The following is a 72,089-nucleotide window of genomic DNA, read 5'->3' as shown; positions in this document are numbered from 1 at the left end:
CACCCCCTATTATTCTGCGGCGACGGCAGCCTCACACCGCAGCCGAACCAGTGAACCCTCGTACTCGTCTCCGTGTGGGCATCCACTGCCGCATCTTCCCCGGCTCCATGTCGTCCCCTTCCTAGGCCTCGCTGTCGTCCACCGCCTTGGTGCTCTCGGCGCGGCGTGGTCAACGACCGACTTCCATTGGAAGAGTACTATATGTGGAGAGGCTGACACCTGGGTCCATGGTCGCTGTTGGGTCCACGGCCACAACCCAGTTTTTTGTGATTTTCCAAGTAAGTCGCTTTGTCAGGCCTGTGGGGCTGCAAATCTTTCAAGACGAGGAGAGCTTCATTCGGCTGGCCAAGAAAATGGCCTATCAGTAATGAGAAATGGGCTGTACATTTTTAAAACACATCAAACCGGCAATTAGTTTCAGATTTCTTTTTTCTCATTTCGAGATTTTAAATTGCATTGATTTTTATGCATGGACAATTTGTTGGATTTTATATCAATATACATTTATTTTTAAAATCAGTTTGAATGTGACTCGAAATTTTGGGATTAAAAACAGTTCGGACCGCACCGAAATATGCAAAATTTCGTATATTTTTTTAACTATGGCCACAATATGGGATGTAATGCTAACAAAAAGAATATGGGCTCCAAAAAACCTTAAGAATTAGAAAATGGGCTATAAATTATTAGAAATAATGGCAGATGGGCTATATGCTGTTTTCCACATATTTGAGGTTTCCTAAAAAAAGGTTGACGCACAAGCAGTGACTGTTGGATGTCCATCCAACGACCATTGTGCTTCATCAATCTCTGCTCTTCCTGCTCCAGCCGCTCAAACAAGCGCCGGTGGGACTACCTGCTCCCTCTTCCCCGTGGCCGGTTGTGCTGCCGCGTAGGCCTCACCGCCCCACCATAGTCCCATCGTTGGCCTAGCCATCCCTCTACTCACCCACACCTGCTGTTATTCTCCGGCGACGGCAGACGAACCAGTAAACCCTCATATAGTCATACTCCCCTCCATGTGGGAAACAACTGCCGAGTCTTCCCTGGTGACGTGTCGTTCCCTTCCTAGGCCTCGCCGTTGTCCACCGCCCCAATGCTTTCGGCGCGGCCTGGTCAATGTGGTCAACGACCGACATGCATCTGAAGTGGACTGTACGTGGAGAGGCTGATAGTTGGGTCCACGGCCGCACGCAAGGAAATGCCTCCTTATTACGCGCAAAATAATGATTCCTCCACCTGACATCTGGGACCCATCGAAAGGGCCTCTATATTTCACGAAAAAACGTTACCGCCGCTGACAGCTCGGACCCACCAGCTATATCTTCTCACGCAAGGAAGTGCCTCCTTATTACGCACAAAAAAATGAATACTCCCCCTGCTAGCTGGGACCTAGTATAGTGGGAGGCTGACTTGTGGGCCTACTAAGTTGACGGGGACGGAGGGCTTTGTCAACTTAGTCAATATGCAGGATTCTAGCTCCAGTGACCGTACGATGTCCATCCAACGGCTGTAGTGCTTCTTCAACCTCAGGTCTTCTTGCTCCAGCCACCCAAACCAGCACCGACCATGCCTCGTGCTCCTACCTCCCATGGCCGGCTGCGATGCCGCGGAGGCCTCACCGCCCGCTACTACTCCCGCCGCTGGCCAGGCCATCCCTCTACTCACCCACCCCCTTGTTATTTTGCGGCGACGGCAGCCTCACACTGTTGGAAATATGCCCTAGAGGCAATAATAAATTGGTTATTATTATATTTCCTTGTTCATGATAATCGTTTATTATCCATGCTAGAATTGTATTGATAGGAAACTCAGATACATGTGTGGATACATAGACAACACCATGTCCCTAGTAAGCCTCTAGTTGACTAGCTCGTTGATCAATAGATGGTTACGGTTTCCTGACCATGGACATTGGATGTCGTTGATAACGGGATCACATCATTAGGAGAATGATGTGATGGACAAGACCCAATCCTAAGCCTAGCACAAGATCATGTAGTTCGTATGCTAAAGCTTTTTCTAATGTCAAGTATCATTTCCTTAGACCATGAGATTGTGCAACTCCCGGATACCGTAGGAGTGCTTTGGGTGTGCCAACCGTCACAACGTAACTGGGTGGCTATAAAGGTACACTACAGGTATCTCCGAAAGTGTCTGTTGGGTTGGCACGAATCGAGACTCGGATTTGTCACTCCGTGTAAACGGAGAGGTATCTCTGGGCCCACTCGGTAGGACATCATCATAATGTGCACAATGTGATCAAGGAGTTGATCACGGGATGATGTGTTACGGAACGAGTGAAGAGACTTGCCGGTAACGAGATTGAACAAGGTATCGGGATACCGACGATCGAATCTCGGGCAAGTATCATACCGCTAGACAAAGGGAATTGTATTCGGGATTGATTAAGTCCTTGACATCGTGGTTCATCCGATGAGATCATCGTGGAGCATGTGGGAGCCAACATGGGTATCCAGATCCCGCTGTTGGTTATTGACCGGAGAGTTGTCTCGGCCATGTCTGCATGACTTCCGAACCCGTAGGGTCTACACACTTAAGGTTCGATGACGCTAGGGTTATAGGGAAAGTATGTACGCGGTTACCGAATGTTGTTCGGAGTCTCGGATGAGATCTCGGACGTCACGAGGAGTTCCGGAATGGTCCAGAGGTAAAGATTGATATATATGAAGTATGGTTTTGGCCACCGGAAGTGTTCCGGGCATCACCGGTAGTGTACCGGGACCACCGGAGGGGTCCGGGGGTCCACCAGCCTCGGAGGCCTACATGGGCCAATAGTGGGAAGGGACCAGCCCCTAGGTGGGTTGGGGAGCCTCCCACCAAGGCCCAAGGCGCCTCCAAGAGGGGAAGGGGGCAAACCCTAGGCTCAGATGGGCCTAAGGCCCACCTAGTGGTGCGCCCCCCTCTCTCCCCCCTTGGCCGCCACCTGGATGGGATCTAGGGCTGGTCGCCACCCCTAGGGAGGGAACCCTAGGTGGGGGCGCAGCCCCTCCCGTCCCCCCATATATACTTGAGGTTTGGGGCTGCCCAACACATGTGATTTGCTCTCCCTGTTGGTGCAGCCCTACCCCTCTCCCTCCTCGTCTCTCGTAGTGCTTGGCGAAGCCCTGCTGGAGTCCCGCGCTCCTCCACCACCACCACGCCGTCGTGCTGCTGCTGGATGGAGTCTTCCCCAACCTCTCCTTCTCCCCTTGCTGGATCAAGGTGTAGGAGACGTCACCGGGCTGTACGTGTGTTGAACACGGAGGTGCCGTCCGTTCGGCACTAGGATCATCGGTGATTTGGATCACGACGAGTACGACTCCATCAACCCCGTTCACTTGAACACTTCCGCTTAGCGATCTACAAGGGTATGTAGATGCACTCTCCTTCCCCTCATTGCTAGATTACTCCATAGATTGATCTTGGTGATGCGTAGAAAATTTTGAATTTCTGCTACGTTCCCCAACAGTGGTATCAGAGCCAGGTTTACGCGTAGTTACTATGCACGAGTAGAACACAAAGTAGTTGTGGGCATCGATATTGTCAATTATCTTGCCGCTACTAGTCTTATCTTGATTCGGCGGCATCGTGGGATGAAGCGGCCCGGACCAACCTTACACGTACGCTTACGTGAGACCGGTTCCACCGACTGACATGCACTAGATGCATAAGGTGGCTGGCGGGTGTCTGTCTCTCCCACTTTAGTCGGATCAGATTCGATGAACAGGGTCCTTATGAAGGGTAAATAGAAATTGGCAATTCATGTTGTGGTTTTGGCGTAGGTAAGAAACGTTCTTGCTAGAAACCTATAGCAGCCACGTAAAAACTTGCAACAACAATTAGAGGACGTCTAACTTGTTTCTGCAGCAAGTGTTTTGTGATGTGATATGGCCAAAGGATGTGATGAATGATATATATGTGATGTATGAGATCATGTTCTTGTAATAGGAATCACGACTTGCATGTCGATGAGTATGACAACCGGCAGGAGCCATAGGAGTTGTCTTTATTTTTTGTATGACCTGCGTGTCATTGAGAAACGCCATGTAACTTACTTTACTTTATTGCTAAACGTGTTATCCATAGTAGTAGAAGTAATAGTTGGCGAGCAACTTCATGGAGACACGATGATGGAGATCATGATGATGGAGATCATGGTGTCATGCCGGTGACAAGATGATCATGGAGCCCCAAGATGGAGATCAAAGGAGCTATATGATATTGGCCATATCATGTCACTATTATTTGATTGCATGTGATGTTTATCATGTTTTTGCATCTTGTTTACTTAGAACGACGGTAGTAAATAAGATGATCCCTCATAATAATTTCAAGAAAGTGTTCCCCCTAATTGTGCACCGTTGCCATACTTTGTTGTTTCGAAGCACCACGTGATGATCGGGTGTGATAGATTCCAACGTTCACATACAATGGGTGTAAGACAGATTTACACATGCAAACACTTAGGTTGACTTGACGAGCCTAGCATGTACAGACATGGCCCCGGAACACAGAAGACCGAAAGGTCGAACATGAGTCGTATAGAAGATACGATCAACATGAAGATGTTCACCGATGTTGACTAGTCCGTCTCACGTGATGATCGGACACAGCCTAGTTGACTCGGATCATGTAATCACTTAGATGACTAGAGGGATGTCTATCTGAGTGGGAGTTCATAAAATGAACTTAATTATCCTGAACATAGTCAAAAGGTCTTCGCAAATTATGTCGTGGCTCGCGCTTCAGTTCTACTGTTGAAATATGTTCCAGGAGAAAATTTAGTTGAAAGTTGATAGCAGCAATTATGCGGACTAGGTCCGTAAACTGAGGATTGTCCTCATTGATTCATAAAAGGCTTATGTCCTTAATGCACCGCTCAGTGTGCTGAGCCTCGAATGTCGTCTATGGATGTTGCGAACATCTGACATACACATTTTGATAACTACGTGATAGTTCAGTTAGATGGTTTAGAGTTGAGTTACCGAAGACGTTTTGAAACATTGCGAAACATATGAGATGTTTCGAGGGCTGTAATTGGGATTTCAGGCTTGTGCCCACGTCAAGAGGTATAAGACCTCCGACGATTTTCTTAGCCTGCAAATTAAGGGAGAAAAGCTCAATTGTTGAGCTTGTGCTCAGATTGTCTGAGTACAACAATCATTTGAATCGAGTGGGAGTTGATCTTCCGGATGATATAGTGATGTTTCTCCGAAGTCATTACCACCAAGCTGCTAGAGCTTCGTGATGAACTCTAATATATCAGGGACATATATGATGATCCTTGAGATATTCGCGATGTTTGACACCACAAAAGTAGAAATAAAGAAGGAGCATCAATTGTTGATGGTTGGTGAAACCACTAGTTTCAAGAAGGGCAAGGGCAAAAAGGGATACTTCATGAAACGGCAAATCAGCAGCTGCTCTAGTGAAGAAACCCAAGGTTGAACCCAAACCCGAGACTAAGTGCTTCTGTAATAAGGGGAACAGCCACTGGAGCAGAATTACCCTAGATACTTGGTAGATGAGAAGGCTGGCAAGGTCGATAGAAGTATATTGGATATACATTGTGTTAATGTGTACTTTACTAGTACTCCTAGTAGCACCATGGTATTAGATACCGGTTCGGTTGCTAAGTGTTAGTAAACTCGAAATAAAAGGCTGCGGAGTAAATGGAGACTAGCTAAAGGTGAGCTGGCGATATGTGTTGGAAGTTTTTCCCAAGCTTGATGTGATCAAGCATCGCACGCTCCCTCTACCATCGAGATTGGTGTTTGCGTTGAGCATAGACCTGATTGGATTATGTCTATCGCAATACGGTTATTCATTTAAGGAGAATAATGGTTACTCTGTTTATTTGAATAATACCTTCAATGGTCTTGCACCTAAAATGAATGGTTTATTGAATCTCGATCGTAGTGATACACGTGTTCATGCCAAAAGATATAAGATAGTAATGATAGTACCACCTACTTGTGGCACTGCCACGTAAGTCATATCGGTATAAAACGCATGAAGAAGCTCCATGTTGATGGATCTTTGGGCTCACTCGTTTTTGAAAAGTTTGAGACATGCGAACCATGTCTATTGGTGTATATGCATGAAGAAACTCCATGCAAATGGACCATTTGGACTCACTTGATTTTGAATCACTTGAGACATGCAAATCATACCACATGGGCAAGATGACTGAAAGCCTCATTTTCAGTAAAATGGAACTAGAAAGCAACATGTTGGAAGTAATACATTTTGATGTGTGCAGTCCAATGAGTGCTGAGGCGTGTAGTGGATATCGTTATGTTCTTACTTCACAGATGATTTGAGTAGATGTTGAGTATATTTACCTGATGAATCACGAGTCTGAATTATTGAAAGGTTCAAGTAATTTCAGGGTGAAGGTGAGAGATCGTTGTGACAAAAGGATAAAATATCTATGATATGATCATAGAGATGAATATCTAAATTACTAGTTTGGCACAAAATTAAGACATTGTGGAAATTTTTTCACAACTAATACAGCCTGAAACACCATAGTATGATGGTGTGTCCGAACATCATAACTGCACCCTATTGGATATTATGCTTACCATGATGTCTCTTATCGAATTACCACGATAGTTTATGGGTTAGGCATTAGAGACAACCACATTCACTTTAAATAGGGCACCACGTAATTCCGATGAGATGACACCGTATGAACTATGGTTTATAGAAACCCGAGCTATCATTTCTTAAAAGTTTGGGGCTGCGACGCTTATGTGAAAAAGTTTCAGGCTGATAAGCTCGAACCCAAAGCGGATAAATGCATCTTCATAGGACACCCAAAACAGTTGGGTATACCTCCTGTCTCAGATCCGAAAGCAATAAGGGATTGTTTCTAGAATCGGGTCCTTTCCCGAGGAAAAGTTTCTCTCGAAAGAATTGAGTGGGAGGATGGTGGAGACTTCATGAGGTTATTGAACCGTCTCTTCAACTAGTGTGTGGCAGGGCACATGGAGTTGTTCCTGCGGCACCTACACCAATTGAAGTGGAAGCTTATGATAGTGATCATGAAACTTCAGATCAAGTCACTACCAAACCTCGTGGGATGACAAGGATGCGTACTACTTCAGAATGGTACGTAATCCTGTCTTGGAAGTCATGTTGCTAGACAACAATGAACCTACGAGCTATGGAGAAGCGATGGTGGGCCTGGATTCCAAAATGGCTCGAGGCCATATAATCTGAGAGAGGATCCATATATGAAAACAAAGTGTAGACTTTGGAAGAACTACTTGATGGTCATAAGGCTGTTAGGTACATATGGATTTTAAAAGGAAGACGGACAATGATGGTAAGTATCACCATTAAGAAAGCTCGACTTGTCGTTAAGATGTTTTCCGACAAGTTCAAGGAGTTGACTACGATGAGACTTTCTCACTCGTAGCGATGCTAAGAGTCTGTTGGAATTATATTAGTGATTACTGCATTATTTATGAAATCTTGCAGATAGGATGTCAAAACATTGTTTCCTTGACGATTTTCTTGAGGAAAGGTTGTATGTGATACAACCAGAAGGTTTTGTCAATCCTGAAAGATGCTAACAAGTATGCAAAGCTCCAGCAATCCTTCTAAGGACAGGAGTAAGCATCTCGGAGTTGGAATGTATGCTTTGATGAGATGATCAAAGATTTTGGGTGTATACAAAGTTTATGAGAAACTTGTATTTCCAAAGAAGTGAGTGGGAGCACTATAGAATTTCTGATGAATATATGTTGTTGACATATTGTTGATCAGAAATGATGTAGAATTTCTGGAAAGCATATAGGGTTATTTGGAAAGTGTTTTTCAATGGAAATCCTGGATTAAGCTACTTGAACATTGAGCATCAAGATCTATAAGGATAGATCAAAACGCTTAATGGTACTTTCAAATGAGCACATACCTTGACATGATCTTGAAAGTGTTCAAGATGGCTCAGTCAAAGAAGGAGTTCATGCCTGAGTTGTAAGGTATGAAGTTAAGACTTAAAGCTCGACCATGGCAGAAGAAAGAGGAAGGACGAAGGTCGTCCCCTATGCTTTTGTCATAGGCTCTATACGGTATGCCATGCTGAGTATCGCACCTGATGTGTGCCTTGCCACATATCTGGCAAGAGGGTACAAAGGTAATCTAGGAGTAGATCACCAGATAGTGGTCTAAATTATCCTTAGAGGAATAAGGATATGTTTCTCGGTTATGGAGGTGATAAAGAGTTTGACGTAACGAGTTACGTCGATGCAAGCTTAACACCTATCCGGATAGCTCTGAGTAGAGATACCGAATACGTATAATGGAGCAACAATTTAGAATAGCTCCAAGTATAACAGTTATTTGAAATGGCTCCAAATGTAGCGTAGTAGTTGCACCTACAAGATGACATAGAAATTTGTGAAGTACATATGGATCTGAATGTTGCAGACCCGTTGACTGAAACCTCTCTCACAAGCATAACATGATCAAACCCAGAACTCTTTGGGTGTTAGTCACATGGGGATGTGACCTTGAGTGTTAATCACATATCGATGTGAACTGGATTATTGACTCTAGTGCAAGTGGGAGACCGTTGGAAATATGCCCTAGAGGCAATAATAAATTGGTTATTATTATATTTCCTTGCTAGAATTGTATTGATAGGAAACTCAGATACATGTGTGGATACATAGACAACACCATGTCCCTAGTAAGCCTCTAGTTGACTAGCTCATTGATCAATAGATGGTTACGTTTTCCTAACCATGGACATTGGATGTCGTTGATAACGGGATCACATCATTAGGAGAATGATGTGATGGAAAAGACCCAATCCTAAGCCTAGCACAAGATCATGTAGTTCGTATGCTAAAGCTTTTTCTAATGTCAAGTATCATTTCCTTAGACCATGAGATTGTGCAACTCCCGGAAACCGTAGGAGTCCTTTGTTTGTGCCAAACATCACAACGTAACTGGGTGGCTATAAAGGTACACTACAGGTATCTCCGAAAGTGTCTGTTGGGTTGGCACGAATCGAGACTCGGATTTGTCACTCCGTGTAAACGGAGAGTTATCTCTGGGCCCACTCGGTAGGACATCATCATAATGTGCACAATGTGATCAAGGAGTTGATCACGGGATGATGTGTTACGGAACGAGTGAAGAGACTTGCCGGTAACGAGATTGAACAAGGTATCGGGATACCGACGATCGAATCTCGGGCAAGTATCGTACCGCTAGACAAAGGGAATTGTATTCGGGATTGATTAAGTCCTTGACATCGTGGTTCATCCGATGAGATCATCGTGGAGCATATGGGAGCCAACATGGGTATCCAGATCCCGCTGTTGGTTATTGACCGGAGAGTTGTCTCGGCCATGTCTGCATGACTTCCGAACCCGTAGGGTCTACACACTTAAGGTTCGATGACACTAGGGTTATAGGGAAAGTATGTACGCGGTTACCGAATGTTGTTCGGAGTCTCGGATGAGATCTCGGACGTCACGAGGAGTTCCGGAATGGTCCAGAGGTAAAGATTGATATATATATGAAGTATGGTTTTGGCCACCGGAAGTGTTCCGGGCATCACCGGTATTGTACCGGGACCACCGGAGGGGTCCGGGGGTCCACCAGCCTCGGAGGCCTACATGGGCCAATAGTGGGAAGGGACCAGCCCCTAGGTGGGTTGGGGAGCCTCCCACCAAGGCCCAAGGCGCCTCCAAGAGGGGAAGGGGGCAAACCCTAGGCTCAGATGGGCCTAAGGCCCACCTAGTGGTGCGCCCCCCTCTCTCCCCCCTTGGCCGCCCCCTAGATGGGATCTAGGGCTGGTCGCCACCCCTAGGGAGGGAACCCTAGGTGGGGGCGCAGCCCCTCCCGTCCCCCTATATATACTTGAGGTTTGGGGCTGCCCAACACATGTGATTTGCTCTCCCTGTTGGTGCAGCCCTACCCCTCTCCCTCCTCGTCTCTCGTAGTGCTTGGCGAAGCCCTGCTGGAGTCTCGCGCTCCTCCACCACCACCATGCCATCATGCTACTGCTGGATGGAGTCTTCCCCAACCTCTCCTTCTCCCCTTGCTGGATCAAGGTGTAGGAGACGTCACCGGGCTGTACGTGTGTTGAACACGGAGGTGCCGTCCGTTCGGCACTAGGATCATCGGTGATTTGGATCACGACGAGTACGACTCCATCAACCCCGTTCACTTGAACACTTCCGCTTAGAGATCTACAAGGGTATGTAGATGCACTCTCCTTCCCCTCGTTGCTAGATTACTCCATAGATTGATCTTGGTGATGCGTAGAAAATTTTGAATTTCTGCTACGTTCCCTAACAGTGGTATCAGAGCCAGGTTTATGCGTAGTTACTATGCACGAGTAGAACACAAAGTAGTTGTGGGCATCAATATTGTCAATTATCTTGCCGCTACTAGTCTTATCTTGATTCGGTGGCATCGTGGGATGAAGCGGCCCGGGCCAACCTTACACGTACGCTTACGTGAGACCGGTTCCACCGACTGACATGCACTAGTTGCATAAGGTGGCTGGCGAGTGTCTGTCTCTCCCACTTTAGTCGGATCAGATTCGATGAACAGGGTCCTTATGAAGGGTAAATAGAAATTGGCAATTCATGTTGTGGTTTTGGCGTAGGTAAGAAACGTTCTTGCTAGAAACCTATAGCAGCCACGTAAAAACTTGCAACAACAATTAGAGGACGTCTAACTTGTTTCTGCAGCAAGTGTTTTGTGATGTGATATGGCCAAAGGATGTGATGAATGATATATATGTGATGTATGAGATCATGTTCTTGTAATAGGAATCACGACTTGCATGTCGATGAGTATGACAACCGGCAAGAGCCATAGGAGTTGTCTTTATTTTTTGTATGACCTGCGTGTCATTGAGAAACGCCATGTAAATTACTTTACTTTATTGCTAAACGTGTTATCCATAGTAGTAGAAGTAATAGTTGGCGAGCAACTTCATGGAGACACGATGATGGAGATCATGATGATGGAGATCATGGTGTCATGCCGGTGACAAGATGATCATGGAGCCCCAAGATGGAGATCAAAGGAGCTATATGATATTGGCCATATCATGTCACTATTATTTGATTGCATGTGATGTTTATCATGTTTTTGCATCTTGTTTACTTAGAATGACGGTAGTAAATAAGATGATCCCTCATAATAATTTCAAGAAAGTGTTCCCCCTAATTGTGCACCATTGCCATAGTTCGTTGTTTCGAAGCACCACGTGATGATCGGGTGTGATAGATTCCAACGTTCACATACAACGGGTGTAAGAAAGATTTACACATGCAAACACTTAGGTTGACTTGACAAGCCTAGCATGTACAGACATGGCCCTGGAACATAGAAGACCGAAAGGTCGAACATGAGTCGTATAGAAGATACGATCAACATGAAGATGTTCACCGATGTTGACTAGTCCGTCTCACGTGATGATCGGACACAGCCTAGTTGACTCGGATCATGTAATCACTTAGATGACTAGAGGGATGTCTATCTGAGTGGGAGTTCATAAAATGAACTTAATTATCCTGAACATAGTCAAAAGGTCTTCGCAAATTTTGTCGTGGCTCGCGCTTCAGTTCTACTGTTTAGATATGTTCCTGGAGAAAATTTAGTTGAAAGTTGATAGTAGCAATTATGCGGACTAGGTCCGTAAACTGAGGATTGTCCTCATTGCTTCATAGAAGGCTTATGTCCTTAATGCACCGCTCAGTGTGCTGAGCCTCGAATGTCGTCTATGGATGTTGCGAACATCTGACATACACATTTTGATAACTACGTGATAGTTCAGTTAGATGGTTTAGAGTTGAGTTACCGAAGACGTTTTGAAACATTGCGAAACATATGAGATGTTTCGAGGGCTGAAATTGGGATTTCAGGCTTGTGCCCACGTCAAGAGGTATAAGACCTCCGACGATTTTCTTAGCCTGCAAATTAAGGGAGAAAAGCTCAATTGTTGAGCTTGTGCTCAGATTGTCTGAGTACAACAATCATTTGAATCGAGTGGGAGTTGATCTTCCGGATGATATAGTGATGTTTCTCCGAAGTCATTACCACCAAGCTGCTAGAGCTTCGTGATGAACTCTAATATATCAGGGACATATATGATGATCCTTGAGATATTCGTGATGTTTGACACCACAAAAGTAGAAATAAAGAAGGAGCATCAATTGTTGATGGTTGGTGAAACCACTAGTTTCAAGAAGGGCAAGGGCAAAAAGGGATACTTCATGAAACGGCAAATCAGCAGCTGCTCTAGTGAAGAAACCCAAGGTTGAACCCAAACCCGAGACTAAGTGCTTCTGTAATAAGGGGAACAGCCACTGGAGCAGAATTACCCTAGATACTTGGTAGATGAGAAGGCTGGCAAGGTCAATAGAAGTATATTGGATATACATTGTGTTAATGTGTACTTTACTAGTACTCCTAGTAGCACCATGGTATTAGATACCGGTTCGGTTGCTAAGTGTTAGTAAACTCGAAATAAAAGGCTGCGGAGTAAACGGAGACTAGCTAAAGGTGAGCTGGCGATATGTGTTGGAAGTTTTTCCCAAGCTTGATGTGATCAAGCATCGCACGCTCCCTCTACCATCGAGATTGGTGTTTGCATTAAGCATAGACCTGATTGGATTATGTCTATCGCAATACGGTTATTCATTTAAGGAGAATAATGGTTACTCTGTTTATTTGAATAATACCTTCAATGGTCTTGCACCTAAAATCAATGGTTTATTGAATCTCGATCGTAGTGATACACGTGTTCATGCCAAAAGATATAAGATAGTAATGATAGTACCACCTACTTGTGGCACTGCCACGTAAGTCATATCGGTATAAAACGCATGAAGAAGCTCCATGTTGATGGATCTTTGGGCTCACTCGTTTTTGAAAAGTTTGAGACATGCGAACCATGTCTATTGGTGTATATGCATGAAGAAACTCCATGCAAATGGACCATTTGGACTCACTTGATTTTGAATCACTTGAGACATGCAAATCATACCACATGGGCAAGATGACTGAAAGCCTCATTTTCAGTAAAATGGAACTAGAAAGCAACATGTTGGAAGTAATACATTTTGATGTGTGCAGTCCAATGAGTGCTGAGGCGTGTAGTGGATATCGTTATGTTCTTACTTCACAGATGATTTGAGTAGATGTTGAGTATATTTACCTGATGAATCACGAGTCTGAATTATTGAAAGGTTCAAGTAATTTCAGGGTGAAGGTGAGAGATCGTTGTGACAAAAGGATAAAATATCTATGATATGATCATAGAGATGAATATCTAAATTACTAGTTTGGCACAGAATTAAGACATTGTGGAAATTTTTTCACAACTAATACAGCCTGAAACACCATAGTATGATGGTGTGTCCGAACATCATAACTGCACCCTATTGGATATTATGCTTACCATGATGTCTCTTATCGAATTACCACGATAGTTTATGGGTTAGGCATTAGAGACAACCACATTCACTTTAAATAGGGCACCACGTAATTCCGATGAGATGACACCGTATGAACTATGGTTTATAGAAACCCGAGCTATCATTTCTTAAAAGTTTGGGGCTGCGACGCTTATGTGAAAAAGTTTCAGGCTGATAAGCTCGAACCCAAAGCGGATAAATGCATCTTCATAGGACACCCAAAACAGTTGGGTATACCTCCTGTCTCAGATCCGAAAGCAATAAGGGATTGTTTCTAGAATCGGGTCCTTTCCCGAGGAAAAGTTTCTCTCGAAATAATTGAGTGGGAGGATGGTGGAGACTTCATGAGGTTATTGAACCGTCTCTTCAACTAGTGTGTGGCAGGGCACATGGAGTTGTTCCTGCGGCACCTACACCAATTGAAGTGGAAGCTTATGATAGTGATCATGAAACTTCAGATCAAGTCACTACCAAACCTCGTGGGATGACAAGGATGCGTACTACTTCAGAATGGTACGTAATCCTGTCTTGGAAGTCATGTTGCTAGACAACAATGAACCTACGAGCTATGGAGAAGCGATGGTGGGCCTGGATTCCAAAATGGCTCGAGGCCATATAATCTGAGAGAGGATCCATATATGAAAACAAAGTGTAGACTTTGGAAGAACTACTTGATGGTCATAAGGCTGTTAGGTACATATGGATTTTAAAAGGAAGACGGACAATGATGGTAAGTATCACCATTAAGAAAGCTCGACTTGTCGTTAAGATGTTTTCCGACAAGTTCAAGGAGTTGACTACGATGAGACTTTCTCACTCGTAGCGATGCTAAGAGTCTGTTGGAATTATATTAGTGATTACTGCATTATTTATGAAATCTTGCAGATAGGATGTCAAAACATTGTTTCCTTGACGATTTTCTTGAGGAAAGGTTGTATGTGATACAACCAGAAGGTTTTTTCAATCCTGAAAGATGCTAACAAGTATGCAAAGCTCCAGCAATCCTTCTAAGGACTGGAGTAAGCATCTCGGAGTTGGAATGTATGCTTTGATGAGATGATCAAAGATTTTGGGTGTATACAAAGTTTATGAGAAACTTGTATTTCCAAAGAAGTGAGTGGGAGCACTATAGAATTTCTGATGAATATATGTTGTTGACATATTGTTGATCAGAAATGATGTAGAATTTCTGGAAAGCATATAGGGTTATTTGGAAAGTGTTTTTCAATGGAAAGCCTGGATTAAGCTACTTGAACATTGAGCATCAAGATCTATAAGGATAGATCAAAACGCTTAATGGTACTTTCAAATGAGCACATACCTTGACATGATCATGAAAGTGTTCAAGATGGATCAGTCAAAGAAGGAGTTCATGCCTGAGTTGTAAGGTATGAAGTTAAGACCTAAAGCTCGACCATGGCAGAAGAAAGAGGAAGGACGAAGGTCGTCCCCTATGCTTTTGTCATAGGCTCTATACGGTATGCCATGCTGAGTACCGCACCTGATGTGTGCCTTGCCACATATCTAGCAAGAGGGTACAAAGGTAATCTAGGAGTAGATCACCAGATAGTGGTCTAAATTATCCTTAGAGGAATAAGGATATGTTTCTCGGTTATGGAGGTGATAAAGAGTTTGACGTAAAGAGTTACGTCGATGCAAGCTTAACACCTATCCGGATAGCTCTGAGTAGAGATACCGGATACGTATAATGGAGCAACAATTTAGAATAGCTCCAAGTAGAACGGTTATTTGAAATGGCTCCAAATGTAGCGTAGTAGTTGCACCTACAAGATGACATAGAAATTTGTGAAGTACATATGGATCTGAATGTTGCAGACCCGTTGACTGAAACCTCTCTCACAAGCATAACATGATCAAACCCAGAACTCTTTGGGTGTTAGTCACATGGAGATGTGACCTTGAGTGTTAATCACATATCGATGTGAACTAGATTATTGACTCTAGTGCAAGTGGGAGACCGTTGGAAATATGCACTAGAGGCAATAATAAATTGGTTATTATTATATTTCCTTGCTAGAATTGTATTGATAGGAAACTCAGATACATGTGTGGATACATAGACAACACCATGTCCCTAGTAAGCCTCTAGTTGACTAGCTCATTGATCAATAGATGGTTACGTTTTCCTAACCATGGACATTGGATGTCATTGATAACGGGATCACATCATTAGGAGAATGATGTGATGGACAAGACCCAATCCTAAGCCTAGCACAAGATCATGTAGTTCGTATGCTAAAGCTTTTTCTAATGTCAAGTATCATTTCCTTAGACCATGAGATTGTGCAACTCCCGGATACCGTAGGTGTGCTTTGTTTGTGCCAAACATCACAACGTAACTGGGTGGCTATAAAGGTACACTACAGGTATCTCCGAAAGTGTCTGTTGGGTTGGCATGAATCGAGACTCGGATTTCTCACTCCGTGTAAGCGGAGAGGTATCTCTGGGCCCACTCGGTAGGACATCATCATAATGTGCACAATGTGATCAAGGAGTTGATCACGGGATGATGTGTTACGGAACGAGTAAAGAGACTTGCCGGTAACGAGATTGAACAAGGTATCGGGATACCGACGATCGAATCTCGGGAAAGTATCGTACCGCTAGACAAAGGGAATTGTATACGGGATTGATTAAGTCCTTGACATCGTGGTTCATCCGATGAGATCATCGTGGAGCATGTGGGAGCCAACATGGGTATCCAGATCCCTCTGTTGGTTATTGACCGAAGAGTTGTATCGGCCATGTCTACATGACTTACGAACCCATAGGGTCTACACACTTAAGGTTCGATGACGCTAGGGTTATAGGGAAAGTATGTACGTGGTTACCGAATGTTGTTCGGAGTCCCGGATGAGATCCCGGATGTCACGAGGAGTTCCGGAATGGTCCAGAGGTAAAGATTGATATATATGAAGTATGGTTTTGGCCACCGGAAGTGTTCCGGGCATCACCGGTAGTGTACCGGGACCACCGGAGGGATCCGGGGGTCCACCAGGTGGGGCCACCAGCCCCGGAGGCCTACATGGGCCAATAGTGGGAAGGGACCAGCCCCTAGGTGGGTTGGGGCGCCTCCCGCCAAGGCCTAAGGCGCCTCCAAGAGGGGAAGGGGGCAAACCCTAGGCTCAGATGGGCCTAAGGCCCACCTAGTGGTGCGCCCCCCTCTCTCCCCCCTTGGCCGCCCCCTAGATGGGATCTAGGGCTGGCCGCCACCCCTAGGGAGGGAACCCTAGGTGGGGGTGCAGCCCCTCCCCTCCCCCTATATATACTTGAGGTTTGGGGCTGCCAACACATGTGATTTGCTCTCCCTGTTGGTGCAGCCCTACCCCTCTCCCTCCTCGTCTCTCGTAGTGCTTGGCGAAGCCCTGCTGGAGTCCAGCACTCCTCTACCACCACCACGCCGTCGTGCTGCTGCTGGATGGATTCTTCCCCAACCTCTCCTTCTCCCCTTACTAGATCAAGGCGTAGGAGACGTCACCGGGCTGTACGTGTGTTGAACACGGAGGTGCCGTCCGTTCGGCACTAGGATCATCGGTGATTTGGATCACGACGAGTACGACTCCATCAACCCCGTTCACTTGAACACTTCCGCTTAGCGATCTACAAGGGTATGTAGATGCACTCTCCTTCCCCTCGTTGCTAGATTACTCCATAGATTGATCTTGGTGATGCGTAGAAAATTTTGAATTTCTGCTATGTTCCCCAACACACACCGCAGTGAACCAATGAATCCTCATACTCCTCTACGCGTGGGCATCCATTGCCGCGTCTTCCCCGGCTCCGCGTCGTGCCCTTCCTAGGCCTCGTCGTCATCCACCGCCCTGGTGCTCTCGGCGGCGTGGTTAACGTGGTCAAGGAACGGCTTCCATTGGGCATGGACTGCACATGGAGAGGCTGACAGCTGGGTCCACAGGCGCAGCAAGGAAGTGCCTCCTTATTACGCAGAAAATAATGATTCCTCCAACTGACAGCGGGGACCCACTGAACGGGCAACCTTATTTCATGAAAAAAGTGTTTCCCCCTGACTACTGGGACCTACCAGCTACATCTTCAAACGCAAGGAAGTGCCTGACAGTCGGGACCCACCTGGTCGAAGCGTACGTAGCATTGTCATTCTGGTCGCGAACGTGTACATACATACTGGATGATGTAGAGGCGCACACGTGGCGTAGTAGAGGCGCGCACATAGCATGTACACGTACGTACAGCGGCCAGTGTGCAAGAAAGAAAATACGGCCATGTACGTACATATGGGAAGGGTCTCGAACACCTACTCGTGCATACGTATGGCCAGGGCTCGTGTACATGGCTTGGTCGGAACGGAGAAACTGCGTCGTCGTCGTGTTCATGGGGAGCCAACCGGCTGGGTCAGAACAGAATGCATCGTCGTGTTCATCAGAAGGGCTTGGATGGAACAGCCGATGGAAACGAGGCCTGTCATACCGCAGAATGGAGGAGACGGCCTTGTGTTCGACCGGCCACGGTGGAAACGGGATCCTGTTCATCAGGAGGGGTTTGGCGTACCACAAAACGGAGGAAACAGACCTCCTATGGTTGAGACGGGGGTCCTGTTCATCGGGAGGGGTGTGGCCTACCGCAAAACGGAGGAAACAGACTTGTGTTGGAGCGCTACGGTCAAAACGGTGGTCCTGTTCATCGGGAGGGGTGTGGCATACCGCAAAATGGGACTCCACGGGATACTGTTCATCTCCACAGTCGACCCCCTCCAGCCTCCATGGGCTGCTGTTCATCCACCATCGACCTCCTCCATCCTCCACCTGCGACTGTCCATCCATGGGCTCCTGTTCATCCAGCCTCCACCACGCGCTACTCCACCGGCTACTGTTCAACCCGCCCTCGCCACGGGCTCCTGTTCAACCACCCCTCCATGGGCTATTGTTCATCCAGCCCTCCACCGTCTACTATTCATAGAACCCTCCACGGGGTGGTCCTGTTCATCCAGCCCTCCATGGGGTCCTGTTCATCCAGCCCCAACCGGCTCAATCGATCGGGGTCCTGTTCATCCAGAGGCAACACCACGGGGTCCTATTGGTCCACCCCCACCGGGAACTATTCATCCAACCCCCCCAGCAATGCTCACAGTTCATCCAGAGGCAGCATCGATCGGCTTCAGTTAGCAGCAGTAGCGAAGGAATCACTCGGGTTCAGTAACGCGTAGCCTGCAGTGCAATCGCTCGGGTTCAGTTAGAGCCCAACGCCTCGCTCGGGTTCAGTTAGAGCCCAACGCCTCGCACACATGCGCGTACGTGTACGAGAGAAACACGCATCGCTCGGCCCCTGACCACCCACCGTAACCGGGAACTCCCCGAAATTTTCCTCGCCCTCGCTTCTACCACTGTTTTTTTCCGTCATGGACGGCCCAAAGAATGTCATGCAGCTGCGTCTCCGGCCCACCCAGGACAAAAAGCCCATTTTCTGTCATGATTTTTTGGCATAGAAGTAGGAGCCCACCACATCTATGATGATACTGGGTTTTGTCACAATTATCGTCATAGAAGTGTCATAAGTATGACAGAAAATTTTTTCGTTCGGCCCAAAATGTCACGGATGTGTCTTTTTTTGTAGTGAAATGCCATGTCACTCCATGCATACATAAACATGTGTCCATGTCGTGAGACCAATATGTTAGAAAATTCCTTCTAATTTATTGCACATGGAATTAACTCGCACACAAGTACACATATATGATTTTTCAAACCGTTTTGGTTAGGCGTTGCATGTAGATGTAGTTCAAATTTGAATTACGGTCATTAAATGGTTAGAAAATCACTTACATGTCTTTGAAAGGTCAAATGACCCCTAGAATTTTCCAAAATTTCACATTACAGTTGTAGTAGTGCACATTAGACGTCGAAAAAATTTCATGGCCGTAAGAGGAAGCTATTTCCCGTTCGTCATCAAACATGCATTGTTCCCTCTCAGAACCACGAACCTTCTAGCGAGTTGCTCTGGTTTGTGAGGGGTGTGTGTCCAAACTTTCGACAAACATGCCAATTTCTTTACCACATCACCTTCGTGGCATGACATTAAATCAAGCAAGGTTTCATGTTTTTCTGATCATTTTTTAATTTTTTGGAATTAAAATGCCATGGCATGCACTCCATGCATCTGCCCATGCCTTGACACCAATATGTTCGAAAATTCCTTCAAATTTACTGCACATGGAATTAACTCGCACACAAGTACACAAAATATGAATTTTCAAACCATTATGGTTAGGCGTTGCATGTAGATGTAGTTCAAATTTGAATTACTGTCATTAAATGGTTACAAAATCACTTAAATGTCTTTAAAAGGTCAAATGACCCCTGAAATTTACCAAATTTTCACATGACAGTTGTATTAGTTCATGTTAAACATAGGGAAAAAAATTGAAGGCCGTAAGAGGAAGCTATCTCCTGTTCGTCATCAAACATGCATTGTTCCCTTTGGGAACCACGAACCTTCTAGCAAGTTGCTCTGGTTTGTGAGGGGTGCGTGTCCAAACGTTCGTCAAACATGCCAATTTCTTTACCACATCATCTTGCTGGCATGGCATTACATCATCCAAGGTTTCATGTGTTTCTCATCATTTTTGAATTAAAATGCCATGTCACTCCATGCATACGTATGCATGTGTCCATGTCGTGAGACCAATATGTTTGAAAATTCCTTCTAATTTACTGCACATGGAATTAACTCGCACATAAGTACACATATATGATTTTTCAAAATGTTTTGGTTAGGCGTTGCATGTAGATGTAGTTCAAATTTGAATTCTGGTAATTAAATGGTTAGAAAATCACCTAAATGTCTTTAAAAGGTCAAATGACCCATAGAATTTTCCAAAATTTCACATTACAGTTGTATTAGTGCATGTTAGACGTAGAAAAAATTTGAAGGACGTAAGAGGAAGCTACCTCCCGTTCGTCATCAAACATGCATTGTTCCCTCAAGGAACCACGAACCTTCTAGCGAGTTGCTTCGGTTTGTGAGGGGTGTGTGTCCAAACTTTCGTCAAACATGCCAATATCTTTACCACATCATCTTGGTGGCATGACATTACATCAACCAAGGTTTCATGTGTTTCTGGTTTTTTTGGAATTAAAATGCCATGCCACTCCATGCATACGTATTCATGCATATGTGTCCATGTCATGATACAAATATTTTTGAAAATTACTTCTAGTTTACTGCACATGGAATTAACTCGCACACAAGTACACAAATATGATTTTTCAAACCGTTTCGGTTACTCGTTGCATGTAGATGTAGTTCAAATTTGAATTACGGTCTTTAAATGGCTAGAAAATCACTTAAATGTCTACAAAAGGTCAAATGACCCCTTGAATTTTCAAAAATTTCACATTACAGTTGTAGTAGTGCATGTTAGACGTATAAAAACAATTTGAAGGCCGTAAGAGGAAGCTATCTCCCGTTCATCATCAAACATGCATTGTTCCCTCTCGGAACCACGAGCCTTCTAGTGAGTTGCTCCGATTTGTGAGGGGTGTGTGTCCAAACCTTGGTCAAACATGCCAATTTTTTTACCACATCATCTTGGTGGCATGACATTACATCAACCAAGGTTTCATGTGTTTCTGACTTTTTTAATTTTTTGGAATTAAAATGCCATGTCACTCCATGCTTAATTTTGTCATAGCCGTTAGACCAATATGTTTGAAAATTCCTTCCAATTTACTGCACATGGAATTAAATCGCACACAAGTACGTGAAATATGAGTTTTCAAATCGTTATGGTTAGCTATTGCATGTACATGTAGTTCAAATTTCAATTATGGTCATTAAATGGCTAGAAAATCAATTAAATGTCTTAGAAGGTCAAATGACCCCTGAAATTTTCCAAAATTTGACATGATAGTTGTATTAGTACTACAAAATTTCTCGTTCATTCAAAACACCATCCGTTGGCACTTTATTCCAAATTCGTCTTTCACAGATAGTAAAAATATCTACAACATCACACACAGTTGTTTTCTAGGAACCGTTTGCAATGAAAATATCTGGGTCTATTTAAATCTCCCTCCTTAAGCTTCGTCGGCTCGTCCGCTCTAGTGCCGGCAACCCCGAATCCATGAATCTCGAACCCCATTCCCGCACCCCCTTCTTGCAAATATGACACCGTGGAAACGCTTCGTGAAGGCCCGTACGATGGTCGCGTCCCCCCCCCCCCCCCCCGAGCGCCGCTATCGGCGTTTTGGGAATGGGGGTCCCTAGACTTGTCTGCCTGCGGCCCATGGCATGGCTGTGCTGGCAGGTCTCTACGGCCCATCATCATCAACAAGGCATTCAAGACACTCGCAAGGGGCCAGCCTTGCGAGGCGGACGACGCAAGACCTCCTCAGGAGCGGCCTCACCAGACTGCCTCTCAAGGAATGGAGATATCAAGGCGGGGCGAACCTCGCGAGGCTCTCGCGACATGAGGCATGACGATCAACACTAGGCGGGCGCCAGCGCGCGCAGCGTCCTTGTTTCCTCTTTGGTTTAAGGAGGCAAGCGCAGGCGCGGAGTACCGAGGCATCAGGCAAAGGTTTCCGTATCGGTGCAACAAGACCAAGACCAGAAGGATGGCAGGACAGAGGTCACCATGGAGCCCAGGACGGCGGCACCACGAGAACCTTTGGCAAGCGAAGACCACCTTTTGTCAGGATAGCTTCTACTAGTTGTCCCCTTTCAAATTGGCCGCCATTGTTGGCTCCCTTCCCGCTCATTATTTGGGGAGAGGACTAGGGCCTATATAAGTAGGACTAGCCACCACCAAAGGGGGGGATCTAATCCGATCTGATCAAAAGGCGAACCCTTAGCCACACCAAGCACAAGAACACCTCAACCTCAGGAGGTTGTTCTTCCCCTTGTATTATTCATCAACAGCCCAAGAGGCAATCCACCACCACCGCACTGGAGTAGGGTATTACACCACAACGGTGGTCCAAACCAGTATAAACCTTGTGTCTTTGTGTTGTGAGTGCGTCGAGTTCGTCCGCGAGACCCTAGTGAGCTAGGGCGTAGATTGGAAGGAGGGAAAGAACTTCGCGTGCACCCCAGAGTTCGAACCTCAAGGGTTTGCCGGAACCCGTGATCCGACATTTGGCACGCCAGGTAGGGGTGCGCCATAGCTCCTCTCCACCGGCCTGCGCTCCGTGCCACCGCTCTTCGCCGTCATGGCAGGTGCCCCGCCACCGGCTCCGGCGGCCGGTGCTGACAACGGGGCCAGGGGCTCCGAGCCCTGGCCCTCGCCCTGCAGCAGGTGCGATGGCCACCCAAGTTCAGGCCGGAGATGCTGCCGCACTATGACGGCGTGGCTGACCCGTTTGCCTTCTTGTTGGCATACGAGGAGGCCATCCTCGAGGCCGGGGGCGACGACAAGGTCATGGCCAACTGGCTCCCCATGGCCCTCACCGGCGAGCCACGCGCCTGGCTGCTCAACCTCCCTCGATCAACGGTGGCATCCTGGGGGGGAACTCCACGACCTCTTCACCGCTCACTACGTGGTACCGGCACACCACGCAGTTGTGGCCCTGCTAGGCAGCTCTCAAGCACCGCCTTCAGATCGCCACGTCAAGTGGTTCCTCCGCTAGATTGGTGCCGCTTCCAAGCGCCCGGGGCTCCGCCAGGCTGGGCTGCGCCGGAGGCCGACCTCACCTTCGGCTTAGTGGACCACCCCGACTCCACCACCGGCTCGGGCATGCTCCCAATGCTCTGCAGGCCCACCATCTGCAACATGGCTATTACCAAGACCCTCATTGACAGTGGTGTCGGCCTCAACTTGCTCTCCATGGAAGCCTTCAGCCTTCTTCACGTGCCACTCGAGCGGCTCAGCCTCAGCAAGCCTTTCTCAGGAGTTGGTGGTGGAACTGCCTGCTCTCTAGGACAGATCCGCCTTCCCGTCACCTTCGGCACACGCGACAACTACCGCACTGAACTTGTTGACTTCGACATCACCCGCATCGGCCTCCCGTAATACGCCATTCTCGGGTACCCGGCTCTGGCCCAGTTCATGGCAGCGACTCATCCTGCCTACAACCTCATGAAGATGCCTGGGAGCAAGGGCATACTCACTATCAAAGGGGACGCCAAGGAGGCTCTGGCGGCGCTCAGGCTCGCCCTCAAAACCGCTGCGGTGGTGTAGCCTGCCGACGCGGGCACCTTTGAGCCCAAGGGAGCCATACCAACCAAGAAGAAGCAGTTATTCACACAAGACAAGGCGGAAACCAAGCAGTTACCAATCAATGAGGACGGCCCTCAGGAGCCACCTTTTCCATAGGTGCCAGCCTCGATCAAGGTCAAGAGGGAGCATTGGCGAAGTTCTTGCGCGCAAACAAGGATATATTCACGTGGGAGCCCAATCAGCTGTAGGAGTTCCGAGGGAAGTGATTCAGGATCACTTAAGGGTATGCCCCAATGTACGCCCCGTGAAGCAGCGGGCGAGATGGCAGTCCATTGAGAAGCAGGACTTCATCGTCCAAGAGACCCGCAAGCTGGAGGCGGCGGGCGCCATTCGTGGTTTCAGTATCCCGAATGGCTAGCGAACCCCATTATAGTACCGAAGAAAGGCGGGAAGGAACGGATGTGCGTTGACTTCACCAACCTTAACAAGGCCCACCCCCAAGATCCGTTCCTGCTCCCACGCATCGATCAGATTGTCGACTCCACCGCCGGGTGGGACCTGTTGTGCTTCCTAGATGCATTCTCAGGATATCACCAGATCAAGATGGCAGTAGAAGATGTGGAGAAGACAACCTTCCTGACCCCATGTGGGGTATACTGCTACACCTGCATGCCTTTTGGATGGCGCAACGCGGGCGCAACCTTTCAGCGACTGATGCACATCGCCTTAGGGCGGCAGCTCGGGAAAAACACAGAGGCCTATGTCGACGACATTGTGGTGAAGTCTCGGGAGGCGAGGACCTTGATTCACGACGTGGAGGAGACCTTCGCGAGCCTGCGCCAAGTGAACTTGCGGCTTAACCCGGAGAAGTGCGTGTTCGGCGTCCCTTCCGGCAAGCTGCTGGGCTTCCTCGTGTCCCACAGAGGGATCGAGGCGAATCCAGAGAAGATCAAGGCTATCGAGGACATGAGCCCACCGCAGACCCTTAGGGAGATGCAGAAGCTGGCTGGCCGGGTAACTACGTTGGGACGCTTCATCTCCAAGCTAGGGGAACATGCCCTACCCTTCTTCAAGCTGATGACAAAGAAGGGCCCATTCGAGTGGACCCAGGAGGCCGACCGAGCTTTTCAAGACCTCAAGAGATACCTGACCAGCCCTCCGGTGATGGTGGCGCCACGGCCCCTCGATCCCCTGGTACTCTACCTCGCTGCTACCCCGTACTCCGCCAGCGCAGCATTGGTCGTGGTTCGGGAGGAGAACCAAACCAAGGGCGCGCTACGTCGAGCTACAACTGAGGCAATACAAGATCAGGAAGGCACCATAAGAGCCGTGGCAGCGCCAGCAGAAGACCAAGCTCAACAGGACGACGTCGCCAAGATTCCCGCAAAGAGTCAGGCGTCAGGAGCCCCGTCACCTCACGAGGCGTCTCAACTTCCACAAGACGCGAGCCCAGACACCACACCAGCCCTCGTCGAACACCCGGTGTATTTCGTCAGCACCGCGTTGCGAGACGCGAGGGCGTGGTATCCCATGCCTCAGAAGCTTCTGCTCGCACTCTTGGTGGCCTCGCACAAGCTACGACACTACTTCCAGGGGAACCCCGTCAAGGTTGTCTCAGCCTACCCATTAGAGAGGGTGCTCAAGAGCCCCAATTCTGCTGGAAGGGTCACCGAGTGGAACATCGAGCTGCAAGCATTCCAGTTAGAGTTCAACACTACCAGGGTCATCAAGGGAGTCGCGCTCGTTGATTTTGTGGCAGAATGGACGGACGTCCCGACACTTGAAGTAGGCAAAGAACGGTCCACCTCGCCAGGAAGTGAGGCACTAGATGGTTGGGTCTTGTACTTCGATGGCGCCTTCGCGCACTAGGGCGTGGGGTCTGGAGCTGTACTCATCTCATCCACTCAGGATAAGCTCTACTACACCATGCAGCTCTGCTTTCAGCAGGGCGAGAAGGTCTCCAACAACATCACAGAATACGAAGGCCTCATAGCTGGCCTGAAGACTACAGCAGCTCTGGGGGTGAAGCGCCTTACCATTAGAGGCAACTCGCAGCTCCTCGTCAACTTCTCCAACAAGGTACACGAGACGAAGGACGAGCATATGGAGGCATACCTCGCGGAGGTGCGCAAGATGGAGAAGCAGTTCTTGGGCCTGGAGCTGCAACACATGCCCCGGAGCATCAACAAGGAAGCCGACGACATCGCCAAGAGAGCATCCAAGAGGCAGCCACAAGAGCCCGGTGTCTTTGAGGAACGGCTCTTCAAGCCATCGGCGACACCGCCACCTTCAATCACCGCTGAGCCCCGGGAGGAGCTTCCACAGCCTCCTGCCTCAGGAGCCCCGGCCTGCGGTCCGACCTTAGGAGCTCGCTTGCTCTTGGCGCTCGAACCTCAGGAGGGATGCTGGACCAAGGAATTCAAAGAATATCTGATGCAAGGGACGCTGCCAGAGAAGGAGGAAGATGCAGAGCATGTGGTTCGGCAAGCCACGGCGTACAGCATCCATGATGGTGAGTTGTACAGGAAGCGGCCAAATGACGTTTCCCTGCGCTACATTTCCAGTGACCAGGGGAAGGAGCTGCTAATTGACATACATGGTGGGGACTGCGGGCACCACTCGTCATCACGGACCCTCATCGACAAGGTATTCCGCAGTGGGTTCTATTGGCCCACTGCGCTCAACGACGCAACTGAGCTGGTGAAGTCTTGTGAAGCCTACCAGTTCCACACCAAGAAAATTCATCAGCCGGCTCAAGGCCTCCAAACCATTCTGCTCACATGGCCGTTTGCGGTCTGGGGGCTAGACATCTTGGGCCTGTTCCCTCGAGCGCCTGGGGGCTACCGTTACCTCCATGTCGCCATCGACAAGTTCACGAAGTGGGCGGAAGTGGAAGCTGTCCGTACCATCCCAGCTGGCTCCGCTATCAATTTCATCAAGGGCCTCGTGAGCCGCTTCAGGGTCCCTGTCGGTGTCAAAACCGGCGGATCTCGGGTAGGGGGTCCCGAACTGTGCGTCTAGGCCAGATGGTAACAGGAGGCAGGGAACATGATGTTTTACCCAGGTTTGGGCCCTCTTGATGGAGGTAAAACCCTACGTCCTGCTTGATTAATATTGATGATATGGGTAGTACAAGAGTAGATCTACCATGAGATCAAGGAGGCTAAACCCTAGAAGCTAGCCTATGGTATGATTGTTGTATATGGAGTTGATTGCCTACGGACTACAACCCTTCGGTTTATATAGACACCGGATAGGGTTAAGGTTACATAGAGTCGGTTACAATGATAGGAGATCTTGAATATCCGCATCGCCAAACTTTCCTTCCACGCCAAGGAAAGTCCCATCCGGACACGGGACGAAGTCTTCAATCTTGTATCTTCATAGTCCTGGAGTCCGGCTGAAGGTATAGTCTGGCTACCCGAACACCCCCTAATCCAGGACTCCCTCAGTAGCCCCCGAACCAGGCTTCAAGGACGATGAGTCCGGCGCGCAGATTGTTCGGCATTGCAAGGCGGGTTCTTCTCCAAATCTTGTGTACCTGTAGGAATAATGTCTGATTTTTGTAATGTAGTGCTCCTCGGCTTCCACGCCCAATAATGGCTGTCTTCCACGTGTCAAACGAATGCGAAAAGCCGGGGCGTTTTTACATCCACACCCCTAGCCGTATAAACAAGCCGCCTATTTAACGGGATGGGGATTTAGGTCCAAACCACATCTTCTCCTTTCCGCGAGTTATCATCAGAGCGCATCCAGCAAAGGTCCATTCCAACATGACCAGCCGTCCCAGCTCCTCCCCTCGCCCCTCCGGTCCCAAACCCGGGGACTGGGAGAGTTGCACCATCCCGCATAGCGAGTTAGTGTCGCTTCAGGCCAAGGGATTTCTCCCTCAGGCATACATGGTCCCGGTCCGAGCCGGTCTCGCCACCTACAATGGCGAAAAACAAGCGGAGAGCACCCCCAATCCTTCTAAAGGAGAGCGGGTGTGCCTCGTCCCCTATCTAATAAGGGGACTAGGATTTCCAATTCATCCATTTCTCCGTTGGCTTCTGGAGTTCTACGGCCTCCAGCTACACAATCTCACGCCCGCCTCCGTTTTGCATATTGCGGGTTTCGTCGCCCTTTGCGAGCTATTTTTAGGCGTTGAGGCTCATTTCGCGCTGTGGAAGAGGTTATTCTGCCTGGTGCCCCGTTCTCGAGAGGGGTCTATATACCAAGTGGGCGGAGCCGAAGTATGGCGCATCGCCGGGACCAGATACCTATCTGGAACCCCAAAGAAGGCGTCCGAGGACAGGCCTTCGGAATGGTTTTATATAGATGACGTCCCGTTACCGGACCCTATCCGAGTCGGTCTCCCTGAGTTCAACAGTGCTCCATTGAAGAAACGCTTGAGCTGGCGTCCGCGGAGCTCTCAGAGAGAAAGCGACAGAGACGTCCTTTACCTGATGGGCCGGATAAGACTGTTGGCTCATTCCGGACTAACCATGATTGGAGTCATGGCCGCATGCATTATGCGGGGGTTGCAGCCGCTTCAATATAGAGGCCACCCCCTGTGGGATTTCAACGGGGAGGATGATGCCACACGTTACGGTCGTAAGGGGCCGGCCTCAGCCGCCTTAGTAATGATCTTATCCTCTTTGTACAAGGGAGAAAAGGAGGAATTCCTCAGCGTCAACCCGCGGGCCGGATTCAGTATGTACGATCCTCCAAGTTGGGTAAGTGAACAATTGCGCTTGCCCGTTTGTTTTATACTCCCATGGTTAGATAGGTAGTCTAACGACTTCAATGCAGGAACTGCGACAGGAGGTAAAGGATATAAGCAGCCGCCCTCCACAGCCCGAGGACCCAGAACGGTCCCTCAATCCGGACTCCGAAGAGGATCCGGACATATCGGTGGAGCTTATCGACGGGGTGTTCCATCAGCTAAGCAAGGACAATACCTTGGTAGCCATTACGGCGGATTACCCAGGGTTAATCCCGGCCTCCTAGGTGACAAAAACCGGGGTCTTATTCCCTTGAAAGAGATTCCACGCTCACGTAGCCCGGTGTTTCTGATGACAGCCATGTTTTGCAGGGGAGATTTCTGAGGCAGGAGGCCGAACCTGCAGCGGCTAGCCAACAAGGGGCCGCAGGGCCCCGTGGGCAAAAAGGAATGAAGTCCGGACTGAGATGCTAGCGCAAAGGTATAGTGCACCCTCTGTTTCCCTGGAGTTATTCTGTCAGGGCATATTAACGTTCGTGCTATCTTTAGAATGAAGAGACCTCGCCGGACTACATCCGGAGAGGTTGCCAATCGCGCCTCCACCAGCCAGGCTCCAACGTCTGGCCAGGAAGCGGAGGCGAGCACAAGGCGCTCAACGGACGCTCCTCCGACAGAGGATGCGGACAGGCTGTCTGCCACAAATTCTAAAGTGGAGAGTGCCATGAACCACAGGCGTCGCCAGACAATTCTACGCGACGCTTGTTTCTCCCAAGAGGCTTTAGATGCCTTTAATTCAGGAGATGCGTACCTCCGTGCCGCTCAAAATGGTTTAGCCAGAGCCACGGAGCAGTATGTAAAAGACATACGGGTAAGAAATTTTTCGTTAAATATATATATATATGCCAGTAGCCCCTGAGACTTGAAGAAGTTAGAGCAACTGATTTAAGGATCATTTAATATGCAGCTTCTTACAGAGAAGAATACCATACTGTCCCAGGAGCTGGAAAAGTGCAAGGCCCAACTAGAGGCCGCAGTAGCCGCAGCAGGGGAGCCCAAAGAGACCCCCTCAGGTAAGATACACTTCGAAAGATTTTTATTGTGCGGTGTGGGTGCAAATCTGACAAACCATATTGCAGATGGCACCGGACTCGATCCGGACAAGCAACAACTCTTACCGGCTAAAGGCCGGTGAGAGTATGTTGACAAAGGTGAGGCGAGAGAAGAATGATCTTTAGGATGCCAACACCAAGCTGGACGTCGAACTTAAAGATGTTCATGGCCAGCTGTCGGACTCCACGAAGGAGAATCAGCGGCTTCGATGCGGCATTTTTAGTAAGTGCTTGAACGAACTTTGAAAAAAGAGTTCGGCGAGGAAGTCGACTAACAGAGTAATGTCTGTAGGTATGCTCATAGGTCGTCCTGCAGAGGAGATGCCCGGTTCTACGGGTGACCTTCTTCCCGGACTCTTGCAACTGCACGAGCGAATTCGGCAGGCGATGCAGGATATTGCCCAAGCCTTATGGCCTGCCCACTCCATGTCCGAGGACCTTGGAGAGCTTGCAGAGAAGCTGAAGGGAGCTCGGCGGGCGCTTCCGGTTGTGGAAGATATCGACCTGCCAACAAGGCGCTAGGGAGGCCTGGGCCATGGTGAAGACCCGTTTTACGAAGTCTGACCGAAACCACATGGCCGAGGTAGGACCAGTGGGGCCTGACGGGAAGGAGATCCCTGTAAGCTTAGTATACGGCCAAGTAGAGTTGGCCGCGAAGTATTCCCAGCAGGACTGTAAATTAGACAACCTGTTAGATGGTATAGAAGAGGAATACAATCAGTCAGAATGACTATGTAATTTTGAATTGACATGTGTAATGCCTTCTAGCCGGATTGTGGATCGTTTCTCGTTGCTGACCTTTTCGCTTCAACCTCGGGACCTGACGGTCTGGAGTGTGTTCGAATACCCTAGCGGTTATATAAGAACCGGGGTATGCGTGGAGGCCAGGCGTAGGGGTCATCAGTGCTTTATCAGACAAGTGCCCAACTAGTTATGTTATATTACATGGTTAGTAAGAAACATCTTCCAGAGAGAATAGTTCTGTTAAGGGTTCCTTTCGCTGGGAGGCATGCCCTAAGGTGCATGTCCGGACTGCATGAAGAGACGCAGAAAAAAGGCATCTAGGGGCGCATAAAATGAGTAAAAAGATCATCTTTTATTTCACCGACTGAATATTCCCTTAAGAACGCTAGCTTTCGGCTTCACCCAATCTGAGGTACACATCCGGCTGACCCGGCAGTAACAATCGCAGAGGTGCTCCCTTTACCGCCTAGCCGAACAATCGGGAACGTAGGGGTAAGCACAGGAGCCAGGCAACCCAGCTTGGCCAAAACTTAAGTCATATCGATGCATATAATGGTGAAGAAAAAAGGTACATGCGGAAGTTTGACGCATGTGTTGGGCGTGAAGCCCATATAAATAAGCTTCTGTTAAAGAAGCCCCCAGGTTTAATGAGCGCGAGTGGCGCATCACTAGATGAGCCTTTAAGGGCTATGAAAGAAAAAAAATGGGAAGGAGAGAAATGTAAGACAGAAAAATACAAAAAGGGATGGACAGAGGAAGGAGACGAACACAGAGTCCGGCACTAGGCATAGAATCTTCGGAGACGGGTGGCGTTCCACGGGTTCGGCTCGAGTCGGTTGTTTGACGCATCTCGCAGGCGGTACGCCCCACCAGTCAGGACTTGGTCGATTATGAATGGACCTTCCCACTTGGGCTTGAGTTTGTCCTTTTTCTTATCCGGCAGGCGTAGAACTAGTTCGCCAACATTGTAATTTTTGGCCCGTACTTCTCTGCTTTGATATCTTCAGCCTGTTGTTGATAAAATGCGGAACGGGCTTTTGCCACATCGTGCTCCTCCTCCAAGGCGTCCAAGTTGTCCTGCCGATCGAGCTCGGCTTCTCTTTCTTCGTATATGCGCACTCTAGGTGAGTCATGAATTATGTCGCAGGGCAGAACTGCTTCTGTGCCGTACACCATAAAAAATGGTGTGTACCCGGTGGTGCGATTTGGTGTGGTCCACAGCCCCAATAGCACGGAGTCGAGCTCCTCTACCCAGTGCGTGTTAGATTCCTTGAGGGACCGCACCAGTCTGGGTTTGATGCCGCTCATGATAAGACCATTTGCACATTCGACCTGGACGTTGGTTTGTGGGTGATAGACGGAAGCATAATCGAGCTTGATGCCCATGTTTTTGCACCAGAGTTTTACCTCGTCGGTGGTAAAATTTGTACCGTTGTCGGTTATGATGTTGTGGGGGACGCCATAACGGTGTACAACCCCGGATATGAAGTCTATCACAGGTCCGGATTCGGCCGTTTTAACAGGCTTGGCTTCTATCCATTTGGTGAACTTATCCACCATGACCAATAAGTATTTTTTCCTATGGGTTCCACCTTTAAGGGGTCCGACCATGTCAAGCCCCCAGACCGCAAAAGGCCAGGTGATGGGTATAGTTTGGAGTGCGGTGGGTGGCATATGGCTTTGGTTGGCAAAAAGTTGGCAACCAGCGCATCGTTGGACTAGGTCCTGAGCGTCTGCTCGGGCCGTCGGCCAGTAAAAGTCTGTACGGAAAGCCTTGCTAACGAGGGACCGAGCAGCGGCGTGGTGACCACCGAGTCCGGCATGAATTTCAGCCAGGAGGTTCCGCCCTTCCTCTTCGGAGATGCACCTTTGAAGGACTCCGGTAGTGCTTTTCTTATAAAGTTCCCCCTCATGGACTCTGTAGGCCTTAGATCGCCGCACTATGCAGCGGGCCTCGTTTTGGTCCTCCGGGAGTTCCTGCCTAGTAAGGTAGGCGAGGAATGGTTCTGTCCACGGGGCGATAACCGCCATTATTACGTGGGCTGAAGGTGTAATTTCGTTGGCAGAGCCTCCAATTGTGTCAGATTGTTCAGCGTCGAGTGGTGCGGTTGGGTTCGGGCTGTTATTTTCGAATTCCCCGTCCCATGCTACGGATGGCTTGAACAATCTTTCCAAAAAGACGTGGGGGGGGGGGGGGGGGGTTGCATCGCGTTTTTCTCCGATGCGTGCTAGGATGTCCGCCGCTTGATTGTTTTCTCGGGCTATATGGTGAAACTCCAGCCCTTTGAACCGAGCTGAAATTTTTAGGACGGCGTCGCGGTAAGCTGCCATTTTTGGGTCCTTGGCGTCGAAGTCTCCATTTATTTGGGATATCGCGAGGTTTGAATCCCCGCGTACCTCTAGGCGCTGGATACCCATGGATACTGCTATCCGGAGGCCATGTAGGAGGGCCTCATATTCGGCTGCATTGTTGGAATCCGTGTACATGATTTGGAGCACATATTGGACTGTGTCTCCTGTGGGGGACGTCAGGACGATGCCGGCCCCCAGTCCGGCCAACATTTTGGAGCCGTCGAAATGCATAATCCAATTTGAATATGTGCCGTACTCTTTAGGGAGCTCGGCCTCCGTCCATTCTGCGACGAAGTGGGCCAAAACTTGCGATTTAATAGCTCACCGTGGCTTATAGGTTATATCGAACGGGAGAAGCTCGATGGACCATTTTGCAATCCGGCCCGTTGCATCGTGGTTGTTGATAATATCGTTTAGTGGCACTTCTGAGGCTACTGTTATGGAACACTCTTGAAAGTAGTGTTGTAGCTTCCGGGATGCCATGAATACCGCGTATGCAATCTTTTGATAATGCGGGTACCGTGATTTGCATGTAGTGAGGACAGTGGACACGTAGTAGACCGGCCTTTGAAGGGGGAATTTGTGTCCGTCCGTTTCCCGCTCGACAACGAGCACTGCGCTGACAACTTGGTGTGTTGCTGCAATGTACAAAATCATTGGTTCGCCGGTGATTGGCGCGGCCAGGACTGGGTTTGTTGCCAATATGGCTTTTATTTCATCAAGTCCGGCCGTGGCGGCATCCGTCCACTCGAAGTGTTCGGTGCGCCGAAGGAGGCGATAAAGGGGTAGTGCCTTTTCTCCCAAGCGGGAGATGAAGCGGCTTAAAGCCGCCACGCACCCGGTTAATTTTTGTATTTGTTTAAGGTCCTTTGGGACATCCAATTGTGACAAAGCTCGGATCTTGGCTGGTTTTTCTTCAATTCCTCTACCAGATACAATGAAGTCCAAGAGCTTTCCGGCTGGAATGCCAAAGACGCATTTTTCTGGGTTGAGCTTGATGTCATATTGTCGAAGGTTATCGAATGTAAGCCTCAAGTCATTTACTAGGGATTCGACATGTCTTGATTTGACGACCACATCATCCACATACGCCTCCACTGTTTTGTCGATCTGGTTTACCAGACATGTCTGGATCATGCGCTGATATGTTGCGCCAGCATTTTTCAGCCCGAAGAGCATTGTGTTGAAGCAGAATGGGTTGTATGGTGTGATGAATGCAGTTGCAGCTTGGTCTGATTCTGCCATCTTGATTTGATGGTAACCAGAGTATGCGTCGAGGAAACACAACAAGTCATGTCCTATGGTGGCATCGATAATTTGATCGATGCGGGGGAGCGGGAAGGGATCCTTTGGGCAAGCCTTGTTAAGGTCTTTAAAATCGACACACAGGCGCCAGGATTTGTCCTTCTTTGGTACCATCACCAGGTTTGCTAGCCAGTCCGGATGTTTTATGTCTCTGATGAATCCGGCCTCCAATAGCTTGGATAGCTCCTCTCCCATAGCCTGTCTCTTGGGTTCGGAAAAATGCCGAAGGGCTTGTTGTTGGAAATATGCCCTAGAGGCAATAATAAATTAGTTATTATTATATTTCCTTGTTCATGATAATCGTTTATTGTATTGATAGAATTGTATTGATAGGAAACACAGATACATGTGTGGATACACAGACAACACCATGTCCCTAGTAAGCCTCTAGTTGACTAGCTCGTTGATCAATAGATGGTTACGGTTTCCTGACCATGGACATTGGATGTCATTGATAACGGGATCACATCATTAGGAGAATGATGTGATGGACAAAGACCCAATCCTAAGCCTAGCACAAGATCATGTAGTTCATATGCTAAAGCTTTTCTAATGTCAAGTATCATTTCCTTAGACCATGAGATTGTGCAACTCCCGGATACCGTAGGAGTGCTTTGGGTGTGCCAAACGTCACAACGTAACTCGGTGGCTATAAAGGTACACTACAGGTATCTCCGAAAGTGTCTGTTGGGTTGGCAAGAATCGAGACTGGGATTTGTCACTCCGTATAAACGGAGAGGTATCTCTGGGCCCACTCGGTAGGACATCATCATAATGTGCACAATGTGATCAAGGAGTTGATCACGGGATGATGTGTTATGGAACCAGTAAAAGAGACTTGCCGGTAACAAGATTGAACAAGTTATCGGGATACCGACGATCGAATCTCGGGCAAGTATCGTACCGCTAGACAAAGGGAATTGTATACGGGATTGATTAAGTCCTTGACATCGTGGTTCATCCGATGAGATCATCGTGGAACATGTGGGAGCCAACATGGGTATCCAGACCTTGCTGTTGATTATTGACCGGAGAGTCATCTCGGTCATGTCTGCATGGTTCCCGAACCCGTAGGGTCTACACACTTAAGGTTCGGTGATGCTAGGGTTGTAGGGATATGTATGTGCAGTAACCCGAATGTTGTTCGGAGTCCAGGATGAGATCCCGGACGTCACGAGGAGTTCCGAAATGGTCCGGAGGTAAAGAATTATATATAGGAAGTGCTATTTCGGCCATCGGGACAAGTTTCGGGGTCACCGGTATTGTACCGGGACCACCGGAAGGGTCCCGGGGGTCCACCGGGTGGGGTCACCTGCCACGGGGGGCCACATGGGCTGTAGGTGGTGCACCTTGGCCTATATGGGCCAAGGGCACCAGCCCCAAGAGGCCCATGCGCCAAGAATCGAGGGAAAGGAAGAGTCCTAAAGGGGGAAGGCACCTCCTAGGTGCCTTGGGGAGGTGGGACTCCTCCCTTGGCCGCACCCTTCCTTGGAGGAAGGGCCAAGGCTGCGCCCCCCCTCTCCCTTGGCCCTATATATAGTGGGGGAAAGGGAGGGCAGCAACACCTAAGCCCTGGCGCCCCCCTCTCCCTCCCATGACACATCTCCCTCCTCCCGCAGCGCTTGGCGAAGCCCTGTTGGAATCCCGCTACTTCCACCACCACGCTGTCGTGCTGCTGGATCTCCATCTACCTCTCCTCCCCCCTTGCTGGATCAAGAAGGAGGAGACGTCACTGCTCCGTACGTGTGTTGAACGCGGAGGTGCCGTCCGTTCGGCGCTAGGATCATCGGTGATTTGGATCACGACGAGTACGACTCCATCAACCCCGTTCTCTTGAACGCTTCGGCGCGCGATCTACAAGGGTATGTAGATCCACTCCTCCCTCGTTGCTAGATGACTCCATAGATAGATCTTGGTGACACGTAGGAAAATTTTGAATTTCTGCTACGTTCCCCAACAGTGGCATCATGAGCTAGGTCTATGCGTAGTTTCTATGCACGAGTAGAACACAAAGTAGTTGTGGGCGTTGATTTTGTTCAATATGTTTACCGTTACTAGTCCAATCTTGATTCGGCGGCATTGTGGGATGAAGCGGCCCGGACCAACCTTACACGTACGCTTACGTGAGACTGGTTCCACCGACTGACATGCACTAGTTGCATAAGGTGGCTAGCGGGTGTCTGTCTCTCCCACTTTAGTCGGATCGGATTCAATGAAAAGGGTCCTTATGAAGGGTAAATAGCAATTGGCATATCACGTTGTGGTTTTTGCGTAGGTAAGAAACGTTCTTGCTAGAAACCCATAGCAGCCACGTAAAACATGCAAACAACAATTAGAGGACATATAACTTGTTTTTGCAGGGTATGCTATGTGATGTGGTATGGCCAAAGGATGTGATGAATGATATATGTGATGTATGAGATGATCATGTTCTTGTAATAGGAATCACGACTTGCATGTCGATGAGTATGACAACCGGCAGGAGCCATAGGAGTTGTCTTAATTTATTTATGACCTGCGTGTCAACATAAACGTCATGTAATTACTTTACTTTATTGCTAACCGTTAGCTGTAGTAGTAGAAGTAATAGTTGGCGAGGCAACTTCATGGAGACACGATGATGGAGATCATGATGATGGAGATCATGGTGTCATGCCGGTGATGATGATGATCATGGAGCCCCGAAGATGGAGATCAAGAGGAGCAAAGTGATGATGGCCATATCATGTCACTATTTGATTGCATATGATGTTTATCATGTTTATACATCTTATTTGCTTAGAACGACGGTAGTAAATAAGATGATCCCTCTTTAAAATTTGAAGAAAGTGTTCCCCCTAACTGTGCACCGTTGCGACAGTTCGTTGTTTCGAAGCACCACGTGATGATCAGGTGTGATAGATTCTAACGTTCACATACAACGGGTGTAAGACAGATTTACACACGCGAAACACTTAGGTTGACTTGACGAGCCTAGCATGTACAAACACTGCCTCGGAACACAAGAGACCGAAAGGTCGAGCATGAGTCGTATGGTAGATACGATCAACATGAAGATGTTCACCGATGATGACTAGTCCGTCTCACGTGATGATCGGACACAGCCTAGTTGACTCGGATCATGTAATCACTTAGATGACTAGATGAACTTAATTATCCTGAACATAGTCAAAAGGTCTTCGCAAATTATGTCGTAGCTCGCGCTTCAGTTCTACTGTTTAGTTATGTTCCTAGAGAAAATTTAGTTGAAAGATGATAGTAGAAATTATGCGGACTAGGTCCGTAAACTGAGGATTGTCCTCATTGCTTCATAGAAGGCTTATGTCCTTAATGCACCGCTCAGTATGCTGAACCCCGAACGTCGTCTGTGGATGTTGCGAACATCTGACATACACATTTTGATAACTACGTGATAGTTCAGTTAAACGGTTCAGAGTTGAGGCACCGAAGACATTTTGAAACGTTGCGAAACATATGAGATGTTTCGAGGGCTGAAATTGGGATTTCAGGCTCGTGCCCATGTCAAGAGGTTTAAGACCTCCGACGATTTTCTTAGCCTACAAACTAAGGAGAAAAGCTCAATTGTTGAGCTTGTGCTCAGATTGTCTGAGTACAACAATCATTTGAATCGAGTGGGAGTTGATCTTCCAGATAAGAAAGTGATGTTTCTCCGAAGTCATTACCACCAAGATGCTAGAGCTTCGTGATGAACTATAATATATCAGGGACATATATGATGATCCTTGAGATATTCGCGATGTTTGACACCACAAAAGTAGAAATCAAGAAGGAGCATCAATTGTTGATGGTTGGTGAAACCACTAGTTTCAAGAAGGGCAAGGGCACGAAGGGATACTTCATGAAACGGCAATTCAGCTGCTGCTCTGGTGAAGAAACCCAAGGTTGAACCCAAACCCGAGACTAAGTGCTTCTGTAATAAGGGGAACAGCCACTGGAGAAGAATTACCCTAGATACTTGGTAGATAAGAAGGCTGACAAGGTCGATAGAAGTATATTGGATATACATTGTGTTGATGTGTACTATACTAGTACTCCTAGAAGCACCAGGGTATTAGATACCGGTTCGGTTGCTAAGTGTTAGTAACTCGAAACAAAAGCTACGGAATAAACGGAGACTAGCTAAAGGTGAGATGACGATATGTGTTGGAAGTATTTCCAAGGTTGATCAAATATCGTACGCTCCCTCTACCATCGAGATTGGTGTTTGCGTTGAGCATAGACATGATTGGATTATGTCTATCGCAATACGGTTATTCATTTAAGGAGAATAACGGTTACTCTGTTTATTTGAATAATACCTTCAATGGTCATGCACCTAAAATGAATGGTTCATTGAATCTCGATCATAGTGATACACATGTTCATGCCAAAAGATATAAGATAGTAATGATAGTACCACCTACTTGTGGCACTGCTACTTAAGTCATATCGGTATAAAACGCATGAAGAAGCTCCATGTTGATGGATCTTTGGGCTCACTTGTTTTGAAAGGTTTGAGACATGCGAACCATGTCTATTGGTGTATATGCATGAAGAAACTCCATGCAAATGGACCGTTTGGACTCACTTGATTTTGAATCACTTGAGACATGCAAATCATACCACGTGGGCAAGATGACTGAGAGCCTCATTTTCAGTAAAATGGAACTAGAAAGCAACTTGTTGGAAGTAATACATTTTGATGTATGCAATCCAATGAGTGCTGAGGCATGTAGTGGATATCGTTATGTTCTTACTTCACAGATGATTTGAGTAGATATTGAGTATATTTACTTGATAAATCACGAGTCTGAATTATTGAAAGGTTCAAGTAATTTCAGGGTGAAGTTGAAAGATCGTCGTGACAAGAGGATAAAATATCTATGATATGATCATAGAGATGAATATCTGAATTACGAGTTTGGCACAGAATTAAGACATTGTGGAAATTGTTTCACAACTAATACAGCCTGGAACACCATAGTGTGATGGTGTGTCCGAACATCATAACTGCACCCTATTGGATATGATGCATACCATGATGTCTCTTATCGAATTACCATGATAGTTTATGGGTTAGGCATTAGAGACAACCACATTCACTTTAAATAGGGCACCACGTAATTCTGATGAGATGACACCGTATGAACTATGGTTTAGAGAAACCTAAGCTGTCATTTCTTAAAAGTTTGGGGCTGCGACGCTTATGTGAAAAAGTTTCAGGCTGATAAGCTCGAACCCAAAGAGGATAAATGCATCTTCATAGGACACCCAAAACAGTTGGGTATACCTCCTGTCTCAGATCCGAAAGCAATAAGGGATTTTTTCTGGAATCGGGTCCTTTCTCAAGGAAAAGTTTCTCCCGAAAGAATTGAGTGGGAGGATGGTGGAGACTTGATGTGGTTATTGAACCGTCTCTTTAACCAATGTGTGGCAGAGCACAGGGAGTTGTTCCTGTGGCACCTACACCAATTGAAGTGGAGGCTTATGATAGTGATCACGAAACTTCAGATCAAGTCACTACCAAACCTCGTGGGATGACAAGGATGCGTACTACTTCAGAGTGGTACGTGATCCTGTCTTGGAAGTCATGTTGCTAGACAACAATGAACCTACGAGCTATGGAGAAGCGATGGTGGGCCTGGATTCCAAAATGGCTCGAGGCCATATAATCCGAGAGAGGATCCATATATGAAAACAAAGTGTAGACTTTGGAAAAACTACTTGATGGTCGTAAGGCTGTTAGGTACATATGGATTTTAAAAGGAAGACGGACAATGATGGTAAGTATCACCATTAAGAAAGCTCGACTTGTCGTTAAGAAGTTTCCGACAAGTTCAAGGAGTTGACTACGGTGAGACTCTCTCACTCGTAGCGATGCTAAGAGTCTGTTGGAATTATATTAGCGATTACTGCATTATTTATGAAATCTTGCAGATAGGATGTCAAAACATTGTTTCCTCGACAATTTTCTTGAGGAAAGGTTGTATGTGATACAACCGAAAGGTTTTGTCAATCCTGAAAGATGCTAATAAGTATGCAAAGCTCCAGCAATCCTTCTAAGGACTGGAGTAAGCATCTCGGAGTTGGAATGTATGCTTTGATGAGATGATCAAAGATTTTGGGTGTATACAAAGTTTATGAGAAACTTGTATTTCCAAAGAAGTGAGTGGGAGCACTATAGAATTTCTGATGAATATATGGTGTTGACATATTGTTGATCAGAAATGACGTAGAATTTCTGGAAAGCATATAGGGTTATTTGGAAAGTGTTTTTCAATGGAAAGCCTGGATTAAGCTACTTGAATATTGAGCATCAAGATCTATAAGGATAGATCAAAACGCTTAATGGTACTTTCAAATGAGCACATACCTTGACATGATCTTGAAGGTGTTCAAGATGGATCAGTCAAAGAAGGAGTTCTTGCCTGAGTTGTAAGGTATGAAGTTAAGACTTAAAGCTCGACCACGGCAGAATAGAGAGAAAGGACGAAGGTCGTCCCCTATTCTTAAGACATAGGCCCTACAGTATGCTGTGTACCGCACCTGAAATGTGCCTTGCCATGAGTCAGTCAAGGGGTACAAGAGTGATCCAAGAATGGATCACAAGACAGCGGTCAAAGTTATCCTTAGTGGACTAAGGAATTTTCTTGATTATGGAGGTGGTAAAAGAGTTCGTCGTAAAGGGTTACGTTGATGCAAACTTTGACACTAATCCAGATTATTCTGAGTACTAAACTGGATTCGTATAGTAGAACATTTATTTGGAATAGCTCCAAATGTAGCGTAGTAGTTGCATCTACAAGATGACATAGAAATTCGCGAAGTACATACGGATCTGAATGCTGCAGACCCGTTGACTATAACATCTCTCACAAGCATAACATGTTCAAACCCAGAACTCATCGAGTGTTAATCACATGGTAATGTGAACTAGATTATTGACCCTAGTAAACTCTTTGGGTGTTAGTCACATGGGGATGTGACCTTGAGTGTTAATCACATATCGATGTGAACTGGATTATTGACTCTAGTGCAAGTGGGAGACTGTTGGAAATATGCCCTAGAGGCAATAATAAATTAGTTATTATTATATTTCCTTGTTCATGATAATCGTTTATTATCCATGCTAGAATTGTATTGATAGGAAACACAGATACATGTGTGGATACATAGACAACACCATGTCCTTAGTAAGCCTCTAGTTTACTAGCTCATTGATCAATAGATGGTTACGGTTTCCTGACCATGGACATTGGATGTCATTGATAACAGGATCACATCATTAGGAGAATGATGTGATGGACAAAGACCCAATCCTAAGCCTAGCACAAGATCATGCAGTTCGTATGCTAAAGCTTTTCTAATGTCAAGTATCATTTCCTTAGACCATGAGATTGTGCAACTCCCGGATACCGTAGGAGTGCTTTGGGTGTGCCAAACGTCACAACGTAACTCGGTGGCTATAAAGGTACACTACAGGTATCTCCGAAAGTGTCTGTTGGGTTGGCACGAATCGAGACTGGGATTTGTCACTCCGTGTAAATGGAGAGGTATCTCTGGGCCCACTCGGTAGGACATCATCATAATGTGCACAATGTGATCAAGGAGTTGATCACAGGATGATGTGTTACGGAACGAGTAAAAGAGACTTGCCGGTAACGTGATTGAACAAGGTATCGGGATACCGACGATCGAATCTCGGGCAAGTATCGTACCGCTAGACAAAGGGAATTGTATACGGGATTGATTAAGTCCTTGACATCGTGGTTCATCCGATGAGATCATCGTGGAACATGTGCGAGCCAACATGGGTATCCAGATCCCGCTGTTGGTTATTGACCGGAGAGTCATCTCGGTCATGTCTGCATGGTTCCCGAACCCGTAGGGTCTACACACTTAAGGTTCGGTGACGCTAGGGTTGTAGGGATATGTATATGCAGTAACCCGAATGTTGTTCGGAGTCCCGGATGAGATCCCGGACGTCACGAGGAGTTCCGGAATGGTCCGGAGGTAAAGAATTATATATAGGAAGTGCTATTTTGGCCATCGGGACAAGTTTCGGGGTCACCGGTATTGTACCGGGACCACCGGAAGGGTCCCGGGGGTCCACCGGGTGGGGCCACCTGCCACGGGGGGCACATGGGCTGTAGGGGGTGCGCCTTGGCCTATATGGGCCAAGGGCACCAGCCCCAAGAGGCCCATGCGCCAAGAATCGAGGGAAAGGAAGAGTCCTAAAGGGGGAAGGCACCTCCTAGGTGCCTTGGGGAGGTGGGACTCCTCCCTTGGCCGCACCCTTCCTTGGAGGAAGGGCCAAGGCTGCGCCCCACCCCCTCTCCTTTGGCCCTTTATATAGTGGGGGAAAGGGAGGGCAGCAACACCTAAGCCCTGGCGCCCCCCTCTCCCTCCCATGACACATCTCCCTCCTCCCGCAGCGCTTGGCGAAGCCCTGTTGGAATCCCGCTACTTCCACCACCACGCCGTCGTGCTGCTGGATCTCCATCAACCTCTCCTCCCCCCTTGCAGGATCAAGAAGGAGGAGACGTCGCTGCTCCATACGTGTTTTGAACGCGGAGGTGCCGTCCGTTCGGCGCTAGGATCATCGGTGATTTGGATCACGACGAGTACGACTCCATCAACCCCGTTCTCTTGAACGCTTCGGCGCGCGATCTACAAGGGTATGTAGATCCACTCCTCCCTCGTTGCTAGATGACTCCATAGATAGATCTTGGTGACACGTAGGAAAATTTGAATTTCTGCTACGTTCCCCAACACTTGTTTGACAGGTTTAAATCCTTTTAGGATATTTAAGCTGTGTTCGGCCAGCCTGCATGGGATCCCTGGCATGTCTGAAGGGTGCCAGGCAAAGATGTCCCAGTTCTCTCGTAGGAACTCTCGTAGTGCGGCGTCTGCATCGGGGTTCAGTCATGCCCCGATTGAAGCTGTTTTATTGGGGTCCATTGGATGGACCTGGAATTTGACTATTTCATCGGCTGGCTTGAAGGATGTGGATTTGGATCTCTTATCGAGTATCACATCATCCCTGTTAACCGTGGAGCGCAGCGCAGTCAGTTCCTCGGCCGCTAAGGCTTCGGATAGCGCCTCAAGGGCTAATGCGCCCGTCTTGTTTTCGGCGCGGAGTGCTATGTCCGGATCACTAGCTAGAGTGATAATTCCATTCGGCCCGAGCATCTTAAGCTTCATGTACCCGTAATGGGGTATTGCTTGGAAGATTGCGAATGCTTGCTACCCTAGTAAAGCGTGATGTCCGCTCTTAAACGGGGCCACCTGAAACGTGACTTCTTCAGACCTGTAATTATCCGGCGTGCCGAACACCACATCTAGTGTGATTTTTCCTGTGCAGCGCGCTTCCCGACTAGGGATTATTCCTCTAAAGGTTGTTCTGCTTCGCTCGACGCGGTTCCAGTCTACTTCCATTTTTTGAAGGGTTTCCTCATAAACGAGGTTCAGTCCGCTGCCTCCATCCATGAGCACCTTGGTGAGGCGAAAGCCGTCCACTATGGGACTGAGGACCAATGCGGCTGGTGCTCGGGCTGTTTGGAATCTAGGTTCATCACTTGCGTTGAAGGTAATGGCAGTGTCGCTCCATGGATTTATTGTTGCAACTTGATAGACTTCGGCGAGGCTGCGAAGTGTTCTTTTTCACACATTGTTTGATGCGAAAGTCTCGAAGACTGTGAGAACGGTACTGGTGTCCTTGGGCTGCCTTTCTGCGTCCTTCGGAATTAAGAGGTCCTCGCCGATTTTGGCCACCTGCCGGAGTATCCAACATGCTCTAAGGCTGTGAGTTGGTGTGGTGTCCTCTGTACTGTGAATTCTACAGGGTCCATCAAGCCATCTTTCCAGTATGGTTCCATGCCCTGTAAAGGGTTTTGGCTTTTTGGTGTTTATCCCGGGTGTCCTGTGATGATGCACCCTCTTAGTTCGGACGGGATTACTATTCAAGGCCGGATTATCCCAAAAATTTATTTCGGTTTTCCAGGTGCTTTCCATCGCATAGTATTTTTGTACTATGGACGCCAAGTCAGCGAAGCATGTGATATCACGACGACTTGCGGCGTTAAGGATTCCCTTATCCGTGCAATTACCGCAAAAAATTGAGATTGTGTCTTCCTCACGGCAATCCTTTATCCTATTCATAACCAGGAGGAATCTGGCCCAGTAATGATGTACTGTTTCCTCAGGCCTCTGCCTGATTTGGGAGAGATCGCTTATGATTGGGTGGGCGGGTGTCGTTGAATCTGAAACCTCACCCAATCCATGATTCGGAGGCCGAAGAGTTTCCGAACTCTAAAGTTCGGATTCTTGGATGTTGTCAAGTGAATCTGGCCCGTTGCCTGATACTAAGCTCAGGTCTTGAGTTATATCTCCCCCTCCGCGGGTATCCGGCTTGGAGGTGTCGGGAATTCGGACGTAGCTAGTCCTTAAAATAGATGAAGGGTTGCCGCACCGCGTCTCTACCACGGCAACATGGTGGGTGACTTGGGGAGAGTTAATTTCTCTTAGATCAGGTTTAAGCCCAACCTGGTCGTAATCCATAGCGACCCCCAGGGAGGTGATGCGATCCAAGAGCTCGTTTACGGAAGAGAGCTCCATTGGATCTAGCTGCTCGACGAGCTCCGAGCTGACATGTAGGTTGCTTTTGATGACCCAAGAGGTCATCGTCGGCGCAACAGCCGAACAGGCGGTCATGAGGAAACCACCTAGCCGGAGGGTTTGGCCGATAGCCAAGGCTCCCTTAGCAACAGCGCCATCTTTAAAGACGGGAGGAGGCATCCTTCCTAATTGTGACGGCACACAGGAACTCTCAATGAAAGCACCAATGTCGGTGTAAAACCAACGGATCTCGGGTAGGGGGTCCCGAACTATGCGTCTAGGCCGGATGGTAACAGGAGGCAGGGAGCACGATGTTTTACCCAGGTTCGGGCCCTCTTGATGGAGGTAAAACCCTACGTCCTGCTTGATTAATATTGATGATATGGGTAGTACAAGAGTAGATCTACCACAAGATCAAGGAGGCTATACCCTAGAAGCTAGCCTATGGTATGATTGTTGTATATGGAGTTGATTGCCTACAGACTACAACTCTCCGGTTTATATAGACACCGGATAGGGTTAGGGTTACATAGAGTCGGTTACAATGATAGGAGATCTTGAATATCCGCATCGCCAAACTTGCCTTCCATGCCAAGGAAAGTCCCATCCGGACACGGGACGAAGTCTTCAATCTTGTATCTTCATAGTCCCGGAGTCCGGCTGAAGGTATAGTCCGGCTACCCAAACACCCCCTAATCCAGGACTCCCTCAGTCCCCAACCGCATCATCACAGATAACGGCTCGCAGTTCACTAGCAACCTTTTCAAAACCTATTGTGCTAACCTTGGAACGCAGATCTGCTATGCTTCAGTGGCGCACCCCCCGGAGCAACTGTCAGGCCGAACGCGCCAACGCGGAGGTCCTGAGAGGCCTCAAGACTAGGACCGTCAAGAAGAAGCTTGAGGCCTGTGGCAGGGGCTGGCACGATGAGCTCCAGTCCGTGCTATGGTCTATCCGCACCACCGCCACCAAACCAACGGGCGAGACCCCATTCTTCCTTGTCTATAGAGCTGAAGCAGTCCTTCCTCATGAGGTTAGGCATCGCTCCGCACATGTCCTGGCGTTCGATGAAACACAGTAGGACGCCACGCGGGGGATGGACCTCGTGCTAGGGGAGGAACGTCGTCGCGAAGCTGCACTGAGGGCGGCAAGGTACCAGCAGGCGCTGCGGCGATACAACTGCCGCAACTTCTGCTCCAGGATGCTCAAGGTGGGCGACCTCGTCCTGAGGCGGGTCCTCTCTAGGGAAGGGCTGCACAAGCTTTCACCCGTGTGGGAGGGCCCGTTCAGGGTCGTCCATGTCTCCAGGCCTGGCGCCGCGCGCCTGGAGACGCAGGATGGGATACCTATCCGGAACGCCTGGAACATCCAGCACCTCCGGAGGTTCTACCCATGAAGCAATGCCCAGAGCCTATGAAGAAGGCCCGGTGCCTGTGAAGAATCGCCGCCCGTGACACTCTCATGTAATAATGAGTGGGGCTGTACACGCCCAAGAGTCTCAGAAGCGCCGGCCTCAGGCCCCGGGGCTCCCTCCCACGCCTAGTGGCAGCACTTAGCTCCGCGCTGGTGAGAAGACTTGAAGACTAGATTAGGTGCTGGACGTGGCTTTTCATTTGCTTTCCGCTGTTGGCTCGCTTTTCCTTAATCGAAGTTTGCCTTTGGTGTTCCTTGCTGATTCGATTCCCTCGACTCTTATCGCTTTTTCCGGCTCTGGTTCGCTCGTGTTATCTCCCTCTCTCTCTCGCATACCTCACGAGGGGGGCTTGGCAGCTGCCCTCGCGAGCATTTTTATTCTCTTTGCCTCCTCGTGAGCCACCCTCGTTCGATCCCGAAAGCTGGCGCATCTCTCCTAATCCATGCCCCACGGGTACCGCGATACAAGGCGCCGGGTCAAGGCTTGGGTGAACGGCAAATCTCCTGGCAAAACTCCCTACCAATTTTTTTCGCAGTTCCTGAGCAATCACAGACCACAAGGTCAAGATGGACATGAGGAAGTAAACGGCTCTTGAGGAGGAGTGTCGGTGTCAAAACCGGCGGATCTCGAATAGGGGGTCCCGAACTGTGCGTCTAGGCCGGATGGTAACAGGAGGCAAGGGACACGAAGTTTTACCCAGGTTCGGGCCCTCTCGATGGAGGTAAAACCCTACGTCCTACTTGATTAATATTGATGATATGGGTAGTACAAGAGTAGATCTACCACGAGATCGAAGAGGCTAAACCCTAGAAGCTAGCCTATGGTATGATTGTTGATGTGTTCGTTGTCCTATGGACTAAAACCCTCCAGTTTATATAGACACCGAATAGGGTTAGGGTTACATAGAGTCGGTTATAGTGGTAGGAGATCTACATATCCGTATCGCCAAGCTTGATTTCCACGCCAAGGAAAGGCCCTCCCGGACATGGTACGAAGTCTTCAATCTTGTATCTTCATAGTCCAGGAGTTCGGCCGAAGGTATAGTCCGGCTATCCGAACACCCCCTAATCCAGGACTCCCTCAGTAGCCCCTAAACCAGGCTTCAATGATGATGAGTCCGGCGCGCAGATTGTCTTCGGCATTGCAAGGTGGGTTCCTCCTCCAAGTACTTCGTAGAAGATTTTGAACACAAAGATAGTGTTCGTCTCTGCAAAATAAGTTTCAACATATTGCCATAGAGAGAATAATATTTACACCAATCTAATCTGCTGACGTATTCCGTAGCGTGACACACCATGGCCAAGCCTTTATTCGAGTCATTTCATTATCCCACCTCAGCGCATTATGCGAGGCGGTTTCCTTGGCACAGCTTGTTAAAGCAGAGATCGTGTCCCCTTATCCCGGGATTCTCATCAATACGGGCGTGGGTTACCCAACCGCGCCATTGATTACGGCGCTTGGAGATAAGCGAGTTTTACCAGGCTGGTGGGTACATGTAGTTGCGTCCACCCATATAAGGGGATAAGGATCCACCTTTTCACCTACGCCTTCTTCCTCCTTCGCCTATCCATTCTTGCGCACTCAAGCTCCAGCGCCCAAGTCCGCACTCCCCACCTCAACCTCCTCCAGCCATGTCCGGAGCGGGAGGCAAGTGGATGGTCTCCTCCGTCACGGAGGGACATATAAAAAAGTTGAGGAAGGACGGATACCTGTCTAACGACATCGCGTACCGGCTCCTCGAAAAGGGGCAGCTCATCCCCACCCCTAGGCCCCATGAGAGGGTGGTGTTCCTCCCCCATTTCCTCTGCGGACTGGGATTCCCTCTCCACACATTTGTTCGGGGGCTCATGTTCTACTACGGCCTGGATTTCCACGATCTGTCCCCGAACTTCGTCCTCAACATCTCGGCATTTATCGTCGTGTGCGAGGCCTTCCTCCGCATCCGCCCCCATTTTGGCCTATGGCTCAAGACTTTCAACGTCAAGCCGAAGGTGGTGCGCGGCAACCAGGCGGAGTGCGGAGGCGCCATGGTGGGCAAGATGGCCAACGTCCTATGGCTCGAGGACTCCTTTGTGGAGACCCTGAAGGGGTGGCAATCGGGGTGGTTTTACATCACTGAGCCGCGCGACACCGAATGGGTCGCACCCCTCGAGTTCCGATCCGGACCCCCTACGCGGCTCACCTCCTGGAAGGAGACGGGCCTGTCTTGGGGTAAAAAAGGAGAGCTGACAGGACTCCAAACATGCATCCAAACCCTGGCGGACAAGAAGCTCAAACTTGTCAACGTAGTCCAGGTTATGCTCATCCGCCTGATCCTCCCGTGTCAACAACGGGCTTTCAACCTGTGGGAGTTCGACCCGGCGCGGCACCAAACTCTGAGCAGGCTCTTCGACACGATGTACGAAGATGCTTGGAAGGTGCTTTTCAAAGGCGCTGAGGCTCCCGCATCCACTACCGAGGATCGCGGATTCAGTGCGCAGCGTCACGCTCTCGCGGTAAGCTGTCTTTTTTCCTTTTACAGGGTATCAGTTTTTCATAGTTTGACTCCATGTGGGATCTAAGCTCCCTTACCTTTGATAGGATTGGCAGGTGACGTCTGGACAGATCAACTATCCGGCTCCTTTGCCCGAAGGCCCAGCGGACGCTCGCTTGGCGAAGCTGCTGGTTCTGGCACCCTATGTGGTGCCGGAGAAGAAGGCACCAAAAAAGGCCGCGGGGACTCAAAAGAGTGCCCGGTGCCAGGAGGTGTCGGATCCATCATCCGATGGTTCCGAGGTGCATTCCTCCCGTGAAGACGAGGAGGAAGAAGAGGAGAACTCTCCCCCTCCAGTGGGAGGAGAGAAGAAAAGGAAGGCCGCCCTCTCTGGGGAGGCCGGAGGGTCCAAGAAGGGGAAAACCCCTCCTCCGGACTACTCCACCGATGCCGAAGGCGGAGAGGAGTGGCAGCCCAGGGCCAAGCCCCTGGCAAAATCGTCAGTATCCGGATACCAGAGTAATTCATAGTATTCGTTTATTGCACAGCTTTCCCTTATGTCGAATATGTTTATGTAGCCCACCCAAAGACCGGCTCGACACGTCGTCGAGCGGCTCACTGGACTTGTCGGATGTGAACTCGCTTCCGACGGCTTCCTCCCCCGCCCTACGGATGACACCGAAGTGTTGTCCCAACAGGTTCCAAGCCAGGAGGAGGTGGTCCAGGAGGCGTCACAAGGCGACCTCCCGGACTCCAGGAGTAAAGAGGATGAAACCCCTCAGGGCTCCAAGTACGGCTCTAGGCCGGACACCGCTCCGGAACCTTCAAAGGTTCCAGAGTCCGGCGGGGGACCTCCTTGCAAGATGAGCAAGTCCACCGTGCCGGCGGCCCCCGTCCAACCGGAGGCGCCGGACAATATGTTGGAGGCGCTCCAAGGCGCCTCCATCGACGAGGAGCACCGCACTATCATGAGTGAGGTGGTCTAGAAGGTTCAGTCCGCCAAGAGCGGACTGACTGAAGCTTGTACTAGCCTTTTGACAGGCTTTGAGGTAAGTAAAGAATGTGTAAATAATAGTACCGCATAGACAGTAGCCCTTGATGCTCTGTTTGGCGTTCGGGAAGAAAAGCCGAATAGAGGATCAAATAGAATTCGCGGGAGTCTAACAAAAATGAGTCAATATGCATGTGCAGGCTTCCCTGCTTGTGTCCGCCGCACTGACTGCGGAAGTGGACACGCTAAAGCAAAACCTCGAGCGGTCTGAGCAAGAGCTCGAGCGTGCCAAGAAGCAGCTCGAGGACAATGAAGGTAAGAAATACCTTGTTTTTAAATATATATAAAAAGGTGCAATTGCCAAGAATGACAGGATTATCGTGGCTATTTTAGGGGCCACATCTCAAGTGGCGACCCTTAAGCAGGTGCTGGCCGAGGCCGAGAAGAGGGCGGCCTCGGAGCGCACCGAGCGGGAGAAGTATGAGGCCGAGGTTGGCAAGGTGCGGCAAGAGCTCCAGGTTCTCATGGAAAAACATGAGAGTTTGGAGCTTGACTCAAAGACGCGAGCATCCGAGCTCGCGGTGGCTATTGAAAATGCCAAGTCTGCCAAGGCCGAATCCCAGAAGACCCTCCAGGAGTTGGATGAGGTGAAGAAGATAGAGGCGGGTAAGGCATTCTTTATGCAAAGCAAACACATAAACATGAGTTACTTGTTACTTACCCGAATCCGGAGCTCTCCAGGAGCGTTCGCAGATCTTCCCCAGAGTGTGTACGATGCCGCCGCATTCTATCGAGCCAAGGAGGGTAGCTCGACAGAGAAGGTGTTCTGGTCTCAGTATGCTGAGGCCGGACACCCCGTGCCCCTGAGCGACCAGCTGAAACAACTGTCAAGCTCCACAAGGCGGCCGAAAAGGCCATGAAGGGCCTCATTGTTCGGCTGTGGCCTGGACGGGCTCTGCCTGGGAGCTATTTCGGGCTGGTGCGGCAGTTGGTGAAGGCCTGTCCAAGGCTCGAAGTCATCAAGCGCTCCGTCTGCATTAAAGGTGCATGTAGGGCCCTTGCCCATGCTAAGGTGCACTGGGGCAAGCTGGATACTGAGAAGCTGGTAAAGGACGGGCCACTGCCGGGGAAAGAGCATCGCATGCCCGAGAATTACTGTAAGGATGTTCTGAAGGGTGCCTGCCTTGTGGCGGATGAATGTTCTAGGGATGTAATTTTTGAGTGAAATTGCTTGTTTTGTCTTGTGCGCTGAAAACTTGTTTATATGCGCTAAGCAATGCTGTTGGAATTTAAAATATTACCTTTTGTGCGGCTGTTTATCAATTCTGAGAGATGGCGAGTCGTCGGCTTCTGCCCCCATGCCGCTAGTGCTGGGGTGTTCGGGGATAAACCTGAGCGCTCTTTTTCCCATGTCTGGGTCCTTCGAGGGAGGCGCTCCGCCCAACGAACAAGGCAATCGGACTATAATGCGTGAACACTCACTTAGCCATAGAATTCTATAATTTTAAATTTCGGCGATGCCCCTGGTATTCGGAAGACCGAGTTCGGGGCACTATCCACGCCTTGGCCGGATAGAGCCGGCTCCTCGCCCTAAGCGGCATAAGTCTTTAGGGACTCGAAAAACCTCTCGAACAGCGACCAGCTCTCGCTTCATCATGACAGTCAGTTTTAGCTTTCTCCACTGAGGTGCTCGACCCAGCTCAACTGGGGCACAATCGCAGTGGTTCTCCTAGTGCTACCTTAGCCGATATAGCGGAACGTAAGGCACCAAAACATAGGAGCCGGGCAAACCCAACTATTGACGCCTGCTCGGATCATGCCTGGTGGTCTTATTGTAGGTTACTCCGGGCGCGCTTGACGGTGTCCGGTCGTTTAGTGGCCGGACTGGAGAACTGCCTGGACATTCTGCTTTGTACATCCGCTGCAAGGGCCGCCATGTGCTCCTCCGTCCGGAGGGAGCGTTCGGTGTTTCCATTGACCGTAATTACTCCTCGTAGGCCTAGCATCTTGAGCTTAAGGTATGCGTAGTGCGGTACCGCATTGAACTTAGCGAATGCGGTTCGCCCGAGCAGTGCGTGATAACCACTGCGAAACGGGACTATGTCGAAGATTAACTCCTCGCTTTGGAAATTATTCGGAGATCCGAAGACCACTTCAAGTGTGACTGAGCCTGTACAGTTGGCCTCTACACCTGGTATTACGCCTTTAAAGGTCGTTTTGGTGGGCTTAATCGTCGAGGGATCTATGCCCATTTTCCGCACTGTATCCTAGTAAAGCAGGTTCAGGCTGCTGCCGCCGTCCATAAGGACTCTAGTGGGATGAAATCCGTCAATAATTGGGTCTAGGACCAATGCGGCGAATCCGCCATGACGGATGCTAGTGGGATGGTCCTTCGATCAAAGGTGATCGGGCAGGAGGACCATGGGTTGAAGTTTGGGGCGACTGGCTCTATCGTGTATATGTCCCTTAACGCGCGCTTCCGCTCCCTTTTGGGGACATGGGTTGCGTATATCATGTTCACCGTTCGCACTTGTGGGGGAAAACCCTTCTATCCACTGTTGTTCGGCGGCCGGAGCTCTTCGTCGTCATCGCTATGCAGCCCCTTGTCTTCATTTTCGGCGTTTAACTTGCCTGCCTGCTTGAACACCCAACAATCCCTGTTGGTGTGATTGGCCGGCTTTTCGGGGTGCCATGTATCTGGCACAAGCGGTCGAGTATTCGGTCCAAACTGGACGGGCCCCTAGGATTCCTTTTGAATGGCTTTTTCCGCAGACCAGATTTAGAGCCTCTGAATTCTGCATTAACTGCCGTATCCTCAGCATTGTTGCCGTTAATGCGGCACTTCTACTTGTTGCGATGCGACCTGCCACTACTGTCCCTGGTGTCCGAATTACCAGGGTTCTTGGTCATATTATTGCTACGAGCAAGCCAGCTGTCTTCTCCCGCGCAAAAGCGGGTCATGAGTGTCGTGAGTGCTGCCATAGATTTCGGCTTTTCCTGTCCAAGGTGCCGGGCCAGCCACTCGTCACGGATATTGTGCTTGAAGGCCGCTAGGGCCTCAGTGTCCGGACAGTCGACTATTTGATTTTTCTTTGTTAGGAACCGTGTCCAGAATTGCCTGGCCGATTCCTCTGGCTGCTGAATTACGTGACTTAGGTCATCGGCGTCTGGGGGTCGCACATAAGTGCCCTGGAAATTGTTGAGGAATGCGGCTTCCAGGTCCTCCCAACAACTGATTGATCCTGTTGGCAAGCTGTTAAGCCAATGCCGAGCTGGTCCTTTAAGCTTGAGTGGGAGGTATTTGATGGCGTGGAAATCGTCGCCGCGGGTCATGTGGATATGAACGAGATAATCCTCGATCCATATCGCAGGATCTGTTGTGCCATTATTTCGTCTGTAAAGCATAGTGGGTGTGTGGCACCTCTGTACTAGGCGATATCATGACGTAGCTCCAATGAGCTGTGTTCGGCCCTGCCGAATTTGTGGCCGGCGTGACGGTTACCGTCTCGAGCCGTGGGGCGCCCACGCGATCCGTAGATCGAGCGTGTTTGCCTTGCCTTGTCCTCCAACATGTCTCGTAAGTCCGGCGCATATTCCCGTGCCTTGGTACAGGGTGCGGCTTGAGTGGAGGGCCGGGAGGCCTCTCTGTCGCGGCCACGAGGTGGCCGGTCGGCCGCATCAAGTGCTTCCTCCTCTAATCGGGGTAGCAACCTGTGCTTTGGGTAGCTCTTGGAGGGGCGTTCGAGTTTATGCTCTTCGGCTGCAAGGACTTCAGTCCATCTGTCGACTAGCAAATCTTGATCAGCTCTAAGCTGTTGCTGTTTTTTCTTGAGGCTTCTTGCCGTGGCCATAAGCCTGCGTTGGAAACTCTCTTGCTCGATGAGATCCTCTGGCATGACGAATTTGTCGTCGTCGAGGCTTGCCTCGTCTTCGGAGGGAGGCATATAATTATTGTCCTCGACCTCTCTGTCTGCCGCTCTCTCATGAGGGCTGGTTTCTCCATCCTCCTGTGCTAAGTCTTGCTGGAGGGGGTTTTCTTCGGCACTTTCTGGAGTATTACTATCTCCCGTGCTGGAATGGCCGTATTTGTTTTGGCGGGATTTTGAGCGGCGCCGCTGACGCCGGCGCTTAGGCTGTTTCTTAGTGGGGTCATCCTCCGCTATTCTATCGCCATCTCCCTCATTTGGGGTGTCCACCATGTATATGTCATATGACGAGGTGGCTTTCCAGGGCCTAGTAGGTGCTGGTTCTTCATCATCTCCTTCAGTGACTTCAGGATATCCCCGAAAGGCGAGTGCTGAAAGACGTCTGCGGCAGTGAACTCCATAATCGGCGCCCAATCGAATTCGATTGGTGGGGGCGTGGAGGGTTCGGAGTCCGGAGAGGAGTCCGGCTCCTTGGAGTCATGAGTCTCGCAGAGTACGGGGATGGTGTTCGGCTCAATCACCGTTGGGGTCGCAGCCCTCGGGGTGGCATCCAACCGCCCATCCTCGATTGGCGCAGTTGGCTCCGAATTAAGGGTCGGAGCCGATGCGGGTGCGGCCTCCAGGGCACTGTTCAGCGGCAGAGCTAGATCATGCTCGTCGTGACAGTGCGGCGCGCTCGGCAGTGGCTTGAATCCGTCGAAGATCAAGTCCCCGCAGATGTCTGCCATGTAGTTTAAACTTCCAAATCTAACCTGACGGCCAGGGGCGTAGCTTTCGATCTGCTCCAGATGGCCAAGCGAATTGGCCCGCAGTGCGAAGCCGCCAAAGAAGAAGATCTGTCCGTGGAGGAAGGTCTCACCCTGGACTGCATCGCTATCGATGATCGTAGGAGCCATCGGGCCTGACGGCGACGACACAGAGGAACACTCACTGGAAGCACCAATGTCGGTGTCAAAACCAGCGGATCTCGGGTAGGGGGTCCCGAACTGTGCGTCTAGGCCGGATGGTAACTGGAGGCAAGGGACACGAAGTTTTACCCAGGTTCGGGCCCTCTCGATGGAGGTAAAACCCTACGTCCTACTTGATTAATATTGATGATATGGGTAGTACAAGAGTAGATCAACCACGAGATCGAAGATGCTAAACCCTAGAAGCTAGACTATGGTATGATTGTTGATGTGTTCGTTGTCCTACGGACTAAAACCCTCTGGTTTATATAGACACCGGATAGGGTTAGGGTTACATAGAGTCGGTTACAATGGTAGGAGATCTACATATCCGTATCGCCAAGCTTGCCTTCCACGCCAAGGAAAGTCCCTCCCGGACACGGGACGAAGTCTTCAATCTTGTATCTTCATAGTCCAGGAGTCTGGCTGAAGGTATAGTCCGGTTTTCCGAACACCCCCTAATCCAGGACTCCCTCAAGGAGGGCGCTCCAAATGCACAAAATAGCTGCACAACACTGAAACAACAAGCGTAGCATAACGATAATAAGTTATGGTTCGATAGACGCCCCTCTGGGCCCATGCTGACTTCATTCCGATACATGAAGGGAAAGGGGAACATAACAAAAGCGGCGCTCGCCCCTGCAGCAGCTGACAGGGACGGGGCCTTGGCGACGTCCCGGGTCTAGTCGGACCCCTCCTCGCGCTTCACCTGTGCGCGGCGACAAGATGACCCGCTACCACCTTCGAAGTGGGCGCAGCGGCGTGGCGGCTGATCAAGGCCGCCGCCACTGGAACTATCGCCAAGGGAGGAGCCGCCATAGCCAGACGAGGCGCGGCCAACGGGTTTGTCCTCCTCCTCATCCCGACCATCGCTAAGGCCGAGCACCTCCTCGCCGTTGTTCACCTCGGGGCAGCATCCGGCGCGGCGGCCATCTTCCCCAAACACCCTCTCGAAGAGGGTCGCGTCGCCATCCAACTTGAAGTTGAGGGTGCACCGCCTGCCCAGGCCGCGCGTGTGAACGTCCTCCAACCACGGGCCATAGCAATGTTGCCTGCGACGGAGACCTCGACCGTGACCCAAGAAGGTCGGCTGCAGCAACCGTCCGCCTGCAGCTAGAGCCCGCCTGGAGCGGAGGCCGGCAGCTCGTCGGCAAAGAAGTGGGGGAGCTGGAGCCAGCTGCCGGACGGATCCTCTGACCAGACAACGAACTCTGGCAGAACCTCTGACGCATGGAACCGCGATCAGGGAGGTCACGCAACCACGGCACGTCTCCTCTCGTCGACAGGACTGCCGCGACCAGAGCAACTCCTACCGCGCACTGCGGCGCCACCCCGAGAGCTGGGGGCCACGGCGGGGGTCGCGGCATGCTTGCGGGGATGCCCATGTCCTCGCATGGGCGCCGGGGAACCGGGTCCCTCCCGAGGGACCTTGCCCTTCTCCGCGACGGAGAACCTCTTCGGCGGCACCATTGTTGCAAGCGGTGGAGCAAGGAGGAAGAAGCAAGTGAACCAAGAAGAGATGGGCGATGGGGGCTCCGCACCCCTCCCCATTTATAGCGGGAAGAAGGCCAACCGGAACCTCCCACGATCGCAGGTAATGATGATTTTGCTTGCACGTTGCAGGGACTTGTCAAGTCAAGAAGTTGCCGAGGCGGCGTGGGGAAGCGAAGACGCCCACGATCAATCAACTGCCACGCGTCAACCGAGGCTGCAGGCTTTTGGGGCCCGCGGCGCTCCGCGCTTGATCCTTTGGCTTTGCCTCGAAGCAAAGCCCAAGCGCGCCTTGGGCCCGGGGGCTACTGTCGGTGTTCTGGGAAAGGGGGTCCCCAGACTTGCCTGCATGCGGCCCATGGCGTGGTTGTGCTGGCAGGTCTGTACGGCCCATCATCATCAACAAGGCATTCAAGACCCTCGCGAGGGGCCAAGCCTCACGAGGCGGACGACACAAGACCTCCTCTGGAGTGGCCTCACCAGGCTGCCTCGTGAGGAGCGAAGATATCAAGGAGGGGCGAACCTCGTGAGGCTCTCGTGATGTGAGCCATGACGATCGACACCAGGCGGGCGCCAGCGTGTGCAGCGTCCTTGTTTCCTCTTTGGTGCTAAGGAGGAAAGTGCAGGCGCGGAGTACCGAGGCATCAGGGAAAGGTTTCCATATCGGTGCAACAAGACCAAGACTAGAAGGACGGCAGGACGAAGGTCACCATGGAGCCCAGGACGGCGTCACCACCAGAACCTTTGGCAGGCGAAGACCTCCTTTTGTTAGGATAGCTTGTACTAGCTGTCCCCTTTCCAATTGGCCGCTGTTATTGGCTCCCTTCCCACTCAATATTTGGGGAGAGGACCTGGGCCTATATAAGTTGGACTAGCCACCACCAAAGGGGGGATCTGATCTGATCTGATCAAAAGGCGAACCCTTAGCCACACCAAGCACAAGAAAACCTCAACCTTAGGGGTTGTTCTTCCCCTTGTAATGTTCATCATTAGCCCAAGAGGCAATCCACCACCACCACCACACTGGAGTAGGGTATTACACCACAACAGTGGCCCAAACTAGTATAAACCTTGTGTCTTTGTGTTGCGAGTGCGTCGAGTTCGTCCGCGAGACCCTAGTGAGCTAGGGCGTAGATCGGAAGGAGGGATAGAACTTCGCGCGCACCCCAAAGTTCGAACCTCAAGGGTTTGCCGGAACCCGTGATCAAACAGCTGCCGCCTGCGCCGAGAGCGCGGACACCTACACCGAGAGTGCCGCCGCATCCGCATTGAGCGCGGCCCCTTCCACCGAGAGGGCATCTGCGGCAGCCGACTAGGCAGTTGTAGTAGTTGAGACGGCTATAGCTGCTGCTACGACGGCGGCTGCAAATGCCGAGAGTGCTCAAGCTGCCGTCCGTGCCGCTGATGTCGCCCCGGCTCGGGTCGAGGTCATCCACGCCAAGATCGAGGATGCACACGCCAAGATATTCCAAGCCACCTCGGACTCCACCAGGCAACCCACATCTGAAAAGGCGGCGGTGGCCATGGAGCACCTGCTTCCTCATGAGGTCGCTGAGCGGGAGTTGGAGATGCAGGAGGCGGCGGAGATCGAGGAGCGCCGGGAGGAGGAGTTGTGCGTGGCTAAGGTCGAGGTAGAGAAGAGTCTTTCCGTCGAGGAATTGGCGGTGGAATACCAACCCGAGCTCTGGTGCAGCCACTACTAGTAGTACTACAACCTTGAGGGCGACGCCGAGGACAAGGACGAGGACAAGGACGCGGTCGACTTCAGCAGGGGGGACGCGGAGTCCACCAATGGTGGCATGTCACCAGGACAAGTCATCGACGTCTCATCTCACACCGGCACTGCATAGGCTGGCGCGGCGGCGGATTTTTAATTATGCATACTTAGGCTTGGTTTTTAATGCTGGTCTTTTGTTAGATCAATGTTTAGGTCAACTGGCTCTGTGTAATTACTGAAATTGCTCGATTCAGTAAGTGTGGTCTGTTTGCTGTACACTCTTTTGTGTGCCGAAATTATCAAGCGATGTTAAATTATGCAAAGACATGCCCGGGGAAATTTCCACCAAAATTTGAATTATCAAACTCATCCGATGCGCATAAAGTAGAAGAATCGTTTGCGATGCACACAATCGTTCAAAGTGAATGGTCCAGCGGCACCGCGCGCGTTCAAAGTGAATGTGCCCATGCCTTGAGACCAAACATTGAATTATCAAACTCATCCCATGCGCGTAAAGTAGAAGAATCGTTCGCGATGCACACAATCGTTCAAAGTGAATGGTCCGGCGGCACCGTGCGCAAAGTTTCCCTCCACATTTCAAAATTTTTGGCCTACCGCCAAAATATCTACCCCCACCCCCTTCCCCCCTTCCCCACCCCCTTTTCTCCCCGACCACAAGTCACATTTCCCATGTTTCTATCAGAGATGGGGTTCCGGCAAACCCTTAAGGTTCGAACACAGGGGTGCGCGCGAAGTCTTTCCTTCCCACCAATCTACGCCCTAGCTCGCTAAGATGTCGCGGACGAACTCGATGAACTCGCAACATAGAAAGACACGAGGTTTATACTAGTTTGGGCCACCGTTGTGGTGTAATACCCTACTCCTGTGTGGTGGTGGATTACCTCTAGGGCTAATGATAAACAGTACAAGGGAAGAACAGCCTCCTGAGGTTGAGGTGTTCTTGTGAGTAGGCTCTCGATCAGGTTGGATCAAGCCATGGTGAGATGCCCGAGGCTCTGTTTTCCCTCTCTCTCCACTGTGGTGGCTAGCTCTACTTATATAGGCTCTGGTCCTCTTCCCAAATATCGATCGGGAAGGGAGCCAACAACGGCGGGCAAATTTGAAGGCGGACAGCTAGTACAAGCTATCCTGACAAAAGTGGTCTACGCCTACGAAAGGCTCTGGTGGTGACGCCGTCTTGGGCTCCACGATGACCTCCATCTTGCCGTCCTCCTAGTCTTGGTCTCGTTGCACCGATATAGCAACCTTTGCCTGATGCCTCGGTACTCTTCTCCTGCGCTGGCCTCCTTAGAACCAAAGAGGAAACAAGGACACTGCGCGCTGGCGCCCGCCTAGTGCCCGCCTGGTGTCATGCGTCATGGGTCACGTCATGAGGGCCTCGTGAGGTTTGCCCCGCCTTGATATCTCCGCTCCTCGTGAGCTTGCCTGGCTTGGCTACTCCAGAGGAGGTCTTGCGTCGTCCACCTCGCGAGGCTTGGACCCTCGCGAAGGTCTTGGCTGTCTTGTTGATGAACATGGGCCGTACGGCCCGATGGCTTAGCCACGCCATGGGCCGCAGGCAGGCAAGTCTGGGGACCCCCGTTCCCAGAACGCCGACAGTAGCCCCCGGGCCCAAGGTGCGCTCGGGCGTGGCTTTGCGGCGAAGCCAAGGGCCAAGTTCGGAGCACCGCGGGCCTCAAAAGCTTGCGGCCTCGGTTGACGCGTGGCGGTTGATTGGACGTGGGTGTCTCCGCTTCCCCATGCTGCCTCGGCAACTGCATGACTTGGCAAGTCCCTGCGACATGCAAGCAAAACAATCATTACCTGCGGTCGTGGGAGATACCGGTTGGACTTCTCTTGTTATAAATGGGGAGGGGCGGAGCCCCCGTCGCCCATCTCTTCCTCGCTTGCTTGCTTCTTCCTCCTTGCTCCACTGCTGACAAAAATGGCGCCCATCAGAAAGTTTTCTACTGAAGAGAAAGGAAAGGCTCCCCGTGATGATCCAGGGCCTGTTCCGCCGAACAAAAGGTCGATCAATCACCGTGATGAAGCGGCGATGCAGGTTGGGTCGAGGTCTTGGTGCGAGCGGCCTCCTTTGGGGTACCCGCTGCCCTTGTACGCCTTAGCCGAGGGCTCGGGAGGACAAATTGACGAGCAGTGCCGCCCATGCCGCATCCGGGGTCGCTGCGCCACGGCGACGCGTGCTGTCACCCCTGGGGTTCACGTCGCAGACTCCTCGCGCGAGTTGGTGCTGTGGGCGCCGATGCCTCCAAGCTCCTGGATCCCGTTGTCGCAGTTCTTCTCCGATGTGATGCCGCCGAGGGGGCCTCTTGAGCTCTGGCTGCAGCATGCTGACTGCAGCGCTCCAGCGACCGGAGCAGAGATCGAAGTGGTCCCCACCGGCAAGATCTTCATGACTCGCGACTGGGGCGAGATCGCGCGGGTCTGTCGTGCGAGGGGCGCCCTCGCCATCCACTTCGAGTATGACAACGTCTCCACGCTCTTCTTCAAGGTCTTCGATGCTGAGGGCCACCGCCTGGAGTGCTGCTCCGGAGAGGAGCGTGAGGCTGATGCGCGCTCCGCTCCCGATCACTCCTGCAGCAGCAGCCCTTGGGAGTCCAGCAGCTCTCCTGAGCTCTACAAGACTCCGGAGATGAGCGACGATAGCTAGGTGCCCCCGAGCTCTCGCCGCGCTTGGAGCAGAGCTGCGACTTTCGGTCATCGCCGCCGCTGATCTGGATGGGGTTGGCGCCGGCCTCCCGTGGCCCACTGTTGATGATGGTGGCCCATTGCGAAGAATCATGAATTACCTCGTGGGGGCATGTAAGGGTCCGTACTGTCTTTTGTGCTTATCTTCCATGTAATGAGAATTTGGTGAACGCATCTCCCGTTAAGGCTCGGTCCTTCTTTCTTTCCTCGCAATAGCTTGTTGCTCTACGCTGATGGGTCCCGGTCCCCAGGAAGGCTACAACCGTCGTTGGTATGCCAGGTCATGTGCCGTGGTCAAGGCCAGGAGGTGTGCGGTCTGAGGTCCAGTAAGAGCCCCTGAGGCGCGATGCTCAGGAGGTCCCCCTTAGCGCTCAAGCAGCCATGGTAAGGCGAGAAAGGGAATCGACGTGGCCGCAACGGGGTTGCGGCAAGGCATGAGTGACCGTTAGGCCCAAACATTTAGCCGATCTGAGTGCGAGACTTATCTTGTTGATCTCATGGCGACTCCTAACGTTGCGCTAGGGCTGCACGCCTACTCGTGCGACATAGCTAGGCTGGCCCATACGAGTTTCTCTCCCCTCATGTTCTCCTTAGTGCTCTACGTCCCCAGGTCCTGGCCCTCGAGCAAGCTCAGCCGCCACTGGCATGCCAGGTCGCAATGCCGTGGTCAAGGGCAGGGGGTGAGGGCTGGAGAGCCAGTAAGAGCTCCTGAGTCGCAATGCTCAGGAGCCCCCCTTTTAACACGAAAGCAAATTGCATGAGAGAAAAGGAGACTCGCGGTGCCACCTGCCATCCTCCCCTCGGGGTCCCTGTGAACAGGCACATGAAGAACATGGTTTGACGTTACAGCCATCAGCCTGCCGCTGGTTGGTCCAGATGAAGTGAAGGAACTAAGGGCCTGGTGAGGTGACGTGCGCGGGGCATGTCGCGAGCCAGAGCTCAACCACTCAGATTTGTTGACGTGGCAGGGACGGACCCATGCACCAGTGCCGTGCCTGTGAGGAGGCCTCGTGGAAGGCGATGATCGAGCAGGTGATAACCGTAGGCAGGTTAAGAAGGGAAGGCAAATCAGCTTGGGTAAATGTAGGAAGATACATGCCACCAGGTCCGGCCCGAGCGGCTTGGGGATGATGCAGCCCGAGGGGTGCCCCCAACAAGGTAAGCTAAAGACATAAGCAAAAGGGATACATGCCACAGGGATGGACCCACATGGCCTGGGAATAATGCAGCCCGAGGGGCGCTCCTAGCTAAACGAGCTTGGAAGATGTCACCTGGTTCTGTAGACGAAGTAGAGTTGGTGCAGCTGAAGGCGTGCGTTGAAGAAATGACTCCTCATGAGCCGCCAGAACCCTAAGCCTCGGGAGGCTCTAGGGGCTCGGGAGGTTCCCTGAAGACCGTTTCCATCTCCTCCAGAACGGCGTGGTACCTGGCTTCTTGAGCCACCAGGACACGTCGCATATTGTGCTGGTAGGCCGACGCCGCGCTTGGCAAGCCAAAAGGCATACGAACGTAGCTATGCGGCGGGCCCTCGCAGTAGCCCACACGCGAAGGGCAGAAACGCTCCTGAGAGGCGGCCCTGTTGAGCCCCTAGATGTCGATGCAAACACACAGCCCAGCATCCTCACCAGGATGCGGAGCTGCGCCTCATGGGCGGCTGTCGCCGCGCATGGCTCTTGCTTCTTGCAGTTCCTTGGTGGTCCTGATGATGAACTCCTGAGTGGTGAGCACTCCTTGCCCTATGCTCTCTTGAGGGTCACATGCCGCGAAGCACGCCTCCAAGTGGTGCCCAACTGCCTTCCTCGTGAGGTTTGCAAGGTCTGAGGCCCTCCAGAAGAGTGTCCCCGAGCCCTGCTTGAGGAGGGCGCCAGGCATGCCTTCCTATGCGATGGAGTGGGGCATCCCTGGAGCGGGCGCTGGTCCTGACAAGGCTCCTGCCGCGACACCATCCTCCTGAGGTCCTACACGGCACGACTGCTTCTTCTTGGGGATGGCCTCCAGAGGGCCTTCATTTATGCTGTCGGGGTCGTCGATTGCTGCGGCTTCAAAGGCGCGCTTGAGGGAGCACACCGCATCCCTTTCTTCACATGGGACCGTGATGATTCCTCTGCTTCCTGGCATCTTGAGAATGTTGTATCCGTGATGAGTAACTGCCATGAACTTGGCCAGGGCTGGATACCCGAGGATGGCATTATACGGCAGGCGGATGTGTGCGACGGCGAAGTCGATGAGCTCGGTGTGGTAGTTCTTGCACTCCCCAAAGGTGACGGGCAGGCGGACCTGCCCTATCGGTGTGGTGGAGCCGTCGGTCACTCCTAAGAAAGGCTTGGTGGGATGGAGCCGTTCATAGGCACTTGGAGGTTGTCGAACGTGTCGACGGACAGGACGTTGAGCCCTGCGCCGTCGTCGATGAGGGTCTTGGTGACCCGCACATTGCTGGTGACTAGGGAACACAACATAGGGAGAGCGCCGGCGGTGGCTGCACACTTGAGCTGATCTGCCGAGTTGAAAGTGATGGCGCATTGGGACCACCTGAGCGGGCGCGTAGCCTCGAGTTTGGGGAGTGCCCCGTTCACCTCGCGAGCGAACTGTTTGAAGGTGCGCTGAGAAGCTGGGGCTTGGGCGCCACCCAAGATGCAGGCGATCGCACGCGGCTCCTGGAAGCCCCCAGCCCCCTCGTCCTGGTGGTGGTCGTTGGTCCTTCTTGGTGGCGCCAGCGGTCCTCATGAGGCCGGTTGCGCCACTCCTGGTGCGGGCCACGGTCATCCCAGTGTCCGCCTCCACGTTCTCCTCCGCGGCTGTAGCCCCGGTCATTGCGCTCGGGGTGTCGACCATAGCATCCTTCTCATATGGTTCTAAGCTCTTGACAGTCGCTAGTGTTGTGGGTGTTCAGGTTGTGGAAGGCGCAGAACGGTCGGCCGTTCTTGGATGACTCGGGCTGATCTCTGCCCCGCTTGATGTCGGGCTCTGCTGCGAGCACAGCTACCTCCTTGCGCTTCACGTCCTTGGCCTTGGCCTTCTTCTCCTCCGCTCCCGCGGCTGGCAGCTCAAGGAGAGAGAGGTGCTCTTCCTCAGCTCTTGTGCACTTGGTTGCCAGGTTGAACAACTCCTGAGATGTGTAGAGCTCCTCATGGATGGCGAGCTCTTCCTTCATCTTGACGTCACGGACGCCGTAGGTGAACGCGGAGATGATGGTCTTGTCCGTGACCTTGGGGATCTTGAGGCGGGTGTTGTTGAAGCGCTGGATGTACTTCTGGAGGGTCTCTCCTGGTTGCTGCCTGCTGCGGTGTAGATCACCCGCGACCGGTGGGCGGTCGCGAGTGCCCTGGAAGTTGGCGACGAAGCGGTCGCGCATCTCATACCAGGAAGAGATCGAGCCATGTTGCAAGTTCAGGAGCCAGAAGCGAGCTCCATCCTTGAGAGACATGGGAAACCAGTTCGCCATGACCTTTTCGTCGTCGTTGGCCGCTAAGATGCACAGCTCATAGAGCTGCAGGAACTCCGCGGGGTCGGCGGTACCGTCATAGCGAGGAGGTAGATCCGGCTTGAACTTGCCCGGCCAGGCAACGCTACGCAGCTCGGGGATGAAGGCGCGGCAGCCAGCCATCGTTGCCGGGGCCCACTTCAGAGGTGGAGCTTGGTCTTGACGAAGTCCGCACTGGGCCGCTGCGGGCGGTGCACGGTCTTGATGAGGTGGTGCGAGGAGCGCAGGTGCAGCTTCTCTCTTCGCGCGCGGGCGCCTGGCGCGTTGGATCATGCCGCGGAGCCGCGCGCCTTGGTGCCAAGGCACCGTCTTGGGGCTGAGGTGGTGGAGGCACGCCATGAGCCCCGTCGCCTGTGGCTGGTCAAAGGGGAGGCAGAGAGTGGGACGGTGCCGGAGAGCCCCCTGCGGCGCGGATAAGCTCGGTGACGCGGTCAAGCTACTCCTCGTAGAGGTCGTCGACGGGGCAGTAGCACAGGAGCTCGTTCGCCACGAGGAGCGCGGCCCATGCCTTCATGGGAGCATGGTGCACGTGAGACGAAGAACCGGCAGGGGTCAGCGATGGAGTGGCGGTGCGGCCTTCCTGCTGTACCAAAGGATGCAGCGAGGACGCCTGCCGCTCGTTCCCCACCGGGGCAGTGGCAGCATTGGTGGCGGGAGACGGAGAACGGCAATGTGGCCCGCCGACGGGAGCCGTCTGAGCGACGCGGGCGGTGAGGGCAGCTCGACGCTCAGCTCGAGCACGGCGAGCGTCCGTCATGGAGACGATGGAGCAACAGAGCAACAAACTGATGGAAGGGAAGCTACAACGCACCCCTACCTGGCGCGCCAAATGTCGGAGATGGGGCTTCGGCAAACCCTTAAGGTTCGAACACTGGGGTGCGCGTGAAGTCTTTCCTTCCCACCAATCTACGCCCTAGCTCGCTAAGATCTCGCAGACGAACTCGACGAACTCGCAACACAGAAAGACACGGGGTTATACTGGTTCGGGCCACCGTTGTGGTGTAATACCCTACTCCAGTGTGGTGGTGGTGGATTGCCTCTAGGGCTGCTGATGAACAGTACAAGGGAAGAAAAGCCTCCTGAGGTTGAGGTGTTCTTGTGAGTGGGCTCTCGATCGGGTTGGATCAAGCTAAGATGAGATGCCTGAGGCTCTGTTTTCCCTCTCTCTCCACTATGGTGGCTAGCTCTACTTATATAGGCCCTGGTCCGCTTCCCAAATATCGAGCGGGAAGGAAGCCAACAACGGCGGGCAAATTTGAAGGGGGACAGCTAGTACAAGCTATCCTGACAAAAGTGGTCTACGCCTGTGAAAGGCTCTGGTGGTGACGTTGTCTTGGGCTCCACGATGACCTCCGTCTTGCCGTCCTCCTGGTCTTGGTCTCGTTGCACCGATATAGCAACCTTTGCCTGATGCCTCAGTACTGTTTGCCTGCGCTGGCCTCCTTAGCACCAAAGAGGAAACAAGGACACTACGTGCGCTAGCGCCCGCCTGGCGCCCGCCTGGTGTCGTGCGTCATGGCTCACGTCACGAGGGCCTCGTGAGGTTTGCCCCGCCTTGATATCTCTGCTCCTCATGAGCCTGCCTGGCTAGCCTACTCCATAGGAGGTCTTGGGTCGTCCGGCTCACGAGGCTTGGACCCTCGCGAAGGTCTTGGATGCCTTGTTGATGAAGATGGGCCGTACGGCCTGATGGCTTAGCCACGCCGTGGGCTGCAGGCAGGCATGTCTGGGGACCCCCGTTCCCAGAACACCGACAGTTTCCTCCTTCCTTCCTTCCTTCCTTGCTAAGCTATAGCCACTTCCTCGCTCTTGCCATCTCACATCCTACCGCCGGGGTCGCCATGGTCTTCTTCAAAGACATCTCCAGTGGTTCCTCCTTCGGAGACTACTCCTTCACCACCCGGGTATGCCTCTCTTCTCTCTCTCGGGCTATGACTTGGAATGAAGGATTTTTACCCAAAGGTCGATTTGAGTCATTTCTTCCTCTTGTAGCTCCCTAAGATCATCAGTGGCAACGAATGGAGCGGGGTGCCTGAAGATCTATCTGCTCGTTGTCACCATCAATCTCCATGCGTGAAGCTACTTGCGTTTGATTCTGTGGACCCTAGGAGGAAGTTTGTGGCATGTGCAGAGAAGGTTCAACCCTCTTCCGTTGTTACAAATCATTTGTTAGATGTGATTCAGAAACTGCCACGGTCCCAACCCATTCATACTACACCTTCAACCAAACGCATCCTAAGACAGTGTCACAGTTTGTACCTAGTATCTTAAATTGTTGCCATCTCATCAACGGTGCCATTATAAAATTATTTCGCACTGCTTCAGCAGTTTGTGCAGCCAACTTTGGTCCACACATCTGAGCAGCCAAGCAGTAAAATACTAAATGGCACGAAGGAACTAGGCATCGGAGCAACTACGTGCTCCGGAGTCCGGGTCCCTGCTTTTTTTTCCGCTGCATCGGCTCGCCAGTTCAGGGCACCGGTGCGAGATGTAGCAACAGTTGTCTTTACATCAGTTTTGGCATACATAGTGGACAACCTTAGTGCTATTAGTTCTATGTTACTAAATTTGTGCATGTACACACCTATTAGTATCAATTTGCTGTCATCCAAACACTATTGCTATGTTGTTGTAGTTATATTTACCTTCCTCATAAAATGTTCAATTTGTTATTTATTGTACATGAGTAAGAACTTGTAGCGTCGTTGTAGTTAATTATAGCTTTTGATGTTCCAAAATTTGGTTGTTGTCTCAGTACCAATTATTTCATTTGCACATTGATCTTTTTGAGAAGATATGTCATAATTAACATGTTTCTTCAGTTTTTCAAAATAAGCATTGGTAATTTTCTATGTTGCTATAAACCCATTTCCCCTACAATTGTTACTAATCTAGTTTTAAATATTATAGGGTGAACGGAAGTGTTCTTACTTGGAGTGGGTTGATCAAGAGTGGCCACAATCTTTGAAGATGTGCCTAACGAAGCTCTGGAGCATGTATGAGGAAGTGAACACGGCTAGGCTTACAGAAAGTCTTGTCAACGCTGAAGCATATTTCAAGATGCGGGATAAAAAGTTGAAGGTGGAGAATGAGCTCACGTTTTAAAAAAGACTTTGCTAAGATGGTGTTGGCGAAGGAGGAGGCACTTTCCCAGTTGGCCCATGCAAAATGGGTTCTTGCTGAACTGAAAGCAGAGATGGATAAGACGAGCCTGGATGATCTCGATTAGGGAAATGAATATATTGTTCTTATGAAGTTCAACTAGCTATATGTTGTACTGTGTTGTTTTCATGTAGCTACCGTACTATGATGATATAATATATTTATGTGCCTGATATGAAATTGGCAAACAGATGTTCGATATGAAATGTGAATTTGCGTAATACTGGAATTATTAATTGTAAACTAATAAACCTACTAAATGTGTCATGGACCTTTGCAAACGGTTCTAGCAGTAAAAGCGGTTGCGATGGATAGCCCAATGCCACACGGTTTTCTTCATCAAATCATGTGTGATATAGTTGATAAAAGCAAACAGTTAACCAAGGAAGATCGTGTGTGATAGTTACACCTTTCACACACGAGCCTATACATAAAATTGTGTGGTATTTACGTCCGAACAGAAACATTTTCCCTGGATTGACTATGTGGGATGTACATAAGAACGGAAACGTATTCCTTGGATTGACTGTGTGTGATATACATAAGAACGGAAATGTTTTTCTGGGATTCACCATGCGGGATGTACATACCTACCGAAATGATTTTCTTGGATTACCGTGTGGGATGTACATACCTATGGAAATGATTTCTAGGATTCACGGTGTGGAATGTACATACCTACGGATATGATTGGGTTTCCATGCCTCGCCCGATCGCACACGGCCCCAGCCTGGGTCCCAGGAGGGCCTATCCCCGACAATTTCTGGGTCGTGTGGGAAGGACCCCCCTATCGCCCACACTCACTTGGCGACAGTTCCAAATGCCGTCGCGGAAAGGGGTTTTAAACCGTTAGTTTAGGACTGACACGCACCAGTGTGTCTTCATACTCCATAGTCTTCATACGATGTCTTCTCATGTCATAGTCTTCAATGTGAATCTCTTCACAGACCACCATTGTCTTCAATGTCTTCACACATTTTTAGGGGTCATCTCTGGTAGGTAAACCGAATCAATGAGGGACTACTACCCGTGTTATCCTGCAATTCTCACAAACACATTAGTCCCTCAACCAAGTTTGTCATCAATACTCCAAAACCAACTAGGGGTGGCACTAGATGCACTTACAATCTCCCCCTTTTTGGTGATTGATGACAAACTGGTTGAAGTTTTCAACGGGGATAAAAGTATGTGAAAGTTTGAGAATTAAGGCATTGTCTTCATAAGTAGCGAAAGGCTCCCCTGAAGATGTGCATATATCTTCAACTTATGAAGACAATTCATCATGCATATAAAGGTATAACGAAGATAATGACATGCATAATGAAAAATGGATGTCTGCGGAATGACTTCATACGGAATTTATCATCGCATCACAGAGTAGGAGAGAAAGTAGCAGACGACCATCGAATTTAAGTGTTACTACCCAAAGAACCAAATGTATCAAAAAAACTAGAGTTGTAAACACTTGGCAAAAATAGTGCAACCACCCATTAGGACCCGTTTGAAGACTATCAACTCATATGCTTCTCCCCCTTTTGTCAGTAATGGCCAAAAAGGTTTGAATACATAAAGTATCTACTCGTTCCCATCAGGAGTAGATGAAGGTGCAGGGTCGACATTGGAGTTCGATGGTGCAGAAGGGCCTGGTGCAGTATCGAGATGCAGTGAAGCCATGGTTGGTGAAGTGGCATCGTCTTCTTCATCGACGACTCTCGCAACAACAGTTGCAGCCGAAGATCAATACTCAGAATCTACATTGGATGGAGTGCGATGCTAGCTTGCATTGTGTGGAGGAGTGGAATCAAATTTGAAACCCTCAGCGAAGCCATCTTCGTGAAGCTCTTCTTCAGGGCATAGTAGTGTGAGACTCTTCCAGGACCTCTGCAGGCTTCATGGGAAACAAATGAGTTCTTGGTGGCCAAGTTTCTGATGTGATTGATGTCCACCAAGATACTCTGCATTTGATGCTTTAGCCAGTCCTGATGCTTATCCTGCTTCTGATGTATGGCCATAAGAAGCTCTCGGTCATTGAGTGCACGAGAACGCTTGCGAGGCCTTTAAGAAATTGTACTCTTAGTGCCTTCAGTGTTTGCACGACGGGGCACACGCATATTGCCAGCCAGAGGATAAGTAGGAGTTGCAGCATTTGGAATATGAATCCCTTCCATTGGTTGTGTGAAGCTTTGATGATCAGCATTGTGAAGATATAGAGGCTCCTTGGCAGGCTTTGGGTAGATGGCTTCAACGGACAGATCAACCTCAGTCAGAAAGACAAGATGGTTTCACGCTGAGGGCTGATAGTCAACAGTAGAGTGAAGATTGATCAGGCGCATCACCCATGGAGCATAAAACTTTAGGCCAAACAGATCAATCCCAGATGCAGCAAGTTGTCTGATGAAGAAATCCTGGGTGTTGAATCCGATGCCATTGATGATGTAAAACACCAAGGTCTTCATGGCTCCTTCAAGTTTGGATTAAGCAGTGTATCCCTTGATCGGCTGTATAATACGCCGTAGAATGTGATAGACTATGCGGGGCAAGTACTCGAGGTCCTTGATGAAGAATTACTTGGGATATTCAGCATCTTGAGGCAATGGCTTCATCATGCTGAGCATCTGACTCATATTTGGTTCAGGCCGCTGAAAGATACTCTGCAGTTCATTATTGTGAAGCGGACAACCAGGCTCATACAAGTCACCTGGAGTGGGCAGGGAAGTAAGCTCAATAATGTCTTGAGCTTTAATTTGGCTTCATGGTGCACATCGCGTGACATGCACTCAAGGATCCATGTCTTCGGATCCCTGTTGTATCCGCGAATGTGAAGAGTGGCATAGAACTGCAGCAAGAGCTCTTCATTCCAGTGCTCCTTGTTAGCGATGAACTATAGAAGACCAACCTCCCTGAAGCAATCAAGGTCTTCCTCCAGACAGGGCAGCCCAGCAATGGCTTCACAATCAAGACGCATGTGTTGAAAGATTCGCTCTTGATTGTATAGGATGCATGAGTAGTAGCTGCGCTGCTGATAGCTCCAGAAGCGATCAGAAGAGATCTTGGGCTTCGGGTATGGATTCTTGGAACTGTCAAAGAAGGTATTGTGTGCCATGAAGCTATTCATGCTAAACGATCCTGGGGAGGTTGCCACTCCTGGAAGACTTGGCAGCTTGGGCTTTGGCTTCTGAACTTGTGGCCTACATGATAGTCATATTGAGGTACGGGAGCAGTGGGAGGCACCATGACGGGCCATTTCACAGTGAACGGTTGTCCATGATCAAAGGCCTATTCAATTGCGTGAGGCCTTGGAGATGGAATAGTGGCTTCAGCTTGCACAGTAGCTTCAGGTTGAACTTGAGCTTCAGGCAGCACATTGGCTTCAGATTCCATATTATCTTCAGTGCCACATTGTTGTTAGGCGCCACATGGTCTTCAGCCATGATAGTGTCATTGGCTTCAGCATCAGTGTTTGTGGCTGCCTCAGTAGTTTCCACCTCCGTCCGATGAATGACAGGAGGGTCGGGCATGGACTCATTCTCGCCGAGAATGACTGGTTCAGTAGGAGGGGGTGTAGCAACTCTTTCTTCTCTTCTTTCTTCTTGTTTTTCTTCATCGGCTGATGCAGCCGGAATGTCTTTAGCAGCTTTGGCTTTAGACTTGGAGACATTCGTAGTTGGGGTGGCTTCAGGGAACACTTGATGTGCTACTGAGCTTTGTTGCACGTCCCCTTCTAGAATGCTCGACATGGTGACCTGTGGCCTAGGGCCTTTGCGAAGCCTGCGGAAAGCGGGCGACGTCTGTGGTGACAGAGTGGTTTGGACCATGTAGTTATCTTCGTCAATCACTGGAGTGGTGTCTTGACGTGGTGGAGTTCTGGGAGTGTCATCAAGAATGGGGGTGTCTTGTTGAGGGCGATCGGCCCACGAAGCATCCCGAGTGATGGGCGTCAAAGGACGACCAATACTGATCAGTTCGCTGTTTGTATGAACAGGCCATGGATACCATGTGGTGCTCAATTTGAGGAAGGACTTCATCATCTTCAACATTGTCTTCATGATCAATGTCTTCAGCTGTGGTTGGGTCGACAGCTGGTACTTCTTCATCTTCAGGAGCCTCTGTGGTAGCAGGCTCGTTGTCGGTGTCAAAACCGGCAGATCTCGGGTAGGGGGTCCCGAACTGTGCGTCTAAGGCAGATGGTAACAGGAGGCAGGGGACACGACATTTACCCAGGTTCGGGCCCTCTTGATGGAGGCAATACCCTACGTCCTGCTTGATTGTTCTTGATGATATGAGTATTACAAGAGTTGATCTACCACAAGATCGTAGAGGCTAAACCCTAGAAGCTAGCCTATGGTATGATTTTATGTTGTCCTATGAACTAAACCATCTAGTTTATATAGACACCGGAGGGGGCTAGGGTTACACAGAGTCGGTTACAAGGGAGGAGATCTACATATCCGTATTGCCAAGCTTGCCTTCCACGCCAAGGAAAGTCACATCCGAACATGGGACAAAGTCTTCAATCTTGTATCTTCATAGTCCAACAGTCCGGCCAAAGGATATAGTCCGGCTGTCCAGAGACCCCCTAATCCAGGACTCCCTCAGTAGCCCCTGAACTAGGCTTCAATGACGATGAGTCCAGCGCGCAGTTTCGTCTTCGGCATTGCAAGGCGGGTTCCTCCTCCGAATACTCCATGGAAGATTTTGAACACAAGGATAGTGTCCGGCTCTGCAAAACAAGTTCCACATACCACCGTAGAGAGAATAATATTTCCACAAATCTAATCTACTGACACGTTTTGATAGCATGATATCATGTCATGGCCCGGCCATTATTCGAACCACTTTTCTCAACCAGCACCGCACATATCACGAGGCGGTTTTCTTGACACATCTTGTCAAAGCAGAGATCATGTCCCCTTATTACGGGATTCTCATCAATACGGACGTGGGTAACCCAACCGCGCCATCAATTACGGCGCTTGGGGAATAAGCGATTTTACCAGGCAAGGGGGAGGTGCATCGCCTCCTCCACCCTTATAAAGGGATTAGGATTCACTCTTTTCCCACATGCCTTCTTCCTCCTTGCTTACCCATTCTCGCACACTCGAGCTCCAACGCCCAAGTTCGCGTCTTTCTTCTCAAACCACTCCAAGCATGTCCGGAGCGGGAGGCAAGTGGATGGTCTCCTCCATCATAGAGGAGAACATCACAAAGTTACGGGAAGCTGGATATCTGGCTGCAGATGTTGCGCACCGTGTGCGAGATGCAGGGCAGTTCATCCCTACGCCCGAACCCCATGAGAGGGTAGTTTTTCTTACCCACTTCGTCCGAGGACTGGGATTTCC

The 72,089-nt window shown here is 50.2% G+C and overlaps 1 protein-coding gene across 1 annotated transcript; it reads left to right on the top strand.

Moving 5' to 3' along the window:
• The first annotated feature begins 25,713 nt into the window (after positions 1-25,713).
• LOC147975064 (uncharacterized) lies at positions 25,714-54,876 on the top strand. Its single transcript, XM_087520258.1, has 2 exons — positions 25,714-26,556; positions 54,796-54,876. Exons 1-2 carry the CDS (start codon positions 25,714-25,716, stop codon positions 54,874-54,876), a joined length of 924 nt encoding a protein of 307 aa, XP_087376384.1.
• Positions 54,877-72,089: the final 17,213 nt, after the last annotated feature.

This window comes from Triticum urartu, chromosome 4A (assembly GCF_056163025.1).
Source record: "Triticum urartu cultivar PI428250 chromosome 4A, HENAU_Tu73, whole genome shotgun sequence".
In the NCBI taxonomy this organism is placed as follows: Eukaryota; Viridiplantae; Streptophyta; class Magnoliopsida; order Poales; family Poaceae; genus Triticum; species Triticum urartu.
This window is presented reverse-complemented; position numbering and strand designations above follow the sequence as displayed.

Excerpts from the sequence above, each read along its gene's own strand:
- LOC147975064 (XM_087520258.1), top strand. The coding sequence starts at position 25,714 with ATGGAGGCATACCTCGCGGAGGTGCGCAAGATGGAGAAGCAGTTCTTG. Across the intron at positions 26,557-54,795 it reads TCAATTTCATCAAGGGCCTC|GGAAAGGGGAACATAACAAA; the intron begins GTGAGCCGCTTC and ends CGATACATGAAG.